This window comes from Bos taurus, chromosome 9, assembly GCF_002263795.3.
Source record: "Bos taurus isolate L1 Dominette 01449 registration number 42190680 breed Hereford chromosome 9, ARS-UCD2.0, whole genome shotgun sequence".
Lineage (NCBI taxonomy): Eukaryota > Metazoa > Chordata > Mammalia > Artiodactyla > Bovidae > Bos > Bos taurus.
In genome coordinates, this window is record NC_037336.1 from 19,581,434 (window position 1) to 19,642,381 (window position 60,948).

A 60,948-nucleotide genomic window follows, 5' to 3' on the forward strand; every position below is an offset into this window, starting at 1 on the left:
CTCTTTGCGACCCCATGAATCGCAGCACACCAGGCCTCCCTGTCCATCACCAACTCCTGGAGTTCACTCAGACTCACGTCCATCGAGTCAGTGATGCCATCCAGCCATCTCATCCTCTGTCCTCCCCTTCTCCTCCTGCCCCCAATCCCTCCCAGCATCAGAGTCTTTTCCAATGAGTCAACTCTTCGCATGAGGTGGCCAAAGTACTGCAGTTTCAGCTTCGACATCATTCCTTCCAAAGAACACCTTGGGCTGATCTCCTTCAGAATGGACTGTGGCAAATAGATGGGGAAACAATGGAAACAGTGAGAGACTTTATTTTGGGGGGGGGCTCCAAAATCACTGCAGATGGTGACCGCAGCCAGGAAATTAAAAGATGCTTACTCCTTGGAAGAAAAGTTATGACCAACCTAGATAGCATATTAAAAAGCAGAGACACTACTTTGCCAACAAGGTCCATCTAGTCAAAGCTATGGTTTTTTCATTAGTCGTGTATGGATGTGAGAGTTGGACTATAAAGAAAGCTGAGTGCGAAAGAATTGATGCTTTTGAACTGTGGTGTTGGAGAAGACTCTTGAGAGTCCCATGGACTACAAGGAGATCCAACCAGTACATCCTAAAGGAAATCAGCCCTGAATATTCATTGGAAGGACTGATGTTGAAGCTGAAACTCCAGTACTTTGGCCACCTGATGCAAAGAGCTGACTCATTTGAAAAGACCCTGATGCTGGGAGGGATTGAAGGCAGGAGGAGAAGGGGACAACAAAGGATGAGATGGCTGGATGGCATCACCGACTCGAAGGACTGAGTTGAGTAAGCTCCAGGAGTTGGTAATGAACAGGGAGGCCTGGTGTGCTGTAGTCCATGGGGTTGAAAGAGTCAGACACAACTGAGTGGCTGAACTGAACTGAACTGAACCATAAAACAAGTCTCAATAAATTCATCTTATAAGAAAATCTTTCAATTAAGTGTGAGATAAGCTGATAGGCTACAGTCCATAGGGTTGCACAGAGTCAGACACGACTGAAGCAACTTAGCATGCATGCATATCCCTAATGAACATGGTTGCAAAATTCTCAACCAAATAATAGCAAACTAGATTAATAATATGTAAAAGGATCATGCATCAGATCAAGTGGGATTTATTCCAGGGTTTGACATTTGCCAATCAATCAATGTGACACACCATATTAACAAAATAAAAGATAAAAATTATCTGATCTCAACAGATGCAGAAAAAGCACTTGACATCCGTTTATGATTGAAAAAAAAAACTTCAACAAAGTAGGTATGGAGGCATTATATCTCAGCAAAACAAAGTTTATGTATGACAGACTCATAGCTTATCTCACACCTGATTGAAAGATTTTCTTGTAAGATCAGGAAGAAGACAAGGATGCCTACACTTGCTACTTTTATTCAAGTTAGTATTGGAAGTCCTATCCACAGCAAGTAGGCAAGAAAGAGAAATGAAAGGAATCCAAAATGAAAAAGAAGAAGTAGAACTCCCATTACTTGCAGACGACATGATACTATACATATAAAATCCTAAAGACACCACCAAAAAAGGTTAGAAATAATAAATTAATTCAGTAAAGTTGTAGGATACAAAATTAATGTATGAAAATCTCTTGCACTTCTATACACTAATAACAAACTATCAGAAAGAGAAATCAAGAAAAAATCCCACTTACAAATACATCAAAAAGAATAAAATACCTAGAAGTAAATTTCACTCAGGAGGTGAAAAACGTTTACCCTAAAAACTATAAGACATTGGTGAAAGAAATTGAAAAGGACACAAATGGAAAAATATTTTACGAAAGTGTAAGTTGTTCAGTCATGTCCAAGTCTTTGGGACCCCATGGAATTTTCCATGGCATGGAATTTTCCAGGCCAACATACTGGAATGGGTAGCCTTTACCCTTCTCCAGGGGATCTTCCCAACCCAGAGATTGAACCCAGGTCTCCTGCATGGCAGATGGATTTCTTACCAGCTGAGCCACAAGGGAAGCCATAATGGACAGAGGATATGAATACATATTTTTCCAAAGACATACTGATGGCCAAGAGGCACGTGAAATGATGCTCATGATCACTAATCACCAGGGAAATGCAAGTCAAAACCACCATATCACCCCACCTGTCCAAATGGCCATTATTAAAAAAAAAACAAAAACAAGTATTGGTGAGGATAGGGAGAGAAGGGGACCCTCATGCACTGTTGATGGGAATGTAAACTGATGCAGCCAGTATGGAAGACAGTATAGAATTTACTCAAAAACAAATTAAAAATAGAGCTATCATAGGATTCAGCAGTTCCACTTCTGGGGTTCTTTCTGAAGGGTATGAAAACAATAATTCAAAAGGGTATATGGACCCCTGTGTTCACTGTAATGATCTGTGTTCAATGATGCATGAACGGATAAAGAAGGTGTCTCTCTCACATGCACACACACACATACACACGAATACTACTCAGCCATAAACAAGAAGTAAATCTTGCCATTTGTGATAACAGGAATAGAACTTGAGGGTGTTTTACTAGGTGAAATTAAGTCAGACACAGAAAGACAAACATTGTATGATTTCACTTACATGTGGAATCTAAAACACAAAAAAACAAACGAAACTCAGATTGTAGATACAGAGAACAAACAGGTGTTTGTCACACTTAGATGTCACACCGAAGATAGCACTGTCCACCATAAACGTTAAACACAAATATATGCGTGTCTAGACACAAAAAAATTATTTGTGTCTAGAAATACACAAAGAAATACACAAATACACAAAGAAACTCTTTAGAAGCAAGCTTTTATGAAGTGGTTCTAACTCTCTCTCCTCTCTGGATCTAGTTTTTAGCACCATTTATAATATTTCATTTTCTTTGCCCATCTTCTCCACAAGTCATTGGCTTCTTCAAAAGTTTAGGATGCATTTTTTAATATTTTATTTTGTTGATTACTTTTGGTTGCGCTGGGACTTCACTGATGCCTGGGCCTTCTCTTGTGGCAAGTGAGGGCTACTTTTCACTACTACACAGACTTCTCATTGCAGTGGCTTCTCCTGTGGCAGAGCACAGGCTCTGTGTGCACGGGCTTCTGTAGTTGCGGCGTACAGATTCTAGAGCACAGGCTCAGTAGTTATAGCCCACAGGCTTAGCTGCACGTGGAATCCTCCCAGACCAGGAATCAAACCTGGGTCCCCTGAACTGGCAGGCGGACTCCAATCCAGCATACCACCAGGGAAGTCCTTGGGATGTATTTTGAAAAAAAAAGAAATACTTGGGACATTTTTTAAAGTTTAGCATGTATATTATTATGTTCCTCAGCTAACACAATAATTGGTACATAGAGAGAAATGACAAGACACTTGTCAAATGAATGTATTCAATATTAACCTGAGAGTATAAAGAACGATTACCTTAAAATGATAAGCAAAGCTTTCTGTATAACATCTAAATTCTGACACAAACATGCTACCTCTTGACAAGGAATTGTTCCCTCAATTATAGTACTGTTTCCCAAATTTTTATGTAAATTATGCCTACAGTTAGGAAACCTCTGACTTAAATTTGAATATGAAAGGGTAAAAGTTGCATAAACTGTTGAAATTTTAACCTTTATCTCAACCTTTACAAACTTTATAAATTGCTGTAATTTTAATCATCAAAAAAGATGTTCAAAATTAAGTCTTTGAAAGACAGTTAATTTCAGTACAATTCCATAGCCAAATGGAGGTATCCTAAGAAGAACTTACACCACAATGATACAATTTAAATATATATGTGTGTCTGTATGTATTTTCATATTAAGATTTATTTATATTTAAATAAAACTTTCAGAGACCAAGATTAAAGCAATGTATTAATTTATGCTAAATATTTAGTAACTCTATAAGAAAAAATCATATAACTTTCATATGTCTTATTTCTTTTTACTTCTTCTTCAAGTCACTTTTGACCCTTTACACTCACCAGAAAATAGTTAATAATATTCTATACCCACATGATAAGAGGTCCCACTAGGTCATGGTAACCCACTTCTTCTCATTCCATGAATAGGAAAGTCTAATTGCATATAATGTTTATTAATTGATGCTACTGCTTGAAATAGGCTCCCAGTCTAGAGTGTTAATCTCTTTCCTAAACTGAGCTGGCCATGTGGCAGCACTGTGAAAACCATGGCAGGTGAGAACCGCTTCCTAAGATTGCTGGTAAGTATAAATCAAAATGAGACAAATTGGATTTCCCTGGTGGTACAGCGGGTAAGGATGTGCCTGCCAATGGAGGGGACATGGGTTCAGTCCCTGCCTCAGGAAGATTCCACATGCTGGGGAGCAACTAAGCCTGTGCACCACAACTTCTGAGCCTGGATGCCGCAACTACTGCAACCCGAGTGTCTAGAGCCTGTGCCCTGCAACCAGGAAAGCCACCGTGAAGAGAAGCCCACGCAGCGCAACTAGAGAGTAACCTCCACTCTCTGCAACTACAGAAAGCTTGCATACAGCAACGAAGACCCAGCACAACCCAAAATAAATAATCTTTTTAAAAATGAGACATTATTAGTCAAATTATTATGTAATATTACAACTATATGACAGTACTGATCTGATCTGATCTGACCTGATGACAGTACTAATAAGATGCTGTAATTACTACAGTGGCAATAAAATTACGGAAACCCTGTGGTAACATTGACTGTTTATTGAACACTTAGTATGTGCCTGGAAACTCCCATGGACGGAGGAGCCTGCTAGGCTGCAGTCTGTGGGGTCTCGAAGAGTCGGACACGACTGAGCGACTTCCCTTTCGCTTTTCACTTTCATGCATTGGAGAAGGAAATGGCAACCCCCTCCAGTGTTTTTGCCTGGAGAATTCCAGGGATGGGGGAGCCTGATGGGCTGCCGTCTATGGGGTCGCACAGAGTCGGACACGACTGAAGCAACTTAGCAGCAGCAGTAGCAGTAGTATGTGCCAGGCCATAGGCTAAATGCTTTTCCAGCAATATTTCATTGAGTTCTCATTAAACCTGACTACCCAATTGTGATATAGAAGTGGGCAAACTAACATGAATTTTAAGTATAAAATTAAAATATGGGATGAACCAAGCCACCTCAAATTTTTACTGGAATAAAGAATCCCTTCTTCCCCTGCTGAGTCTACAGCACAACGATGGCAAAAAGGTGCTGATCCTTTCAGCAATATCTAAATGAAACTAATCGTATTAATGAGAAATGTAAATGATTAAATGTCTGTGACTGATTATTCCAAGAAGTCAGAGCCGTTGCCTTCATAATAGTCTGATCATTATGACTCAATATATTTATAAAATCACAATTTATGTCTAACTAGCAAGAATAAAACAAACCTGGAATATGTTTCCTCTAGTCTGTATGCTCTAAAAAATGAAGCATAAGTTTAAGGTAATTAAAAAATATGATTTATCAAGACAGCAGGAGACAAGCCACAGACTAACAGAAAATATTTGCTGAAGACCTATCTGACAAAGGACCGCTACCTAAAATACACATGGCACTCTTGAAGCTCAACAATAAGAAAATAAACAATCCAAATTTAAAATGGGCAAAAGACCTGAGCAGATATTTCATCCAATAAGACAGACAGGCAGCAAATGAAGATATGAAGAAATCCTCCACATTCTATGTCATTAGAAAATTGCAAATGAAAATAACAATGAGATGACACTACACACCCATTAGAACAGTAGCCTCCAAAACTGACAACATCAAATGCGGACAGGGACGTGGAGCAGCAGGAACTCTCACTCATTGCCGGCAAGAGTGGGAAACGGTACAACCACTTTGGAAGACAGTTCAGTAGTTTCTTACCAAAAAAACCACATACTTCTACCACATGAACCAGCAATTTGCTCCTGGGTAGTCACCCAAAGCAGTTGGAAACATGTCCACACAAAACCTGCACATGGATGTTTATAATAGCTTTATGCACCATTACATTTATGTTCAAACTGCAGGAGATTTATAGATGTATACAGGGATTGGCATGGTATTAGTAATGGTCCTTAATCCAGGAATCCATGGCAGGCCCCTCTGGATTTAAAGTCATTAATTTCTATTATTGTCACAGTGCCCAACCAGGAGCCCTTAATCTGATTATCTCTCCTGCTATTCTAACCAGAGCTATTCCAGTACTGTCTTATAACAAGTGCAAATTAATTCCTAATATAAAATAATAAATGCTAATATAGAAAGTTCTTTGAATTTATTGTTAATAAATAAATTTTGAAGTGCTTCAGTATTTAGTTAAGAAATCACACTCTTTCCTTTCATGATCTTCTTTGCCTGAATTCAAGTTACTTTAGTCCACAATCAAACAATATTAGAATAGGCTTCCCAGGTGATACAGTGGTAAAGAATCTGTCAATGCAGGAGACCCAAAAGACTCAGGTTCAGTCCCTGGGTCGTGAAGATCCCCTGGAGAAAGAAATAGCAACCCACTCCAGTATTCTTGCCTGGAGAATTCCGTGGACAGAGAAACCTGGCAGCCCACAGTCCATGGGGTTGCAAAGAATTGAACATGACTGAGCGGCTAACACATACATACATACATCCTTTCACACATTTTCAGGCCGGCTCACAAGTGAAGCTGTAACACTGCTGCAGTCCATTTCCAGCTTGTGTTTGCATTTTATGTGGAATAGTATTTCAGTTCAGTTCAGTTCAGCCACTCAGTCATGTCCGACTCTTTGCGACCCCATGAATCCCAGCACGCCAGGCCTCCCTGTCCATCACCATCTCCCGGAGTTCACTCAAACTCACATCCATCGAGTCAGTGATGCCATCCAGCCATCTCATCCTCTGTCATCCCCTTCTCCTCCTGCCCCCAATCCCTCCCAGCATCAGACTCTTTTCCAATGAGTCAACTCTTCACATGAGGTGGCCAAAGTACTGGAGTTTCAGCTTTAGCATGATTCCTTCCAAAGAAATCCCAGGGCTGATCTCCTTCAGAATGGACTGGTTGGATCTCCTTGCAGTCCAAGGGACTCTCAAGAGTCTTCTCCAACACCACAGTTCAAAAGCATCAATTCTTTGGCGCTCAGCTTTCTTCACAGTTCAACTCTCACAGCCATTCATGACCACTGGAAAAACCATAGCCTTGACTAGATGGACCTTTGTTGGCAAAGTAATGTCTGTGCTTTTGAATATGCTATCCAGGTTGGTTATAACTTTTCTTCCAAGGAGTAAGCGTCTTTTAATTTCATGGCTGTAGTCCCCATCTGCAGTGATTTTTGAGCCCCCAAAATAAAGTCTGACACTGTTTCCACTGTTTCCCCATCTATTTCCCATGAAGTGATGGGACCAGATGCCATGATCTTCGTTTTCTGAATGTTGAGCTTTAAGCCAACTTTTTCACTCTCTTTCACTTTCATCAAGAGGCTTTTGAGTTCCTCTTCACTTTCTGCCATAAGGGTATTTACCAGGCACAATTATTTTCTTTTTCATTTTCCCAATCAGAGTTTCAGCATAAATGAAAATTTATCATAGATGGTTTAAATGAAAAACCTTTTATAAAGAGATGGCTTACAGAGGTGTAAGCAAGGTTAAAGGAACAAATGACTTTGTGGTGCCCAGACCCTAGCAAGAGGGTGATGCTGTTATCACCCCTAGAAGTGAAGAAGCAAGAGAAGAAAGCAGTGCTCCCAGAGCTTAGTGAGAATTAAAACTGTGGATAGATTTCCCAGCAGGGACTGTGGTTGTGGAGGGAAGTAGCTAGGGTCAGAGATGCATCACCCAAATAGGGAAAGAGCATGGAACAGATGTTCTATGCATTCTATCCATCCACTTTTGACCTCCTATTGATTAGATCCAGCTAATCAGGGAGCCAAAGTGATGCAGTGTCCACATGGGTCAGTGTCCTAGGACACAAAGCAAGGCAGAATGGATCAGACGCATGTAAACACAATCAATCTGTATTTCACAGAAATTTTCAAGAGGTCAAACTCGTGGGCTGAGGGAAAAGCGACAGTGCAGCAGGACTGATGCTGTGGCAGGGTGAGGCACTGCCCTCGCCACTCACCTGGGCCTTCGTGGCTGTCCACTTGATGAAAGGGTACTGCTGTGCATGGCTTAGGTTATGACACAACGAATCGGATAACACCCAGTCCACGATAGGCAGTACAGCTTCCATGGTCATGTGATAGTCTGTGGTCAGCTACACAAATTTCTCCCACGGTCTGGAAGCAGTCCAGGATCTGTTTCTTTAAAATGGCATATTTGGAGACTAGACTATGGCTTTACCCTAAAGCCCTAGAGGACTGCACTGTAATTCTACGTTAAGGCTGGCCAGAGGCCCCTATAGGATTGCTTTCTGTCAGATTCTTCAAGAACCATTTGATCTGTTGGATCTTAAGACTCAAATAGCAGAGTAACTTGCATGGCAGTCCATAGTAGGAACAAAGCCATTTCCTACTCTGGCTCCGTCCAGAACTGTCAGCCTGATGGGTTACTTGATAAGTTAAAGTAGCCCCTTAAATGTATATATGCTGTTTCAAAGGTCCAGTGAAATATAGTAGTCTAAGAAATTCACCTCTTTAATACCGGTGGGTAACAAAGAACAGCAATTGTCTTTCACTGAAGACAAAAAAAATCTCCATCTGCTATAGACCACTGGACTGCCCCAAACTGTTGATGTCATGGCTTTTGAATATACATGCTTTTTCCCGCTCCCACCACCTGTTGGGCACTTAGCAAGGAACCATGGTATTTTCCCACCTCCTGGGCTTCTTTGGTAGCTCAGATGGTAAAGAATCTGCCTTCAATGCAGAGGACCTGGGTTCATCCCCTAGGTTGGAAAGATCCCCTGGAGAAGGGAATGGCAACCCATTCCAGTATTCTTGCCTGGAGAACTCCATGGACAGAGGAGCCTGGAAGGCTACAGTCCAAGGGGTCGCAAAGAGTTGGACATGACTGAGCAACTAACACTTTCACTTTCTACCTCATCCTCATCACTAATCACCACATCCAATAGCAGGATGAACCAAGAAATATCTTATGGTGCAATGAGACAAACAGGATTTATAGATTATTATAGAATACTAGATAATCAACACTATCCTGCAGTAAGACCACAAAAAAATAAAGGTGAAAGAAACTACTTCTGTTTCCTCTTTATTGGAAAGGAGAAGAAAAACATTTGAAGATTGATAGCTAAGTATCAGATGTCAAAATTATATTGATTTGTTGCAGTTAATTGACCATGTCTAGAACAGCCACTTGGAAAAGACAATGGCACCCCACTCCAGTACTCTTGCCTGGAAAATCCCATGGACAGAGGAGCCTGGTGGGCTGCAGTCCATGGGGTCGCTAAGAGTCAGACACGACTGAGCGACTTCACTTTCACTTTTCACTTTCATGCATTGGAGAAGGAAATGGCAACCCACTCCAGTGTTCTTGCCTGGAGAATCCCAGGGACGGGGGAGCCTGGTGGGCTGCTGTCTCTGGGGTCGCACAGAGTGGGACATGACTGAAGCGACTTACCAGCAGCAGCAGTAGAACAGCCACTGAACTTGGAGTTACATGATTAAGTTAACATTTCCCAGATTACTCAGTGGTAAAGAATCTGCCTGCCAATGCAGGGGACATGGGTTTGATCCCTGGTTGGGAAGAGCCCCCGGAGGAGGAAATGGCAACCCACTCCAGGATTCTTGCCTGGAGAATCTCACGGACAGAGGATTCTGGCGGGCTAAAGTCCAGGGGGTTGCAGAGTCAGATAGGACTAAGCATGCACGCATATATGCATAAATAATCCAAGGTCATTCTCCAAGACTCTCCAATATCTGGCTAGGGTCAAATTGGAGAGTTAAATTAGTGTATAATAAAAGTAATCACCCCTGAATCTTCATGCCTTCGTTGCTGGCATGAACCTCTAACATTCATGGAGAAACATGGTATTCCTTTTGGTCCACTGTTTCAAGAAGGTGATTGATATTTAAGGGCTTTGACTCGGGCCTTTAATCTATATTAGCCCTCATTCCACTCAGGGAACCAATGTTGAGATTCAGCCAAAGACTGAGTATGACTAATCCACTGTACATTCAGGAACCAAAGAGTGTAGGTTTGGGGATCCATGGGGCCACTGTGAGATGGACTTAGGCCAAAATTACCTTTATCCCCCAGCCTCTTTAAGCCTCGGTTTTGACTGATGGTCACAGTGGGAATTTGGGTGCCTGACGATCAGCATCGGCTCAGTGATCCAGTAATTCCCCTAAAGTCTGCTTATTTCCCTTCCCTTTGGGTGAAAGCTAGTAGAATTTATACTGCATTCTTGTGACAATGTCACAGGGAATTTTCTCAAGGGAACCCCACATTCCCACATTCCTTTCATTTAGGAAGTCCTGGGTCTATGAAATGACTCAAGTATAGAAACTGGTGTGGAGGCTGTCTCTCTCTGTCGTGGAGACTCAAGCCACACCTGTGCTCACTAAGTTTAGAGTGAGAGATAGAAATCAAGTAGGTTGCCTATCTGTTTCAGTCCTAGGGACATCATAATAAATTAACAGCCACCATTACTACTCGGGCTTCCCAGGTGGCGCAGTTGGTAAAGAAGACTCCTGCCAATGCAGGATATGCAAGAGATGAGGGTTCGATCCCTGAGTCAGGAAGATCCCCTGGAGGAAGAAATGGCAATGTACTCCAGCATTCTTGCCTGGAAAATTCCATGGACAGAGGAGTCTGGTGGGCTACAGTCCATGGGGTCATAAAGAGTCAGACATGACTGAGCATGCACACACACACACATAAATACAGATGAAGCTATTTTAATAACGACTCAGGGGAGTTCCCCGGCAGTCCAGTGGTTAAGACTCCATGCTTCCATTGCAGAGGGCACAGGTTCAATCCCTGGTCAGGGAAATAAGTTCCTGCAAGCCATGTGGCATGGCCTAATAATAATAACTGTCAGACTCAGCTGCCCATTACTATAACCATGTCCATTTTGGCATTTAAGTACTGGCATTTGGCCTCTAGCAATCGGCAATACCATCATTCCTACTGAAGTCAGAGAATATATTTCAGAAACAGCACTTTCCCTCCTTCATCATCCTGAAGGATCGGAGTATGTTACCCCAAAGCACTTCACTTTGACAACAAGGATTTTTTGAGCTGCAGACAACTGAGAAAAAGCAGACACAGAAAGAGCTCTTTGCCCTCCCTCTGACTGCCTAACAGCAGGGAATAAATTTTCCCTGTGAGGCCGTTCCCTCTACTCCTGTATCAGAAAAGGGAGAACAACCCTTATCCCTAAAAACAAAGAAGGAACGGAGATGAGTCTGCATTATGAAAAAAACAAAAAACAACCTTACAAAATAACCCTATCTCCCATGAGTTTCTCCTATATGCTTTCTAGTTACTTTCCTACAGAGTCTGAGCCCTAGAATCTGAGATTCCCTTTCCTTTGTCCAGTCACTTCTCTATAATTTGTTGTCTTTTGTTAAAATGGTATATAATTCCCAAGGCTAACCATTTCTTCAGGTTTTTTATTTTTTCACCTATGCATATAAAATTAAAAATATTAACATCAATGTTATAAAGCTCTTCTCCTGATAATGTCTCTTGTCAGTTTAATTCACAGGTAAAGTTGCCTTAAAACTCAACATTCAGAAAACTAAGATCATGGCATCCGGTCTTCATTTCATGGCAAATAGATGGGGAAACAATGGAAACAGTGACAGACTTTGTTTTGGGGGGCTCCAAAATCACTGCAGATGGTGATTGCAGCCATGAAATTAAAAGACGCTTGCTCCTTGAAAAAGTTATGACCAACCTAGACAGCATATCAAAAAGCAGAGACATTACTTTGCCAACAAAGGTCTGTCTAGTCAAAGCTACGGTTTTTCAAGTAGTCATGTATAGATGTGAGAGTTGGACTATAAAGAAAGCTGAGCCCCGAAGAGTTGATGCTTTTGAACAGTGACACTGGAGAGGACTCTTGAGAGACACTTGGACTGCAAGGAGATCCAACCAGTCCATCCTAAAGGAAATCAGTCCTGAATATTTATTGGAAAGACTGATGCTGAAGCTGAGACTCCAATACTTTGGCCATCTGATGCGAAGAACTGCCTCATTTGAAAAGACCCTGATGATGGGAAAGATTGAAGGTGGGAGGAGAAGGGGACAACAGGGGATAAGACGGTTGGATGGCATCACTGACTCGATGGACATGAGTTTGAGTAAACTTTGGGAGTTGGTGATAGACAGGGAGGCCTGGCGTGCTGCAGTCCATGGGGTCTCAAAGAGTCGGACACGACTGAGCAACTGAACTGAACCAAATGGTCATGAACCTAAGAGGGTAGAAGAAGTTTTCCTCCTTACAGTCCACAGCCTACAGAAAACAGCCACTACAGAAATTTGCAAGGACATATGACCAACATACAGTTAACACTGTATTTCTCAAATATGATGAGACAGCGGTCAAGGAGAGTCACATGCAATAAATAACCTGCAACATTCCTAACACCCTTAGCCTTTGGAGTCTCTCCTCCGTAACACAATGAATTTCTAACATATGTCTCACTCTGATGCAGGCCATTAATGATTCCAGGTTTTCCTGATTTCAGGTTAAACATTTGACAATTATTAAAGCTACTCCTTACTGTTATGTCCTCAAATTATTCTGATAAGTACATATATATTAATAATTTCAATCCCATCAAATTCTTTAAAAATAATTTCAGGGTAACCCTAAGACATGTTTCTTTTTGCTTGCTTAGCATTCATAGAATCAAAGCAGGGAAAAATTAGCCAAGTCCCAAAGCCTTTGACTGTGGATCACAATAAACTGGAAAATTCTGAAAGAGATGGGAATACCAGACCACCTGACCTGCCTCTTGAGAAATCTGTATGCAGGTCAGGAAGCAACAGTTAGAACTGGACATGGAACAACAGACTGGTTCCAAATAGGAAAAGGAGTACGTCAAGGCTGTATATTGTCACCCTGTTTATTTAACTTATATGCAGAGTACATCATGAGAAACGCTGGACTGGAAGAAACACAAGCTGGAATCAAGATTGCTGGGAGAAATCTCAATAACCTCAGATATGCAGATGACACCACCCTTATGGCAGAAAGTGAAGAGGAACTGAAAAGCCTCTTGATGAAGGTGAAAGTGGAGAGTGAAAAAGTTGGCTTAAAGCTCAACATTCAGAAAACGAAGATCATGGCATCTGGTCCCATCACTTCATGGGAAATAGATGGGGAAACAGTGGAAAAAGTGTCAGACTTTATTTTTCTGGGCTCCAAAATCACTGCAGATGGTGACTGCAGCCATGAAATTAAAAGACGCTTACTCCTTGGAAGGAAAGTTATGACCAACCTAGATAGCATATTCAAAACCACAGACATTACTTTGCCAACAAAGGTTCGTCTAGTCAAGGCTATGGTTTTTCCTGTGGTCATGTATGGATGTGAGAGTTGGACTGTGAAGAAGGCTGAGCACCGAAGAATTGATGCTTTTGAACTGTGGTGTTGGAGAAGACTCTTGAGAGTCCCTTGGACTGCAAGGAGATCCAACCAGTCCATTCTGAAGGACATCAGCCCTGGGATTTCTTTGGAAGGAATGATGCTAAAGCTGAAACTCCAGTACTTTGGCCACCTCATGCGAAGAGTTGACTCATTGGAAAAGACTCTGATGCTGGGAGGGATTGGGGGCAGGAGGAGAAGGGGACGACAGAGGATGAGATGGCTGGATGGCATCACTGACTCGATGGACATTGAGTCTCAATGAACTCTGGGAGTTGGTGATGGACAGGGAAGCCTGGCATGCTGCGATTCATGGGGTCGCAAAGAGTCGGACACGACTGAGCGACTGATCTGATCTGATCTGATAATTCTAGGCTATCTCATCGCAGGATAGATTCTGTGTTTTCTCCCTGGAGCATGCTCTAATTCTTCTGACAGATCTGATGACACTAAAAGCGTAGAAAGCAGACACGAGGAAGATCAGCATTGTTTTAGAAGGTTTCCACCTTGGGTGAGACAGTGACTGCAGCCATGAAATTAAAAGACGCTTCTCCTTGAAAGAAAACCTATGACAAACCTAGAGAGTGTATTAAAAAAACAGAGACAACACTTGGCCAACAAACGTCTGTATAGTCTAAAGCTATGGTTTTTCCAGTAGTCATGTATGGATGTGAGAGTTGGACCATAAAGAAGGCTGATTCTTTTGAACTATGGTGTTGGAGAAGACTCTTGAGAGTCCCTTGGACTGCAAGGAGATGAAACCAGTCAGTCCTAAAGGAAATCAACCCTGGATATTCATTGGAAGGACTGCTGCTGAAACTGAGGCTCCAATACTTTGGCCACCTGATGTGAATAGCTGACTCGTTGGAAAAGACCCTGATGCTGGGAAAGATTGAAGGCAAGAGGAGAAAGGGGCAACAGAGATGGCTGGATGACTCAATGGACATGAGTTTGAGCAAGCTCCAGGAGACTGTGAAGGACGAGGAAGCCTGGCAAGCTGCAGTTCATGGGGTTGCAAAGTCGGACAGGACTTAGGGACTGAACAACAACCACCTTGGTTGAAGTCATTACAGGATCTCAAGTAACCAAGGACTAATATCTGACCAGGAAGAAAGTGCTGCTTTTCTTGGCTAGAGATATTCAATGGGATTTAGAGATTCAGGTTCTCGGATTCATCCAAATCCATCCAAATGTCCCCATTCCAATTCTTTGGTTCCCACTCTTTCCCAATTAACACCGCAACTTTCACTTATTGAGGCTGTGAACTTCAGTGGTAATTCTGCCACCACTTTGGACCAAACTTTGGACCTCATTTTAAGGTGAGATCTTCCACTACAAGATGTAAGAGGGCCTCTTAGGGCAGCTAGGAATGAGCCATTTTTCTTTCTGATAGCTCTGCAGGGCAATCAGAAACATCCATCTCACTCAAGTCTTTATATTCCTCATTTCTATCACAATGCTTCAATAATGCCACCACTAGGTCTGCCAAAGACTTTGCTTTCAGTAGTTATTTTGTTCTAGGTGACCATGGTGAAAATGTCAGCTATCTGCTACATGGAAAATAGTATCTCATTTCCCACTGGTCATGAAATTGTCACTGCCCATAAACTCAACGAGGTCAGATAACCAATGCCACATTCTTATCTCAAGCAGCCTGTTTCCTGACTACATTTTGGTACTGAATACTTCATTATGTAAGTAATGCAATACTTACATGAAGTATGTAATACTTCACTGCATGCAATAGATATCACTCAACGTATTTCAGGCAGAAAGGGCTGTAATTCAAAGGATTAGATACTTACACTATTACTGATAACTTGGAGGAATAAAAGTCAGGAGGCCACCCGCTAAGTCTTTGACTTCAAATTCCCATGACCACATCTGCCATGACTGTTATCACCACTTCCACTGCCTGCCTTCACCAACTTGGTGCCAAGATAGTAGAACATGCAGTTCAGCTATTGCCAACATATATGTCAGTAAGAAGTCTATTCATACAATTGCATTACTACAGAAAGATGGCATCCACCTCCCTTCTGCCTTTCAAAAGTTTCATTAAGTGCCTCCCTGAGGCTTCCCTGGCGGCTGAGATGGTAAAGAATCCACCTGCAATGCAGGAGTCCCCAGTTTGATTCCTGAGTTGGGAAGATCTCCTGGAGAAGGGCATGGCAACCCACTCCAGTGTTCTTGCCTGGAGAATCCTAGGGACGGTGGAGCCTGGTGGGCTGCCATCTATGGGGTCACACAGAGTTGGACACGACTGAAGCGACTTAGCAGCAAGCAACTAGTTAACCTGAATTTGTCAGGGAGTCTGAGAAATGTACTCTTTCATCCTCTAGACTGTTAACACAAAGGGAGGAAAGGATGGAAGGAGAGCATTTCAAAGGGTTAGGAATGGATTCATAGAGTTGTTAACATCCAGCACACAAACCTAAAGATGCAGCTGGATTTCCTAAGTAGTTAATATGTGCAGAAGACTCTGGGATGTAAACTCCAAATTTCAACTCTGAGGATAAATTAGAAATTTTTTCCCCAAATCAAGTCCCATACTCCCATATGGTACTAGCTCCCATACTCCTTTTCTTTCTGACAAAAAGACCAGACACCACTTTTACGAGGGCTGGTGATAATAATTCAAGTCTAACGTAAACATGTAAACGTTGTCAAATAAATATATCTTTAATGAGCAACTATTTTTGTGACCAAATAACATCTTGAATTTTCATTATGAGAATTCAACATGGAAAATATCTGAAATTCACATATATGTATAGTTGATAAACCCTAACTATATATAATCTGCTTAGAAAAATGTTAAAGTGTGTTTGGTTCCCAGATTTACTGAGGAAATTAGAACATAAATCATATTCAAAGGTGAGGTGTGAATGTCACTAACATAATACTGTGCAAGACTAATAAGCTACCCACCCTCTCATTACCAAATAGCTTGGTAATCATTCTTCTTGCAAGACTGGTTCTTAGGATAGCTACCTCACAGGGAGGAGAATCTCAGTCTAAGCCTACAGCATCAGAGATGACAAAGAATGAATCTCAACTGCACACTTTCCTTTCTCTTCACGGCAAATGAAAAAAAGGAAGAAAAAAAAAAAATTAAACGGAGGAAAGGAACTACCTGACTGGCTTCTCTAAAATTGAAAGAAAAGGATTCAAGGGTATGTGGAGACTGACAGTGGATACAGAATATGCCTGTGGGCTGACAAATACTCTTTACAACGCAGTCTTGTATTTAAAGTGGGATATCCAGTAACTTCAAGACCTTGTCTTTTTAGAAATGGTTGTATTATTTAAACCTTCCCAGAGTTTTTCATCTTAGAATGGCTTTTAATGTGGACATATTCTTTGTGGAGATGTTCAGTTACAATGTGACTTTCTGATAGCTGCATTAGATTAGGTAGATAGATATCAAATGATGTGTTTCAGCATGCATTTATTCTTAAAGAAGATACTGCTTTAAGGACAGATTCTTTGGGGAAACCTCACCTACGAGGACGCTAGTGGTAAAGAGCCCGCCTGCCAATGCAGCAGATGTAAGAAATGTGGGTTCTATCCCTGGACCGGGGAAGATCCCCTGAAGGAGGGCATGGCAGCCCACTCCAGTATTCTTGATTGGAGAATCGCCACGCACAGAGGAGCCTGGTGGGCTACAGTTTATAGGGTTGCAAAGAGTCAGACACAGGTGAAGCGAGTGACACGCATGCACATACTTATGCGAATAGAAAAAATAAAAAAAATTCTAGTTGAATTTCAATTTAAGATCAGATGGATCTCCAAGGAATAAAAGTATGAAGGAAACTTCGGTCACATGTGGACATGTAAACATGTCTCTATGTTGTAAAATGAAAAAGACAAAAAAGGAGACTTAAGTTCTGGGATTTCTTTTAAACAGATAGAAGAACATTTAATTTCTCAAAAGATACAGCAAAATTTAGACCTGTAAGTGCAAAAGGACACCAAGAGATAATTCAGATCATCCCCCTGCCAGGATGGTAATTAGTCACCATCCAAATGAAGCTATTACCATCTTTTCATATGTCATAGTCCTCATCTGGTATTTGTTCTGTATGTCAATTATAACTTTTAACTTAGACTTCTGAATCTTCAGGAACACAGTTATGTTACAGCCTCCTATTATAAAAACTTAAAAAAAAAACCGCTGTGCCCTTCAACTGACACTTGTGCATTCCCTCTATATTACATCAGGAAAACCGACCTGAAAAACCTTGTGTGATCAGTGTTTTCACACAAGAAATGTTTCTACATTTCTTCCTTTTCACAAAGATCCTTCTGGTTCAGATGTCCTCCGCCTAAAATTGTTGTTGCTGTTAGTCACTAAGTCGTGTCCGACCCTTTCGCTACCCCGTGGACTATATAGCCCACCAGGCTCCTCTGTCCATGGGACTTTTCAGGCAAGAGTCCTGAAATAGGTTGTCATTTCCTCCTCCAGGGTATCTTCCTGATCCAGGGATCGAACTCACATCTCCTGCATTGGCAGGTGGGTTCTTTTAATGCTGAGCCGCCAGGGAAGCCCCTGCCTGAAGTACCTAAGCTTAATTTAAGGATGGATTTTAAAACCCAGTAGTAAGGACTTGCTTTCTGAGGTTACCTGTCAAAACTGCTTACATGCTGAGTGGCAGATGATTGATTTCATCAAGCAGGTTTTGTGTTTCCTGCTCAGATGCTGTGTGCCTGGGCAGGTTGCTCACCCTCTCAGCTCTTTGACCCTATTGATCATCCAGCAAAATCCTAACTCTGAGTCACCCAGGTCTGTAGTGAGGATGCCACTTACAACCCATACATCCAAAGTCATCTTTTTCTCAGTAAGGACAATGTTACAAATACGGCTGGCTGAGGTTAAGGCGATAATAAGGCAAGAGCTGAGAGACTGAACAGTTCAGCATGCTGTCACAGTCTACTGAAGGTGAGATTCAAAAGCTCTGCCCCAACAGTCAATACCCAAGGCTTAAACTACATTATTAACAGATATGACAGCAAAATCACCTCCATCTCTAGGTTCTCTTTCTCATTTATAGGGTATCCCTCTATGAAGCACTTCTCTGATGACTCAGATGTGTCTGCAATGCAGGAGACCCTAGTTCAATCCCTGGGTCAGGAAGAACTGGAGGAGAGAATGGCAACCCACTCCAGCATTCTTACCTGGAGAATCCCATGGACAAGGGGAGCCTGGTGGGCTACAGTCCATGGGGTCGTAAAAATTCGGACATGGCTGAGCAACTAACCTATATGAAGCAAGCTTTCAAATTAAAATATTCCTGATAAATAAAAAAGCACTGCTAGATTTCATGTTCTAAAATGTGAATATAATAATCTATAGGAAAATATTTTTGAATGCCTCAGAGTATGCGTGGAAAGGGTGAAAAAGAGAATAACTAAATTAATAATGCTAAAACTGGAACTAGTCAGCGTCCACCAGCAAAACAGAGCCAGGAGTAACACAGAAAAGAGAAGAAAGAGAGCCATAGTTATCAATTCAATGGGAAAACACACTGCTAACACATCTCAATTATTTCTAGTCAATGCAAATATTTCAGAAATTCCCTATTTTCTGTGTTAGAAAACTTTTCTTAAGTTAATGACAAAGTTTTACCAGAAAGAGGATGCAATCCTCCTCACTGATTTTTACATATGAGGCATGTGTATTTAGTGGGGTGATAGAGAAATTATGAAAGCGATCAGAAAAGGCTGTATTTATTATATCTTAAAATTATCTTTGGGAAAAAAAAAAACTTAAAGTATAGTAAAGAATGGAAGATTTAAATATCAGCACAGGAGAACTTGCTAACTTTATTTTTAGAACAAAAAACAGCACACCATTAAATAGTGTTACCATGTACACACTGCTATATTTAAAATGGATAACCAACAAGGACCTACTACTGCATAGCACAGGGAACTCAGCTCAGTATTATATAACAACCTAAATGGGAAAAGAATTTGGTAAAGAATAGATACACGGATATGCGTAACTGAATCTCTTCACTGTACACCTGAAACCAATACATTATTAGTCAACTACACTCCAATATAAAATTAAAAGTTTCTTTAAAAAAAAAAAAAAAGCTTACATTTGAAATGACAAATGTAAGAATTCACAACAAAATGATATGTCAGGATCCAAAAATTCTTCCAAAGATACATCTAAGTTTTAAAGTAAAAATATGCTACCATGAAAAAATAAGCTTTTTGCCAGAAATTATTGACACCGAAGTTCTAGTTTCATTTCTTGTCTACATTAGAAATTGGCAGCAGGGAATAATTTAGAATATTAACAACTGAATTAAATAAATAAATATCTAGCAGATTTATATTATAACAAACTGAGTAGCCAAAAAAATCATTTTTCCCACAGCAGTAGTATATTTATTGTGCTGAAATCAGGTAGCAGGGAATGAATAGCTCTAGGGAACCAGTACAGAATGTTCACAAGATTTACAAATCTCTAGTCATTACAAACTGAGCGGTAAAAACAAAAGTGTTGAATCCTCCTAGATCAAACTATTACGTGCTGCAAATTTTCTGTAGTTCTCATGTCTGCATGCCTTGAAGGGGGAGGGGGGGAGTGTGTAATTTGAATGCACAATAAATATTTCATAGTTTACAAAGTATTCTGAAATAGTCTGCACAAACAGCATTACATCCTGCACATGCAGTTTTGATATCTTAAAGATACTTAGAAATACTCATGCCTTTTTATTTTTTGGTCACAAGATCTCTGTGCAATACCCACTAGCAATTTAACCTATGTAATAAGACATAGTACATGTTCTTTCCCAGTCAATTTCCAGTTGTGTTTTTACATTACATGAAATACTTCATTGGTAAAGAGCAAATTTAATTTTCTGGTTCTGACTACTCTCACTTTTACTCACTTTATGTCTTAGCAATTAACACCTTGTAATAATCAAGCATTGAATTTAATGATCTTTAGCACCAAGGAGTCAAGAATATCGCACCAAAACGGGTTTACACTTCGTATCTAGTTACAAATAAGATCTTGCAACTCTGACACAGAGAAATATCACTCCAAAATTAAACACATTGAAAGAGAAGGATAATTTCACAAAAAAGCTTGCTGTACGCTATTTGTAAAAAAAAAAACAAAAAGTTAGTGAATTTGAAAGTTAGTATTAAAATTTACATTAGAGGACTCCTTGATTTTTTAATTAAAATTTATTTAATTTTAAATGTTCTTTCCAACAGAAGAGGTAGGTGTATTTCCACATATGAAAAATCGGTAACAGCCACAAATCAAAACAAGGAAAGCCTGATAAAAATCAACATATTCTCTTCTAACAGCACATAAATGTAGAACTATTTTATGATGTTACTAGTAGACACATAAATTGTTTCATGTTCCAATCAGACAGTAATCTTAATTTTCATAATATATATCTAGTAGTAACAGGAGTATTGAAAGGCTGCCTTTTAATCACAAAAATTGTTTCCCACAGTGATTTGTGCTGCAGGTCACAGTGAACTTTGAGCCACTGGACAGGATTTTACTGTAATTCTATTTTCACCAACACCATCATCATAAAGCCTCTAAGAGTCTACAAAGATCATCAGATTTTTAAAATTTAATTCCAACCAAAAGGGTATCTTCAGACTACAGGTGGAGAGACTTGATCATTCCAGTCAGCAAATGAATTCAAATGTGCACGTTTTAAAATATCTGCATTTTCAGTTTGGGACCAGAAAAGATAAGGTAACTGATTTTCATCAGTACTTAAGTTGCAATTTAGCTAAAAAAAAAAAAAAAATGCATAAAGACCATGTTTCTGTGATCATCACACTGAAGGATGAAGAGAAATGAAAAATCTCATGCACTGTTGATGTGAATGCAGGGGGAGGGGCGCGGGGGAAGGGTCTCCAAAGTCACGTGATGATTGCTTTAGTCTGACAACATCAAGGCTGATAAAAAAAAAGTTTAAAATAAAAACTTCATAAATAAAACATCTGGGTGTTGTATTTAACACTTTACTCAATCTAAAGGTTACTAATAATACATAGAGCACATTTGCCTTTTTGCTCCCCACCCTCAAACCCTCATTTGCTTCTGTTTTCCCTGAAATCTTAAATGAAGTGGGAACTTCCTCACTGTCAACCCCAGGTAAGGCCCAGTTCCTTTTACTCTCCTTTTGCTTTTCCATTCTTCTGCTTCTTGCCATTTTCTACCACTAGGTGGTTTTCGGATTTGTTCACACCATTAGCTGAAATACCATTCGTTGCTGTTTTTCCGGGTTTTGCTTTCTTAGGCTCTTTGTACGTCCGCACATAGAAGTTAAGGAAGAGGAATATGAAGCTGACTGCATAGACAATGAGAGCCCAGTGCATCCACTTGGGGAAGGGGCAGTCGGTGTAAAGGGACAGTGCTGTGTGCCCAATGGTCACGTGGAACTGAACCTGAAAAACAGAACAGCACAGGTGCGCTTACCGTGGGGAGCCAACAGCTCGTCACGACCCAGACAGGCCCATGCGTGCCCCCAGCACCCAAGACCTAAGAGCTCTCTGGCTCCTTCTCACGTGGGCCGCATCTCAAAACCATGTCCTCAACGAGGGCTTCCTGCTAGGACCCAAATACCCCCACCCAATGGGGTCCTCCATCCCTTTAACCAAAGGGTTCTGGTTTGTGCTGGTTTTCTGTTTCATAGGAATTATGTCTTTTGCATCTGCTGACTTCTGGACTGTCTGTCTCTTCCCTCGAGTACCACCTGAGGGTAGGGCTCCGCATTGATCCCCACGATTCCTGGGCCCTTGGCCTCTGGACCCTGGGGATTATTTTTTGGATAATGCTGAATAACATTATCTAATGAGAGGGACTATCACTGGCCTAAGAGAGTGAAGGCACTTCCGTTTTTGTTTTCCTCCCAAATATATTGCTTTCTTTCCACAAAGTTGTTAGCAAGCTGGTACATATACTTTTAAAAATACTTTTAAAAATGAGTTTATCAGAATGGTTCATTATCTGTTTTCTTATAGGAAACAGGTAAATATGCATTTTAAAATTAATTAAAAATTAATTTAAAAATTGACAACACAATCCTTTAAAAACTAAGATTCTTGGTAAAACTTAGTAGATATTTGATAGTAAGTATAAAAGGAGAGGATGGTTCTCAGTATAAGAGTTTATGAATTCCATGGGGTTAATTCCATGGGGTTAAACACTTAATTTTTTACAAGGTTAACATACAAGATTCACTGCTGTGAGAACTTCTGCCTTGGAAATACACTACCCTTCACAAAATTAACACCCTATTTAAAATGGGCAATTGCAGCTTCTCTGTTAAGGATAGCATCATCAATATTATTATATTAAATATTATTTTAAAATTTTATCCCATATATAGCTCCAAATTTCTATCAGACTAAAAAACTTTAAAAGTTTCCCAAGGCAAAATCCAGGTTTTAGGGACTTTTGATTTCACAGTGATTCTTAGAACCTGCAACGCTAGAAAAGGGTGTGTCTGGGGGGTGACTGAGTGGGGCATCGCTCAAGGAGAATCAGGTGCCGTCTTCCCACAAAGTAGATTACAACAGTTCACATGATTTCTGTCTTCATCTCATTTTCTTGGGTCCATTTACTAATAACTGAGAGAAACGAATTATACAAACTGTGTAAACAGGTTACACAAAAACTGGAGGAAGCTTCCTGTAGCATTTTACTTACAAATGAATCCTGCACACCCAGCACTCCCCAAAAGCTGTGCTTCCTGTTTGGGTAGCCTGTTGTTTGGCAACTTAAAACAGAGATGAATGATATTTCCAAATGTGATTCCACTGATAAAATTGTGCACATGCTATGATTAAAGCAAATTATAATAAATTCCAAGGCTTGAAGAATAGCTACCAGGCTGGTTTTGGATTTCCTGAAGATTGCACTCAGTCACCCAGATGCTACCAGAAGTCCTACTAGGGGCTAGTGCTGCGAACTGTCTGCTCTGAAGATGAACATTTGAGTATACCAAGCTCTGCTCTCTAAGGATTGTGTGTTAGAGAATTAAGAGTTCTTTGATCCTTCGTCCTTTAACCTATTTATTTTTTGGCCACATAGCGCTGCATATGGGATCTTAGTTCCCTGACCAGGGATCAAACTCACACCCTCTGCAGTAGAAGCATGGAGCCTTAACCACTGGGTGGCCAGGGAAGCTCCCCTTGGTCCCATCCTTTACCCCACCCCTTCCTTGGTTCTGTGACTTCTATACAACTTTCCTATTCTAAATGTATAGGATCTGTTCACAAGGACGGAAAAATGGGAGTAAAAAACAGAAAATTTATTTAAGGGCAGAATGAAGAGAAGTAATAATAACATTTTAAGTGGGAAAAAACTAAGAAAGAAGTTAGTTTTCTAACTGTCAGACGAGTGTATGCTCCTCGGTTCTGTCTCATCCACAACAAAGATTTGGAGTGACGGACATTAAAGTGCTTGGCGTGTCACAGCTCTCGGGTCTTGGACAGACCGTGTTCTAGCTCTCAGGGTTCAAATGGACCGTGTTATAGCTCTTAGACAAATCAGTGTTACAGCTCCTTTTTATTTAGATAATAGCAGGAAGATCCATCCTCGAGGCGTGAGGGCATGTTGACCCAAAGACGCGAAGAGAAGAACGCCCCACTGTGCGGGGTGGAGGGGAGAGAGAGAGAGAGAGAGAGCCCTTTGGCTCCTCTTTTTATATGTTTTTCCCTCCCCCTGGGTCTGCCCTATGCAAACTGGGCTAGCCAAGAATGCTGTTTGTTTTACCTGAGGTCCTCAAACCTTCCTTTGTTCTATTTTTGCGGGCTTTTCCCTTCCTTGTCTTTCAGCCACTGCCATTTTGGACTCCTGTTTCCTATTCTATCAACTTCAACTCCTATCGTTGGAGCACAGAGAAAGCCAGTTTGGTAACATAAAATGGTTGAAAATAACTCAGCACTTCACAATTAATGAGAGTCTAACATTCTCAGTGTTTTAATTGAGAACTTACCAGCTGCAACATGGTCAGGTATCGTTTCCACCAGAGATATTTCTGAATCCACGGGCCGAAGGCAGCTAACCCATAGTATGAATACATAATCACATGGATGAAGGAATTTATCTGGGCTCCAAAAAATGCTTTAGAAAAAGAGGTAGTTACAAGACACAGAAATCTTTATTTAATAGGTGATAAACCATTTGAACGTAAAATAAATCAATCTACATTATTTTCCAACATTTAATTCTGAGTATAGATGAGAAATAAAAGTTGTAAAATAGTTCTAATGGACAAGCCTTCTCTTCAGATAATGCCAAATATTTTTACAGTTTAGACTCCAGCTTTTACCATATAAATAAAAATGGGTGTTCTTCAAAGGCAAAGGACTTCCCAAGTGGCTCAAATAGGCCCTAATATACTTAAGTAGGTCCTAATACTGCCAATATTATTTTTCATTCTGTTGTTCTTGGGGGAATAAAAGCCAGGGTACATATAATGGTTTAAACAGACTTGTAAATCCTTCATTATTGTCTTTACACGTGCCGATACACATAGCTACAACAAAATAGTACTCATTTCTTAGATTTCTAAATAGTTTAAAAGTAAAGTAGCAAGGTGAAGTGTAGTATGACTTGTACCCTGGGTCCCCATCAGAGGAACGGTCTGTTTCCAGCTCAATGATGTGAATTATCTCCAATGTACAGGCATCTGAAAAGCTGGAGGCAGATCTTGGCCAAACTATGAGTTCAGATTCTCTTCAATACTGAGAAGGCTACATACAATTTCCTTTGAGTAAGAAGCAGTAGGTACACTGGGGCCTATTTGAGAACAAGAGCAGGCTCTGGGCTTGGAGAAGAGACGGAACCTTCAGATGGAGAAGTTCTATCTTGGTATCCTCTGGATCAGAACCACTAGAATTGCTCCCTCTCAAAATACTGTTTGCTACACTTGGGATTCATTTATGCTAATCTCTGGGGTAAATCTTTAGGTGTCAAAGTAGTCACAGATAAACAGCTAAAGCTCTACTTTCTTCAAATTTCTTTAAAGTGACATTAACACAGGAATAATTAAGCCTGGAAGTAAGTTATATATTTGTGTGTGTGTGTGTGTGTTAGTTGCTCAGTCATGAGCCTCCTCTTTGGGATCTCATGGACTGTAGCCCGCCAGGCTCTTCTGTCCATGGAATCCTCCAGGCAAGAAAACTGGAGGGGGCTGCTGTTAGACCAAGTCAAATTCTCACCACTCTCCACCCGACACATTTATGTAATTTAGTACCCGGGGACACATTCCTGAAGATGCTCACCCTGTCCTCCTGCAACCCACTTAATTCCAATCCACCACAACGTAAACATGGTACAGTGATGATACACGTGAAGAAAAGAGACTTGGTTGTTTTTCTTCCTCAGGATAAAAAACACCGTGTCCAAATACTCAATTCCTTTAGATATAAAGTACCACCACAGAGCAGCAGCTATCTGCAGAAAGAAAGGGAAAGCATTTTATAAACACCAGGATGATACTATCACATGGTTGTCTACTAAAGTTAAGTCTTAAGCAATTTTTACTGCACAAAATGTATGAGGCATAGAATCATTTTTGTTTAAGTGGGTGTGAAACGTAGGCATTTATTCATGGGGAAAATGATGGGAAATAAAAGAGTCCAAATCTATATCTACACTGTGCCAACAGTTCAGAGGAAATTTTCAGTCTGTTTCATAGCCGATGTCATGGGTACCAACCTGCTGATTGCAGTGCTGTGAACACTTTCAACTGCTATGATTTTCAATGTGGTAGAGAAACTGAGATATTTACTCTATAAAGGTATTTCAGTTGTTCATGCCTAGCCTATATTCCAGCCTCAGATATTCTTGCAAGTATGCTTGAGTAGCAACTGGTCTCTCTTTCTCACTTTAACATGTGCAACAAAATACTTAACCACATTATTTTTTATTAGGCAGTGAAATTTTTTAAATGATAAACTGCAATAAACACACACACGCAACAAATATTTCCTAGGTCATAAATATAATCCTGCTTACATGAGTAAGTCTTTTCTTTTCCTGAGCTCTAATTAAGACACCAGATGGTGCAGAAAGATTACATTACACGCTGAGATTAAGGATCCAAGGATCCAGTGAGAGGTGACCTCTGTATATACATTTTAAAATATTTCACAAGAATCCCACTAAAATAGTAATCTAGATTCATCTTTCTTATGTCAAGTATTTTCTATGACATCTGCCCTATATACCAACAGCAAAGGCAGCGGTACAAAACTGAAATCTGACGGTAAACCTGTGTGTGTCAGCAGTTTGGCAGATGCATTCACAGGAAGGCTTAGGCTCTTCAGAGCTGATGGGGTCTTTCTTCATTTGATAAGAGCACCTGTTGGATGCCATGGGTTTGTGTTTGTTTGGGTTTGGCTGTTCGCTTTTGAAAAACAAAATTACGATTATAAAGTGTAGGCAAGGAAAAAAGAGAACAGCCAAAGAAAAAAATAATGTATCTACAAACTGAGAATTATTTACTGAGTCTGTTTGCATAATAACATTGTTGAAAATGATAAAGTTGTTTGAAAACAAACTTGAAATAGGGAACTACTGACAGCAACATTATATTTAATATTCACTATTATGTTAGTCGGAGAAGGCAATGGCAACCCAGGACAGTACTATTGCCTGGAAAATCCTTTTAAAGTGTAACATTTTGGTGCAGTAAGGGGCTTTGCAGGTGGCTCAGCAGTAAAGAATCCACCTGCCAATGAAGGAGACATAGGTTTGATCCCTGAGTCGGGAAGATCCCCTGGAGCCAAAAATGGCAACCTACTCCAGTATTCTTGCTTAGAGAATTCCATGGACACAGGAGCCTGGTGAGATATAGTCTGCGGACTTGGACTTGACTTAGCAACAGAGTATGCAAACTCTATCTAGAAGGGAAGAGGTCATGTCTTATTTTCCCTCTTATCTGGCACTCTAAATCAGCAATGATTCATAAACAGTAATTAACAATCCTTCTTTCTAGTTTGTGAAAGTGTTAATCGTTCAGTAGTGTCTGACTCTTTGCGACCCCATGGACTGTAGCCCGCCAGGCTCCTCTGTCCATGGAATTCTCCAGGCGAGAATACTAGAACGGGTAGCCACTGCCTTCTCCAGGGGATCTTCTGACCCAGCAATCAAACCCAAGTCTGCTGCACTGCAGGCAGGTTCTTTTGCATCTGAGCCACCAGGGAACTGAAAAGCTACATCAAGTGAGAAGATCCCTCTTAGCTACATAACAACGAATACAAAGATGAGTCTCTGAGTAAAACACTTATTCTGCCACATCTCAGAATAACAGAGAGGGAAGAAATGTTCAAATACAATCTGCTGCCACTCTTGTCCTTTCTCCTCCTAGATATCAGGTCTCACAACAGCTACATTTTTAAAGAACTGATCAATTTACGCATGCCAGAGGGCAGGCACACAATGCCCAGAGTGGTATTTTAAAAACTTTATCCCCCAAACGTTAACATGTTGTTTCACCCAAAGGGTTTATCTAAGCTCACTCCTCAAAGAAAGCAAGTCCGACAAGTTTCCTTTTCTCTCTCCAGATGCAAGCAAGACCAGTGCTCCTCTGCTCCAACCAGGAGAAGGTTCTCTAGCAACAAACCTAAACAAAGGGGCTCCCCTCAGGCAATCTCAGGTCTGAGCTCCCGGTTAACCTTTTGTTTACATGACTGCCTCTCCCCCTTTAGCTAGAAAGCCAGCTCCACAAAGGCTGGATCCCTGTCTGCCTTTCCACTTGGGCTCCCAGTACTATCTGTGTATAGCTGATGTTCGGTACACATTTGTTGAATGATTAAAACCAACGTGACAACCAAAAGGGGTAATTTTTCATCAGCATGTTAAGTCTTCTAATGGGGAAATGAAGACAGAGGCATAAAATCATAAATACATTAAAGCAAGTCTTGGGTCTTGATGAATACTAGTGTTTATATTGTTGAACCCCAATGCTAAAGAGCTATTTTTTTTCAGGGCCAGCTACTACATATTATATTATTACTACATATATTATATCTAATATAAAACACACACATAGATATAACATATGTTATGGACACATGTTTAATATGAACACAGTATACAAGAGGCATTCAATAAATACTTAACAAAGTAAGATAATTTGTTTCTTCACTTGAGTAAAATGGCAATTTTACTGATGTAGGTGACTACAAAGTAAAATATGAAAACACTGTATTACTAGTCTATTTTTCTCAAACATTTTTCTCAGAAACTGGGTTTATACCTATACAAGCTGTGCTATGCCTAATTTACTAAACATTAAATCGTTTATATTTGTCTTCCTCATACTTTCTTAACAAATGAATTCAACTTCAAGAGTTTCTATTCTTGACCCAAAAAAACAAAAATCTAAAATATAATCTTTATACTAAACATGGAACTATTATTATTTTTTTTTTGAGTACTGCATTTCAGTAGTCCAACACATATTCACTCTCAAATCATCAAATGAGAAAAGATAATGGGGAAGGAAAATGGATTTTAAATTATGTAATTTTTAAAAAGTAGTTTTACTGACCCAAAACAATCCCACTATAGTTTTACCACTACATTTAAAGCATATTTTTCACAGACTAGAGACTACAAAATTAAACCAACTTCTACTGATTACCAGTATTTTTAATGTACTTACCCTGACTTCATGAACGTTATCAGAATAATCCACAGTCTGGCAAATATAGCTATATCCTGCATTATATGATCCCATGAGTAACTGGAAAAAGCAAATAACATTTGGAGTAAAGTTTTAGAAGATATAGCATTTAAAAGTACTACATACAATGTGCAAACTTCCAAAATATTTTTAAAAGCAATATTGTCTTAAAAATAAATTTCAAATGCACTAAACATTTAATATGTTGGAATTTCTAAAATTAATCATCCATCAATTTATTCTTAAGTTGAAATCTAAATTTAAAATGACATGTAAAATTTGGACTGAGACATTCTATCTATATTATAATATTAAGAGAAACTGTGATTAATCATGCTGCAAGAGTTGCATGGGTTTCTAGTTTTGAACCAGAGTGGATTGCATCTAACAAATTAGGTAAAGTAGCCAAATAAATTAAAGTTTTTTATGATGTTGAGTTTCTATAGGCTACGCTGTCAGTTAAAGAGATTTTTTAAAAGGAGCATACGGTTCATTTTCTTAGCATCACCAGTTCAGCTTGCTGGGTTCAGGTTGAACACTAATGAGGAGTCTCTTGGAAAACAAACTCCTTTCACTCTTGTAACTTAAAAAGTGGTTGGGTCAGTCTAGCTTTTAGGATTTCCTTTTAAAATGCCATAGAGAATTTGTTGGTGTCCAGAAAAGTATACATTGATTAGCAGCAACAGCTGTATAACAGTTAACTCATTTTAGTTCCAACCTAAAATATTAGTACAATTATATTATGTGGTAGGATTTAAATTTGAAGTCAGTATTTTACATCTGCACATTTTCATCAGTTACCAAACCTGCAACTGCTGAATGAGAAATATAAATAGCCACAACTATTTACTGAGGTCTTAATATGTTGTAAACACTATGCAAAAATTATCTCACTTATCTCTGATACTTTAGAAGATAGGTATTATGCCCATTTTATAGATGGGGGAAATGAGCCTCAAAAAAGTTAAGGAACTTCCAATGTCAGAAAAACTAGTAAGGGTTATTTTAGAATCCAGTTTGTCTGCTCCCAAATTTCACTTTAAACAAGTCTTATCCTTTATGTATGTTTCAGATTTTTGCTATCCATGCTTATGTCAATAACATAAAATTTACTCTTAGAGGAGCTAACAGTTATCTTACGGCACAACATTCCAATCGTAGTTTTACACATTCTTATTTTCTAATTTGCAACAGACCTGAGGAAGTATAAAGTGAACTTTAGTAAACCTACCTCTCTGAAGATAAAAAGGTTAAGCAAAACCATCCCGAAATTATAGAGAATGAGCACTAAACGCATCTGGAAAGGTTCTCGGTCCTTCATCCATTTTGGACCCAGCCACACGAAGAGGAGGTACAGGGTGCTTATGCAAAGTGTAGGCAGTGGAGACTGCATCAGAGGCCAGTTCTCGACGCGTTTATCTACAGAGGGGACACAAAATTCATTACATGATAAACGTTTTATCAGATGAAATTATTAGGAAGTGCCACATTTCAACTTAGCTTTCCTCTGTGACCAAATACAGATCCTTAGAGGCCCAACAAAAACACATGACATAAGTTCTAATGACGTGGACGAACCCAGACCCTACTGTACAAAGCGAAGTAAGTCAGAAAAAGAAAAACAAATATCGTGTATTAACACACATGTATGGAATTTAGAGAGACGGTACTGGTGAACCTATCTGCAGGGCAGCAGTGGAGATGCAGACACAGAGGACAGACTTGTGGACACAGGGGGATGAATTGAGAGTAGAATGGAAACATGTATGCTACCATATGTAAAATAGCCAGTGGGAATTTTCTGTATGATGCAGCGAGCTCAGGCCAGTGCTGTGTGACAACCTAGAGGGGTGAGACAGAGTGGGAGGGAGGTTCAAGAAGGAGGGGACATACGTATACCAGTGGCTGACTTATGTTGATGTGAGGCAGAAACCAACACAATACTGTAAAGCAATTATCCTCCAATTAAAAAGATATACATTTAAAAACTACATGACATTTAAACCAAAGAAACAAGACCAATTCCTGGGAGTAGCTTTTGGAAGTGAAGTTGCATTATATAAGGTACACCTTATACATTTGACAGAGAACCCTGACAACAAAGAGACGAAACAAGGTTCACTGAAAATACAGAATAGGCTTGGGATGAAATGTTAATCAAAGGTTTCACAGACAGAAAATACTTAAAGGAGAAACTTGACCTTATATTAAACGTGAAATAAATCAGCACAGTTTGGAAGCTGCTCCCTCCTATGCTAAAAGCAGGAAAAATTTAGTAAACTGAAAAGGTCTGGAGAATGGAAGCCATCCCCTGGAACATTTCTGGATGCTGAAGACAAGAGTATGGTTATATCTTAATTAAGTTGAGGATTAAGTTAGAGGTCATTACAGTTTGATAATTTATTTAAATGGCAACCACCATATTCAAGACATTTTTCTTTTTTCTTGAGAACATGAATTTATTCTTTTCCGATGAATATAATCAACTTAAGTGCTTTTCTGTAAAGCTATAAATCATTTACCTTATGTATGTGTAAATATATATATATATCTCCAATGTAACACATTATTTCATTTAAATTGAGTCAGCTGTCTTTAAATTCAAATATGTAATCTTGAATCAAATTTATAACAGAGTTTTGCCACAAATATTTCTGAGATGCATAATAATGAAATATGAGGTAGACAAAAATTTACATTATAAAAAGACACTGAAGTCAATTTTTATATTTCTAAAAGCTAAATGGCATTTTGAAGGTTGTGAATCTAATGTCTAATTTATTCTTGGTAATGCATATTATTTCTATGTTGTATTTTGAGGAAAATAATATATTTCTCAATAGTTAAAAAATTTTAGCCAGTTCCTAAAACCTAGCCTAAAGGAATGTAATTTGATTGCTCATTACAATGTCTATTTAAACTGTCAGTTTTATTAAAACTATATATGTGAAACAGCTCTGGATAAGTTAATTATCTTTCAAAATACTTTACATAAAAATAAATTAGTCTGTTTCTATATTACTGTCAACAGAAAATAAGATAGAACATGTGAAACACAAGTACAAAAATATTTAATCACATAGCTTCCAAAGTTGGGAAGTGATTTAATAACTATGGTTTCCATAAAAGAAGAGTTGCTACAAGGGTGGGATGGGGCTTCCCAGGTGACACAGTCAATAAGAATCCCCTCGCAATATAGGAGACGTGGTTTCGACCCCTGGGTCAGGAAGATCCTCTGCAGAAGGAAACAGCAACCCACTCCAGTATTCTCACCTGGAAAATCCCATGGAGAGAGGAGCCTGGTGGGCTACAGTCCATGGGGTTAACAAAGAGTCGAATATGACTTAGTGGCTAAACAACAACAAGGATGGGATACTGACTCAAAAAGAAGGAAAAAAAAAAAAAAAAACCCACAAATATGAGAACAAGAATAGAAAACCCAGAGGAACTGTTTTCACTTTATAGTTTACAGTAGAAGCCTACATCTTATCTATTCATAGAAATTATGGTCTGTCACTTAAATCAAAACATATTCCAGAACTAAAAATAAACTAAAATACTTAAATGACAGGAGGGATAGTAGTCCTCTTATAGGGAGGGTAATTTAAAAGACGGTGGGATGGCTTTTGTTGAAGGCACTGTGCCACTGTGGTCTCATTAGTGGTTGGGCAGTCTTCTTTAATGTCGCTATGCTGTCCTTCTGCACTCATATCTTTCTATGTCAAAAGGCCCCTTAAAACATGGGGTATTTATCTACTTAGATCTCTATTTTTCTATATTATAGAAAAAGACTAATACAAAGCCCCTAAATCCTAAAGCTTGGCTCTACTTCCGGTCACAAGAAAAGAAGTTGCAGGGGTGTCCCACCTCCATCCACAAACTAGAGGGCTTTTCCCATGGGATAGATGCAGAGAGCAAAAGAACTCTGCTATGAGATAATCTATGTAACAAAGAAAATCACAAAGAAAGATCGATTATATTCTTTGCAGCTGAAGACGGGGAAGCTCTGTACAGTCAGCAAAAATAAGACCAGGAGCTGACTGTGGCTCAGATCATGAACTCCTTATTGCCAAATTCAGACTTAAATTGAAGAAACTAGGGAAAACCACTAGACCACTCAGGTATGACCTAAGTCAAAATCCCTTACGATTATACAGTGAAAGTGACAAACAGATTCAATGGATTAGATCTGATGGACAGAGTGCGTGAAGAACTATGGACAGAGGTTCATGACATTGTTCAAGAGGCAGGGATTAAGACTATCTGCAAGAAAAAGATATGCAAAAAGGCAAAATGGTTGTCTGAGGAGGGCTTACAAACAGCTGAGAAAAAAAGAGAAGCAAAAGTCAAAGGAGAAAAGGAAAGATCTGAATGCAGAGTTCCAAAAAATAGCAAGGAGAGATAAGAAAGCCTTCCTCAGTGATCAATGCAAAGAAATAGAGGAAAACAATAGAATGGGAAAGACTAGAGATCTCTTCAAGAAAATTAGAGATAGCAAGGGAACATTTCATGCAAAGATGGGCACAATAAAGGACAGAAATGGTATGGACCTAACAGAAGCAGAAGATATTAAGAAGAGGTGGCAAGAATACACAGAACTGTACAAAAAAGATCTTCACGACCCGGATAATCACGATGGTGTGATCACTCACCTAGAGCCAGGTATCCTGGAGGGCCAAGTCAAGTGGGCCTTAGGAAGCATCACTATGAACAAAGCTAGTGGAGGTGATGGAATTCCAGTTCAGCTATTTCAAATCCTGAAAGATGATGCTGTGAAAGTGCTGCACTCAATATGGCAGCAAATTTGGAAAACTCAGCAGTGGCCATAGGACTGGAAAAGGTCAGTTTTCATTCCAATCCCAAAGAAAGGCAATGCCAAAGAATGTTCAAACTACCACACAATTACCCTCATCTCACATGCTAGTAATGCTAAAAATTCTCCAAGCAAGGCCTCAACAGTACATGAACTGAGAACTTTCAGATGTTCAATTGGGATTTAGAAAAGGCAGAGGAACCAGAGATCACATTGCTAACATCTGCTGGATCATAGAAAAAGCAAGAGAGTTCTAGAAAAACATCTACTTCTGTTTTATTGACTACGCCAAAGCCTTTGACTGTGTGGATCACAATAAACTGTGGAAAATTCTTCAAGAAATGGGAATACCAGACCACCTTACCTGCCTCCTGAGAAATCTGTATGCAGGTCAAGAAGCAAAAGTTAGAACCGGACATGGAACAACAGACTGGTTCCAAATTGGGGAAGGAGTACATCAAAGCTATATATTGTCACCCTGTTTATTTAACTTATATGCAGAGTACGTCATGCGAAATGCTAGGCTGGATGAAGCACAAGTTGGAATCAAGATTGCCAGGAGAAATATCAGTAACTTCAAATATGCAGATAACACCATCCTTAAGGCAGAAAGCAAAGAGGAACTAAGGAGCCTTTTGATGAAGGTGAAAGAAAAGAGTGAAAAAATCTGGCTTAAAACTCAACATTCCAAACACTAAGATCATGGCATCTGGTTGCATCACTTCATGGCAAATAGATGGGGAAACAATGGAAACAGTGAGAGACTATTTTCTTGGGCTCCAAAATCACTGCAGAATGTGACTGCAGCCATGAAATTAAAAGACGCTTGCTCCTTGGAAGAAATGTTATAACCAACCTAGACAGCATATTCAAAAGCAGAGACATTACTTTGCCAACAAAGGTCCATCTAGTCAGAGCTATGGCTTTTCTAGTAGTCATGATAGATGTGAGAGTTGGACTATAAAGGCAGCTGAGTGCCAAAGAATTGATGCTTTTGAACTGTGGTGTTGGAGAAGACTCTTGAGAGTTCCTTGGACTGCAAGGAGATCAAATTAGTCAATCCTAAAGGAAATCAATCCTGAATATTTATTAGAAGGACTAATGCTGAAGCTGAAACTATAATACTCTGGCTACCTGATGGGAAGGATTGACTCACTGGAAAAGACCCTGGTGCTGGGAAAGATTGAAGGCAAGAGGAGAAAGAGATGACAGAAGACAAGACAGTTGGATGGCATCACCGACTTGATGGACATGAGCTTGAGCAGCTGCGGGAGTTGGTGATGGACAGGGAAGCCTGGTGTGCTGCAGTCCACGGGGTCGCAGAGAGTTGGACAGGACTGAGCAACTGAACTGACTATGTAACAAAGAAAGGAAGATAAATTCACCTTAAGGCGATTCTAATTTCTAACATTATACGTTATTTCTTACTCTTATATACACAATTCCTACTGACTTCAAAGGCAGTTCCGAGCATCAAGCAAGGGAAAAATTAGAGAGGTGGGTCCAAAATTTCCCCCAAATCAAGAATAAATAAAAACGTGCATTCTTGGGAGGGAGTTTGGGGGGAAATGGATACATGTATGTATATGTATGGCTGAGTCCCTTTGCTGTCCACCTGAAACTGTTACAAAATTGTTAAGTGGCCATACTCAATACAAAATAAAAAGTTTAATAAAAAATTTAAAAAGAAAAAATGTTAATTGAATCATGGAGTCACAAAGAGTCAGACATGACTGAGCGACTGAACTGAACTGAATCTTCAAGAGCTCATGCTCGTTCTCAATCATGTCTTACTCTTGTGAACCAATGGACTGTAGCCTCCCAGGCTCCTCTGTCCATGGGATTCACCAGGCAAGAATACTGGAATGGGTTCCCACTGCCTACTGCAGGGGATCTTCCTGACCATTAAATACAAACAGTTCTACAAAACACACATTGGTTTTTGCAATCCTTGAACGTAAGCCTCAAACTTTGCTTAAAATATTAATTTGAATATTATTTTCCTTAAACCTGAATAGCAAGTTTACACATGACATAAATGATTGGTTATATCATCATAATTTTGTAAAACCAAGAACAATGAACTCTGAATGGTGGGAGAACTGAGGTTCTCTTTAACAGACTCTCTCAAACCACATAAAAGTTGGCATTTTGTTCAGGACTGTTACTTTTCAAAGAACCGAAATCTTTCAATAAAATAAAATAAAGTTCTTTTGGGAAAAAAAATGCCCATCTCTTAATGCACAGTGTTACTCATGGAACAGAGATATTTAAAGAGACACGAGTAAGAAGCTGAAGGTCTAGACAGGAAGAAATACTGACAGAACCCAACAGGGATAAAAGAGGTGGCAGGGGGCAGACAAGGAGTAACAGGCGCAACAGAGAAGGCATGCGAGACTCCACTAGCAGACAGGCGGGCTGTTTTAAGGCCAGCTCTGTGGCTGTGGGTAAGACCTTAAGGGCACAACTTGTCCTCATTCCCTTCATCTGTAAAGCCTGATGGGGAGCAGGGAAACTGGATTAGCGCTTCTCCGACTTCAACAAGAAAAAGAATCACTTGGGAGCATAGTTACAGTGAAGGTTTTGACTCAGTAGCTTGGGGGTATGGCTCACCTTTAGGAAGATTTACTTTCTAGAAGTAGGATTGTACTTTCTAGAAGCTCCAAGTGAAGCTATGCCAATGTTCCATGGACCATCCTTGAGTAGCAGAACACTAGGTGACCCCTTGGGAGTTTTTCTTCTAACTTCTAAAAATGGCTACTTTTTACAACAACAGCAAGGAGAAGAAGGGTTCCCTGGTAGCTCAGATGGTAAAGAATCCCCCTACAATGCAGGAGACCCCAGTCTGATCCCTGGGTTGGGAAGATCCCCTGGAGGAGGAAAAGGCAACCCACTCCAGTATTCTTGCCAGGACAATCCCATGGACAGAGGAACCTGGTGGGCTACCGTCCATGGGTTTGCAGAGCTGGGACACGACTGAGCAGCTTTCACTGTTTCACAGAGAGAAAGAATGGGATTGAAGATAAGGAATACTGGGTTAAGAAAACAAGCAGTTTTTGCTGGCCAGGGACCCACTTCTCACAGCCAGAGCCCTGCACGTATTCTCCTTATATCACACTGTTCTGTGGCCATCCTCCAATGCCCTATCCCCACATCCTATGCCTCTGGTCTGACCTCTTCTTCTGAGTTTGGTGTTTATTTTTTTTAAATAATCACTTTTTATCTCTTTATTTATTGTTGGCTGTGCTGGCTCGTTGTGGCTGTACGGGCTTTTTTCCTCAAGTTGCGGCTAGTAGGGGCTACTCCGTAATTGTGGTACCAGGGCTTCTCATTGCGGTGGCTTCTCTTACTGCTGAGCGTGGGCTCTAGGGCATGTGGGCTTCGGTAGTTGCAACCCGTGGGCTCAGAAGTCGCGGCTTCCGGGCTCCAGAGCACAGGCTCAGTAGCTGTGGTGCACAGGCTTAGTTACTCCACAGCAGGTGGGATATTCCTGGACCGGAGATCAAACCCATGTCTCCTGCATTGGCAGGCGGACTCTTTACCACTGACCCACCAGGGAAGCCCTTAAATAATCTTTTGAAGGAATTAAATCCTCTAGTTACTTGAGTTACACGGAATCCAAATATATATCATGCGTATTAGAGTAAAAGAAGACATGTTTTTGGTTTGCTGTCAGTACACAGTGATGGGTGGGGTTCCACACCATGAATTTATTAGGGGTGGGAAAAAAAGAAAAATTCTATTGAAACACTATCCCTCTTGCCAACACTGAAGTCAGATTCTGTCATCAAGGAATATCAAGATTCAAATGGGTTTTATGTAACATTCTTGGGAATGCTCTCTATGCAAAGCTCTTACAGGGGAGGGAGAGGGTCAGTATGGCACAAATAGCATATAAACTGAACTCTAGTTGATTCGTCATATTGTCTTCTTTCTATATTTTATTTTATTAATATGTTTACTAACATGTCTATGCCATCCTATTTTGATGATTTTGCTCTTATTTTTGAGTCTATTTATTAACAATTTTGGGCCTTCCTCATGGCTCAGATGGTAAAGACTCTGCCTGCAATGCAGGAGACCTGGGTTCAAGACCTGAGTTCAATCCCTGGGTCAGGAAGATCCCCTGGAGAAAGGAATGGCTACCCACTCTAGCCTTCTTGTCTGCAGAATTCCACGGACAGAAGAGCCTGGTGGGCTACAGTCCATGGGGTCACAAAGAGTCAGACATGACTTAGCAACTTTCACTTTCACTAACAATTTTAAGCCTTTCATGTTGCACATCCCTGAATATTCATTAGAAAGACTGATGCTGAAGCTCCAATACTTTGGCTACCTGATGTGCAGAGCTGACTCATTGGTAAAGACCCTGATGCTGGGAAAGATTGAAGGCAGGAGAAGAAGGGGACCACAGAGGATGAGATGGTTGGATGGCATCACCGACTCAATGAACATGAGTTTGAGCAAACTCTGGGAGATGGTGAAGGACAGGGAAGCCTGGCACGCTGCAGTTCATGGGGTTGCAAAGTGTCGGACATGACTTAGCGACTAAAAAACAACAATAAATTAGATGTGTAGAATTTCAGATTTAGAAATGATCCCTTTATTTTAAAAATGAGATGCATAGAGACCAAGAGACTTGCAGGAGACGGTGGAGCCCACCTTCTCAGTCACCATGCCCACTGATTTCAGGCCTAAATTATAGGCCTGAAGAATTTTTCAAATAGAACTCTGACTATCCATCATGGTCCTTAAAGGGAAAGAAAACAAGAGAGACTTACAGAAGCTCCCTGAGCAGAAAGAAGGACAAGAGATAAACACACTGAGGCTCGCACCTTCTCAGGTGCCGCATCCAGCAGACCTGGGCTAGGGTCACGATGCTCTGGAAGACACGACACCAAATACCGAGGAAAGACCAAGGATGTGTAGCTTTTGAAAGAGGAGGCCTCATCAAATACTGAGAGACCTAAAGAGGCACCAGATTTCTTCTCTATTTCCAGAGAACCCATGAGAAGGGCTTTGGCAAAATAAATTATGCCTATAAATTCAGAAATTTCTAACCATGAGGTCTCTCTTTCTATAAGTAGAAAAGCTGTCTCCTTTGGAAATGAGTTTCCTTTATTTAAGTTGTGAATAATTAAATTAATTTTAAATGAAAGTTAAGCACATCTAAAATTAAATGTTACTGCAAATCAAGTTTTGGAGCAAGGAACTTTATTTCAAAAATAAAAATTACCAAGACATATTTTAACCTTCCAGACCCTTAAGGGTTAACTTCTTTCTCAAGAAACTGTTTTCATCTAAAACACTCTGACTGTTTCACAAAGCTCATGCCAAGTGAGACTGGTTGACAAACACTAGTTTGGTCAATAATCATACAATTTTATCTATATTAAAAGGCCATGTAATGGTTAACAACTATGTGTTCAAGAGAACTCACAAGCTGTTCACTAGAAAAGAGTTCACTTTATTATGTGTAAATTACACCTTTATTTTTTTAATGGTACCAAAAATATGGTCCATCTGAAGCGGGGCTTCCCTTGAATACCTTCCCCACCAACAGTTTTGCTTATTCTTAACCTGACTTACATCTTAAAAATCACCCAGCATAGTAAATAGAACAGCCCTTCATCCCTTCTGAGCTCACTGATTGGGGACAGGTCATTTTGTCCTTTACCTCTCAAAACTCATCATCTATTAGAGGAGACAGACATGACAAATCAATTGCTTTGCAGGATTCTGAGAGCAACATCAGAGGCCAGTCTGGGGACAGGAGAGAGGTGACAAGGGCAGCTTCCGGAGCTGACGCCCAAACCACTCCTTGAAGAAAAGAGGAGAAACTTGGCAAGGAGATAGGAAGGGCGGAAGGCTTTCCTGCAGAGAGAACCATATGTATAAGGAGCCACAAATCAAGAAATAAAACACGTACTCTGGAATCTAAGCAGGCCTGAGGTAGAGGATGTGAAGTGAAAGTGAAAGTCGCTCAGTCGTGTCCGACTCTTTGCGGCCCCATGGACTATACAAGTAGTCCATGGAATTCTCTGGGCCAGAATACTGGAGTGGATAGCCTTTCCCTTCTCCAGGGGATCTTCCCAACTCAGGGATCGAACCCAGGTCTCCCACATTGCAGGCGGATTCTTTACCAGCTGAGACACACAAGGGAAGCCCGAGGTAGAGGATATACACAAGGAAAGATGACAGGAAATGACTAGAGATTTACAGGTCAGATCAGACCTGGGAGAGTCTCACAAACTCTGCTGAAGAGGCTGGAACTTATCCTGTAGATAACAGAGAGATGCTTCCTTGGTTAGAAACTGGAGACCACATGTGGCTTTCAGCAGATGCTGATGGAGGCAGCAGGGGATGGACTGAAAGGGAAAGGCAGGAAAACCAGCTGGGTCAGTGGTTTTCAAGTATTTGTCTGTTGCCCACAGAAGAACCATCTGCTCATTAAAAATGTAGATTCCTAGTTTCCACCCCAGATCTACTGAATCAACATCTCTGTGGGTAGGGCTCAGTACTACAACCTTCAAATTCCCCTGCTGATGCTGATGGGCGGGGCAGCCAGCCTTGGAGACCACTACACTGTGCAAGAAATGAGTGTAACCTGGATTCAAGGGCTGCACTGCCAATGGAAAAGATAGGCAGATGTGAAAGTCACAAGAGCAAAATCTACAGGCTTGGTGGCTGATATGGATGTGAGAAGTGAGAGTGAAAGAAAAGCTTGGGGTTACTCCCAGATTTCTGGCCCGGTTGGTGGCACATATGGTGAAGTTGTGGATCTGGGACAGAGAATAAAGGAAGAGAAGCAGGAGGTAATCAGGTGCTTTCTAAACCTCTTCTGTCTGAAGCACTCGTGGGACACCCAGCAGGAGGTATCCAGCAGGGTCTGGAGCTGCAGATGACTGCCAGGGCAGCAGAAACACAGAGGAGTCACTGGCAGTGAGAACCCCTCCAGGATTTCAGGTCACAAGGGAAAGAACACACAGAATGAAAGACTAAAACGAACGAAGGCTGAACCCTGGGGAACACCTAAGGGAAGAGTGGGATCAATGGCTGCGAAGCAACCAGAGAGGAAGGAAGAGAAAATAGAAAAAGACGTGAGGACCAAGAGAGGGGATGGGCAACAGACTCTATGGATGCAGGATCAACTGTTCTTTCCAACTCTTTTTAATGAGAAAAAATAACTGTCTCACAAGGTTGATGGGTGATAGTTAAATGGGTACGTTCTCAGCACACGTGGACGCCACAGGCCCTTCCTTCTGTTGCACCGTTCCCTCTGCATCTCCACACAGGTGGGTCATGTGTTAGGGATCACCTGGCAGGTGGGTCCTATGTCAGGGATCATCTGAGCCCCTCTGGCTAAGAGCCAAGCCCTCTATGTCTTCTAGGCCTTTTCTTCCCAACCTAGAGGCGTTCTCTAGGCTCTGAATATGAACTCTCAAGTCAGACTAGCAGCCTTATGACACCAGCATTCTCATTCACCAGCTGAATAAGCCCCAGCAAGCTACCCAGTCTCTCTGACTTTATGGGTGATGTTAGGGTTGCTGGGAGGAATAAGACACGACGTACACTGTCTGACAGAGAATAAGAGCTCAGTACATGTCAGCACTGTCTTTACTATTGACAATAATCAAACCACTAAATCCTCCTCTCTCCCAAGAGTTAAACCAGATTAAAGAAAAATCACCATCAGCAACTAATCTTAGCAGAAGACTATAAAGTGAGAAGACAGAATATTTTATAACATATGCTCAGCATATATATTTTATAACATATTCTCAGCATATATAACAAATTATAAAATGTGCTATATTCTCAGCATATATAATATGTTATATATGCTGAGAATATAGCACATTTTATAATTTATTCAGGAAAGCAAATGCATAACAAGTCTAACTCTAAATTTTTAATTATTTGAAAAAAGTTTTTTTAAAAAAACAAAAGCATCCTTTTAAGAAAATGTAAGCCAGATTTTAATAAATAATAAAATATTTTTAGTCCAATAGTTTTGAAGTAACCCAAGTCCTTGGAAACTTCTACTTGTATACAAACAACTGTAATTAATTCTAACAACAAACTATGTATAGTAAAACAATTTTCTTAAAAAGCTCTATAGGCCTCTTCTTTCTTTGAAGGCTTATTTCTTCTAAAGCTTTTAAGAACTTGGGATTTCTACCAGTTAGAAGGAACTTTCTTCTGCAAGTAGTCTAAGCTGACAGTTGATTTACAGGGCTTCCCAGGTGGTTCAGTGGCCATCAAAAGAAAAATTAGTAAAAATTTAAAATTTTAGAAGATCCAAATTCCCAGAATTGACAAGGAAGGGCACATGGTTACAGGAGGGAATAATCTTAGTTGGGTGATGACTTGGAGAGTCACACAAAGCAGAGGGAATATGGCACCCAGGGACAGAGGGCAGGACCTGAACTGACAACAGCTGGATTCCAGCTCTATCGGTCATTTTCCAGCCCCATGACTTTGAACTTGAAACTCTTGGGCCGCAGTTTTCTCCTATGTAAAATGCGGGTGATAATGTGTGTGTGCTCAGTTACTCAGTCTCGTCTGATTCTTTGCCAGGCCATGGACTGTAGCCCGCCAGGCTCCTCTGCCCATGGAACTCTCCAGGCAAGAATATTGGAGTGGGTTGCCACTTCCTACTCCAGGGGATCTTCCTGACCCAGGGATCGAACCCACACCTCGTGCATTGGCAGGTGGATTCTTTACCACTAGCGCCACTAGATTACCCAAATCACAGAGTTGCTTTGAGGTTCAAACTGAAAACCCTCTGTAGGAAGCCACTCCAACACGAACCCTTTTTGCACTCAAAATTCACTAAACATGAATTTCTTCTCAAACTTTTAGAGCACGCTGTGACTGCCTCTAGCATGCCATGACCCTGTCCTGGCACTGTCTGCTTAACTGTGTCCCATGCCAAACAGGGCAGGGACGTGATCTCTAAAACCACAGAGGTTCCCACGGTGGCTGCACCCACAAATGGTTGAGCCCAAGCACACTGAAGGCCACAAAGTATCTAGAAAACAGCTACTATTATTACGGCTACTGTGAGAATCGACAGTCAAGACATTTTATTTTTATTGAAGTGTAGTTGATTCACAGGGCTCCCCAGGTGGCTCAGTGGTAAAGAACCGCCTGCCAGTGCAGAAGACCCAGGAGACGCATGTTCAATCCCTGGGTCGGGAAGATCCTCTGGAGAAGGACATGGGGACCCGCGCCAGTATTCTTGCCTGGAGAATCCCACGGACAGAGGAGTCTGGTGGGCTACAGTCCATGAGGTCACAAAGAATCTGCCACGGCTGAGTGACTGAGCACACACGCAGCTGATGTGCACTGTTGTGCCAATCTCTGCTGTACAGCAAAGTGACTCAATTTTATAACTATACAGATTCCTAACATTCAAGATATTTCTAAACTGCCCTTTTGATTCCTACAAAATGAGCAAGAGTCCTTGATCAATATCATTCTAAAAAAAATACAAAGTCTCTGTTGGAGTGGGAAAAAAAACAAGTATTCTATATAAATCCATGCCATTGCTGTGGTTCTCTTAAATAAATTTTAATAACATTATTTTAAAATTCTTTAAAAAAATTTAAAATTTTAAAATATTTTTAAATTCTTGTTTTTCTATCATAGTACATAGTGATTGTGGTGTCAGTCTCTCAGTCGTGTCTGACTCTCTGCAACCCCATGGACTGTACTCCACCAAGCTCCTCGGGGATTCTCCAGACAAGAATACTGGAGTGGGTAGCCATTCCCTTCTCCAAGGGGAATCTTCCCAACCCAGGGAGCGAACCGTTGCACTGCAGGCAGATTCTTTCGTCCAAGCTACCAGGGAAGCTCTAGTAGGTAGTACATAGTAGATTATCAAAAACATTAAAACTCCATCCTTGTGCTATTTGAAGTGCGGTCCCAGGCTTTCCTGGTGGTCCGGTGGTTAAGAATCCACCTGGTGCAGGGGACACGGGTTCATTCCTGGTCTGGGAAGATCGCACATGCCGAGGGACCACTAGGTCCAAGCATCCCATCTACTGAGCCCGAGCTCTAGGGTCCTCAAACTGCAACTACCGAGCCCACGAGCCCTAGAGCCCAAGCTCCACAACAAGAGAAGCCACGGAAACAAGAAGCCCACACGCTGGAACTAGCGAGGAGCCCCTGCTCGCAGCAGTGGAGACCCAGCGCAGCCAAAAATACATACATAATTTAAAAAGAAAAGAAAGTGTGGTCTCTGCACTAGCAGAAAAGCACATCTTGGGGACTTACTTGAAATGCAGATTCTTCAGGCCTCACTCAAGACTTACTAAGCCAGAGCTGTGCTTTAATTAGTTTTCTAGGTGATTAACACATTAAAGTCTAAGAACTGCTTTAGTCTATTCAGAAGTGTAGGCCTACTTTATATAATACATAATCAAGTCATGTAATTTTGATTTGTTTGTTCCTAGAGCCTCCCTGAATAAATCAGCTAGTTTTGTTTTCTAATGACGTCTACCTCTATTTAACCTCCCATAGTGCTTAGTCGCTTAGCTGTGTCCGACTCTTTGTGACCCCATGGACAGTAGCCCGCCAGGCTGCTCTGTCCATGGAATTCTCCAGGCAAGAATCCTGGAGTGGATGGTCATTCCCTTCTCCTGGGGATCTTCCCGACTCAGGTATCGAACTGGGTCTCCTGCATTTTAAGTGTATTCTTTACCATCTGAGCCACCAGGGAAGCCCTTAACCTCCCACAGACAAAAGAAAAACTCAAGTCCAGCAACCAACTAGAGACACTGAGTAGCTTCTGGAGTATAGTCAAGACATCAAGACATCAAGAAGTATGTACTACACATTGTTCTCTGTAACTATTCACTCCTCCTTAATAAATTAGAACCAACAACTGCAAATCAACTCCATGTTTTTAACACCTGGAAGCTAATCACTAATCTTCAGGTGATATTGTTATAAATCCATTCGCCTCTAAAGACTATACAAAATAACAGTGACTTCATGGTATGCTGTACACTGAAGCATCCCAAAGAGAAACTGCTATTTTTCTGAAGAATGTAGTCAATGTCTTCCTCCAATCATTATAAGTATCATGAGGGCCAGGGCTACAGCCCTTGTTCCTTGATGTATCTCTACAACAACACTTGCAAAAACTTGCTAAAAGAAATTTTTTAATGAGCAAATGTAGATAACTGTTGTCAAGAAGAGTTTGAGAAAGATCTTATCTCTGTGACAAGGATAAACTAAATACCACCTCTTCTGGGTACCAGTCTAAAATCTGATGCTTAATATATTCTTCAAGCCAAGGAAGATTTGGGGTATCAGAGAGATGAAATAGGCAGAAGCAGAGAAGAAAGGTCTGGATACAAGTGGACAGGTCACCAGCTGAGATTTACTCTAGAAATCAAACATTCTGAAGATAGTGGAGGACCAGGGGGTGAGTCAGGGTGATGACCAGGGGGAATGTCTGTCTGCTTTAACCCACTCTGGGCTCAGGGCAGAGGATGCTGCTTTTAGTTTGGAAGACTGCCTGGATGAACTGAAGGAAAGGGCAGCTCCTGAAGAATTCGGAGGCTGAGCTAGAAAAGACTAAGAGGTTAGAGTGTGATGGGCAGACTGGAGGGAGTGGACGTCATCACCAGCAAGGCTTTGAGGGGTTCAATGGCCAGCGTAGAGTTTTATGAACTCAGCTGTATACTAGTCACCCAAGAGCCTGCAAGAATGAAGAGAGGAGTTAACACAGAGAAAAAAAGAATTCTGGTTCCAAGTATATCTGTACAGAGAACACAAAAAAGGTGAAAAGCGAGAGAAATTATAAAATTTCTCATAAAGAGCAGCTAAAATAGGGACGGACTCAGAAGCTTCAAGGAGAAAAGGCAGTAATGCAGACAAGGTGAGTGAGTCAATGTGTGATACGAGGTGCAGATCATTTACACGAAGGCTTAATTTGGGAGGGTTGGTCCTAAATGGATATTATCTGGAAGGTTGGTCTATCTGCTTAGAAAATGGGGATAGTAGAAACAAGATTGTAAAGCAGCTATACTCCAATAAACATTGCTGTTGCTGTTGCTTGGGCTTCCCAGGTGGCTTAGTGGTAAATAATCTACCTGCCAATACAGGAGATGCAAGAGACATGGGTTCGATCCCTGGGTCAGGAAGATCCCCTGGAAGAAAAAAATGGCAACCCCCTCCAGTATTCTTGGCCTGGAGAGTCCCATGGACAGAGGAGTCTGGTGGATTACAGTCCATGGGCCACAAGGAGTCAGACACGACTGAGCAATTCTTGGCCTGGAGAGTCCCATGGACAGAGGAGTCTGGTGGATTACAGTCCATGGGCCACAAGGAGTCGGACACAACTGAGCAATTGAGCACCCACACATGCTGTTGTTTAATCGTGAAGTCATGTCCAACTTTTTGCGACCCCATGGACTATAGCCTGCCAGGCTTCTCTGTCCATAGGACTTCTCAGGCAAGAATTCTGAAGTGGGTAGTCATTTCAGGATCGAACCTGCCTGGGAAGCTCCAATAAAAAAATAATTAAAAAAAAAATTTAACTGAAAAAAAATAAATAAATAAAATGGGGATAGTTACATACTAAACCCAAAGGAGTATAAGGATTAAATGTGACACATACAAAGCACTGGTCAGAGAGCTTTGCCCATAATAAATATTCAATAAATGTTCACCATGATGACTGGACAATAAAACAGTATTTGTAGGACGAGTAAGGAGGCTGTGTTGCTTTATGCAAAGGTCACCAATGAAAGACAGAGGTAAAAGATCTCAATTCCATCCCAGCTCTGTTACTTTCTAGTTGTACAGTTTTAAGTCTATCTCTTCATCATGGTGGTGGTTAAGTCACTAAATTGTATCCGACTCTTGCAATCCCACGGACAGCAGCCCACCAGGCTCCTCTGTCCATGGGATTTCTCAGGCAAGAATACTGGAGTGGGTTGCCCCTTCCCTCTCCAGGGTATCTTCCTAACCCAGGGATCAAACCCAAGTCTCCTGCATTGCAGGCAGATTCTTTACCACTGAGCCACCAGGGAAGTCCTCTTCTAAGGACACGAAGAAACATTAAATAATACAAAGTATATAAAATTCATATCATAGCCTTCTATAATTCATAAGTCCTATAATAGAAGTTCAATAAACAGTAGTGAGTTCTACCATGTGCAGACTATATCTATATTCATGGTTTAAAAAATTACATATTCATAAAAGCCAGTGGGGGAGATTTAGGGCAGTCATAGGTCACAAGGAGAGGCAGATGTATATGCGTATGTATAATATATACTTTTTAACCATGAATTTAGATACCATCTTCATATGTTGAAACTCACTGCTATTTACTGAGCTTCTAGTATAGGATCATTATGGACTATAAAATGCTGTAATTTCCATTTTATACACCTATGTTAATGTTCACAGTAGGCATTATTTAACAACTCTATGAGAAATATCAATAACCTCAGATATGCAGATGACACCACCCTTATGGCACAAAGTGAAGAGGAACTAAAAAGCCTCTTGATGAAAGTGAAGGTGGAGAGTGAAAAAGTTGGCTTAAAGCTCAACATTCAGAAAACGAAGATCATGGCATCCGGTCCCATCACTTCATGGGAAATAGATGGGGAAACAGTGGAAACAGTGTCAGACTTTATTTTTCTGGGCTCCAAAATCACTACAGATGGTGACTGCAGCCATGAAATTAAAAGACACTTACTCCTTGGAAGGAAAGTTATGACCAACCTAGATAGCCTATTGAAAAGCAGAGACATTACTTTGCCAACAAAGGTCCGTCTAGTCAAGGGTATGGTTTTTCCTGTGGTCATGTATGGATGTGAGAGTTGGACTGTGAAGAAAGCTGAGCGCCAAAGAATTGATGCTTTTGAACTGTGGTGTTGGAGAAGACTCTTGAGAGTCCTTTGGACTGCAAGGAGATTCAACCAGTCCATTCTGAAGGAGATCAGCCCTGGGATTTCTTTGGAAGGAATGATGCTAAAGCTGAAACTCCATTACTTTGGCCACCTCATGTGAAGAGTTGACTCATTGGAAAAGACTCTGATGCTGGGAGGGATTGGGGGCAGGAGGAGAAGGGGACGACAGAGGATGAGATGGCTGGATGGCATCACTGACTCGATGGACGTGAGTCTGAGTGAACTCCGGGAGTTGGTGTTGGACAGGGAGGCCTGGTGTGCTGCGATTCATGGGGTTGCAAAGAGTCGGACACGACTGAGCGACTGATCTGATCTGATCTGATGATGAAGAAATGGACTTAAACATAATGTACATTTGATATAGAAGAATAATGTTATGTATACAGGAAGCCAAGACAGAATGCAGGCAAGTAATCTTCTCACCCCATTTTCACACTTTGCTGGGCTTCTCAGAAAAAGCAGTTGTAAAACATGTGCTAATCTGAGAGTTCAAAGCCCAAATACCACCCTTAGTGCTATCAGTGTGGCTTTAAAAAAACTAAAAGTAAAAAAACACTGAGATACTACCGGAGTATGAGGTGTGTTTTAATGGAAACTTTGGTTAAGATCTTCTCTTGCTAACTGTTCTATTTGCTGAATATCCATAATGGATCCTGAATTCCTCTTCACTAATTAACTAATTAAGAAGTTTTTAGTTCTTGTATTATGAAGTTTGGCAAACACTTTCATAATTCACTTTGAATATACTTTTTTTAAGGTCCTAGGCGAGTCCATAATATGGAGTCACCTTTACCTTCTCAGGCTAAATACCACTACCACTTTTTTATATATTTTATATATATATATATTCATATATATGGTATATGGACTTCCCAGGTGGCACAGTAGTAAAGAATCCACCTGTAATGCAGGAGACACGGGTTCAATTTCTGGGTCAGGAAGGTCCCCTGGAGAAGGAAATGAATGGCAACCCACTCCAGTATTCTTGCCCGGGAAATCCCATAGACAGAAGAGCCTGGCGGGCTACAGTCTCAGTTCAGTTCAGTCGCTCAGTCATGTCTGACTCTTTGCGACTCCATGAACTGCAGCACGCCAGGCCTTCCTGTCCATCACCAACTCCTGGAGTCCACCCAAACCCATGTCCATTGAGTCCGTGATGCCATACAACCATCTCATCCTCTGTCATCCCCTTCTCCTCCTGCCCTCAATCTTTCCCAGCATCAGGGTCTTTTCAAATGAGTCGGCTCTTTGCATCAGGTGGCCAAAGTAGTGGAGTTTCAGCTTCAACATCAGTCCTTCCAGTGAACAACTGATCTCCTTTAGGATAGACTGGCTGGATCTCCTTGCAGTCCAAAGGACTCTCAAGAGTCTTCTCCAACACCACAGTTCAAAAGCATCAATTCTTCAGTGCTCAGCTTTCTTTATAGTCCAACTCTCACATCCATACACGACTACTGGAAAAACCATAGCCTTGACTAGATGGACCTTTGTTGGCAAAGTAATGTCTCTGCTTTTTAATATGTTGTCTAGGTTGGTCACAACTTTCCTTCCAAGGAGTAAGTGTCTTTTAATTTCATGGCTGGAGCCCAGAAAAATAAAGTCAGTCACTGTTTCCACTGTTTCCCCATTCTATGCAGTCACAAAAGAGTCGGACACAATTTAGCAACTAAACAACAAATATATATACATATATATGTGTGTGTGTGTGTGTGTATATATATAATACTTTAGTTTAATTTCATACAACAGCCCTTACAGCACCATTAAGCATTTCAGATGCTTTTCTTTAGATTACCTCTAGTGGTATTATGACTCTGTTCAGATTTAGTATTCTATATAGTGATACTATGTCCACGAGAAAGCAGTGTAAGGTAAGGTAAAATAAGAGAAGGTACACGTCTGAGGACTTTGCCTTCTTGCTGGGCGAGCACAATGGGAAACAAGGGCACCGGGCTAAGAGATGAAACAACCTCTTTCGATTCGTTTCCACTACACTGTCACGTGCAAGTTGTTTAACTTCTAAACATGGAAAATATCACTGCCGGCCAGGCCTAAACCCCAGAGTTGTGAAGTTCTCGGTAATCCTGTAAAGCAAAATACAAAGCCAAGGCTGTAGTCCCTGTCATTTGCTACTTTCTAGCCATTTGCATGCATGTGTGCTAAGTCGCTTCAGTTATGTTTGACTCTTTGCGACCCCATGGACTGTAGCCCACCAGGCTCTTCTGCCCATGGGATTCTCCAGGCAAGAATACCATAGTGGGTTGCCATTCCCTTCTCCAGGGTACCTTCCCGACCCAGGGGTCAAACTCACATCTCTTACATCTTCTGCATTGGCAGGTGGGTTCTTTACCACTACTGCCACCTGGGAAGCCTTCTAGTACCATTTGGGTACTTTTTAAAAAAAGCAACAGTACGGAGAAGGCAATGGCACCCCACTCCAGGACTCTTGCCTGGAAAATCCCATGGACGGAGGAGCCTGGTGGGCTGCAGTCCATGGGGTCGCTAGGAGTCAGACATGACTCAGCGACTTCACTTGCACTTTTCACTTTCATGCATTGGAGAAGGAAATGGCAACCCACTCCAGTGTTCTTGCCTGGAGAATCCCAGGGACGGGGGAGCCTGGTGGGCTGCCGTCTGTGGGGTCACACAGGGTCGGACACGACTGAAGCAACTTAGCAGCAGCAGCAGCATGAATACTCTACAAAGAGAGACATTTTATGATAAACAAACAAAAAATAAAAACAGTTTTAGTGTTTTGGCAATGAACACCAAAGAAAGATCATTTCTAGAGATGCTATATTAATTTTACAACACATGAAAATCTTTTTAAAATTGTAGTAAAAATACATAAACTTTACTATCTCAACCGTTTCTAAAGTATACATTTCATTAGTGTACACGTCATTAGTGTTACATGTATTCACAATGTTGTGCAACCAGCCTCCAGAACTTTCTCATCTTGTGAAACTGAAACTCTATATCCATTAAACAAGTCCCTGTCTCCCCAGCACCTTCCCAACCCCTGGCAACCACCACTCTACTTTCTTTTTCTATGAATATAACTATTTTAGGGACTTCATAATCACCAGTATTTGGTTCTTCCTGACTAGCTTCTGTTACTTAGTATAACGCCCAAACGGTTCAGCCATGCTGTGTCTTGTGTCAGAATTTCCTTTCTTTTTAAGGCTGAATAATATTCCACTGTATGCATGTATCACAGTTGATCTACTCACCCATCAGTGGATATTTGGGTTGCTCCCACTCTCGGCCATTATTAACAGAGCTGCTCTGAATATGGGTAAACAAATATACATGAAATTCTTTAACAATACATGTCTGTGCCTAAGTTTTCATCTGATAAACAAACAAAATGAAAAAAGAGAAGCTTACTCCTTCAAATAATCAGTTCAAAAATCACAAATGCCTTGATGTGATCACACCTAACAACAAGAAACTGATTCCTCAGTGGATTAATGCATTTGACTTTCAAATTCTAATTAAATACAAATAAAGTATTATACTGAGTTTTTTTTAAAGAATTACAATATTCCATGGAGAAGAATAAATGACAAAAGTAAGATGCTTTAATACCAAAGTGCCTAACCAAAGTTAAGGAACACACAGCAAAACCATTTAATTTCTTTTGTTTTCCCTGTATGCTAAAACCTACATATTAGTAGCAATTTTACAAAAAATTTAAGCCATACTTCCAAATTTGCTAGAAATGCTCAAAGAGTACTTAAAACTGAAAATCTTTTCTAATAAGGTATGATAAAATTTGCATGTTCTATAGAAAAAAAAGTATGAAGTAAAATTAAGTTTAGACTATCTAAGCCATTGCTTTAGGAGCTATTCTGAGAATTCAATAAAAAGGCCTGAAGGGGACATGTAGTTTCAAATCTTCTCATTGTACAAGCAGAAATATGAGCCCCCTCAAATCATGAGTAACTTCTCCAAAACCATGTAAAAAGCCATCCTCAGAATAATAAAATTACTCTTTAATGTTACTGCTATTATTTTTGACAAAATAGTTAACTCTGGGTTGTTTGAGAAATACCTAGATCATCAGAGTATTACAGCAACAAACACAGTACTACATCAAAAAAACAGGGGCTTAAATATCTGTATCTCTGCGTTTTTTATTCCTTCACCTATCCCTTATGGCGCAAATAAGAGAAAGTGAAAAGGACTAAACATGAACCTGTTATTTTTAATATTTACACAGCACTGCTGCTAAGTCGATTCAGTCGTGTCCGACTCTGTGTGACCCCATAGACGGCAGCCCACCAGGCTCCCCCATCCCTGGGATTCTCTAGGAAAGAACACTGGAGTGGGTTGCCATTTCCTTCTCCAATGCATGGAAGTGAAAAGTGCAAGTGAAGTCGCTCAGTTGTGTCCCGACTCTTAGCGACCCTATGGACTGCAGCCCACCAGGCTCCTTCATCCATGGGATTTTCCAGGCAAGAGTACTGGAGTGGGGTGCCACTGCCTTCTCCTTACACAGCACTAATAACAGTTTTACTGGTGAAGACTGGAATTGTTGCCTGGAGTCAGGTTTTCAATTACTTATCAGTATATGTTTATTTGAAATTGCTTTATCTATGTAAAGAATGTTTAAAAGCTGCACCTATATTTAGAATTTAAGAGCCAGGAGAGACCTCAGAGATTACCTGCTGCTGCTGCTGCTAAGTCGCTTCAGTCGTGTCCGACTCTGTGTGACCCCATAGACGGCAGCCCACCAGGCTCCGCCGTCCCTGGGATTCTCCAGGCAAGAACACTGGAGTGGGTTGCCAGTTCTTTCTCCAATGCACGAAAGTGAAAAGTGAAAGTGAAGTCACTCAGTCATGTCCGACTCTTAGCGACCCATGGACTGCAGCCTACCAGGTTCCTCAGTCCATGGGATTTTCCAGGCAAGAGTACTGGAGTAGGGTGCCATTGCCTTCTCCGCAGAGATTACCTAATTCAACTCAATTTGCAGATGAAAAAAGTTGACTTGGAAAAGCAAAGTGCCCACTATACACACTCACTGGTAATTAGTGGCACGTCCAGGACTAAAGCCTAAAGTCTAAACCCCAGTCCAGGGTCCTCTCCATCTCCTACACCACATGGACACCTCACTTGCACACACACCACAGTGCTTACGTGCAGATGATGAAGAGAGAGGAAGAACGGCATCTGGTTCTACATCTCTTGACAATATTCTGTGCTACTAAGTGATTTTATGGTTTGATTCCTTCATTAAATCAAGTCAACACTGATTGATTTAAGACTAACTTATGATAAAGATCATTCTTAAACTCTCCATAATTTACTGTAACCCCTTAAACTCTCCATAATTTAGTGTAATCCCAAGCCTTATTAATATTTATCAATCAGAATGTATCTGAAATTTCACTATCTGAAATCAAGCTAGATTAAGGGAGTCATGTCAAGTCAACAGATGTACGGGCACTCCCCAGTGTTGGGGAGAAAAGTACAAAGAAGGGAAAAGATAAGTAATAATGAAGGTTAAAACAGTGCAAGAAAACAGAGTCTCAGAAGAAACTGCACAAGGAGGTACATGAGCGATTGCTCAGGGTAATGGGGTCAGATGGGGCGACGAGCTGCGCTGGGTACCAGGGCTGACAAAGGCTCCACGTGGGAGGGAGCCTGAGCCGGGGCCTGGTGAAGGGCATGTGGGAAGGGAACCAGGGAAAAGGGCAGGAAAGGCAAGGGCAGTGTGACAGCCAACATCAAGTGCACCTGTTTTACTCAAGCGTGAGTCTTCCAGGTTGGCTAGAGCTGCGGGCCTGTGGACAGGGACCAGCGTAGACAGGAGAGCCAGAAACTGGGTTTTGAGAGGCTAAGTATTTCTTCCTCCCCTCTCTTCTCTAAAAGTCAAGATCCATATGATTTTGTAACATATATATTGTAATACATTCTCATCCTAAGGGAAAATGAAACAATGGCACCTTAATTGAACAGGAAAAAATGTCCTAATAAGGAAAAAGAAATAAGAGCCATCTCAACGTGAGAAAAGACAGATTCTGCTACCCGACTCTTCTCTATGTGACCACAGACGTCTAATTCGAAATAATAAGTGACTCAATAATTCAAAGATAATACTTTGGTTAACATTAAATCATTCACTAATGACATTATCACAGGACTTAGGAAAAAAACAAAACACTGAATTTTAAAAGGATGACCAACTTCTTGTGGCTCTTAAGATCACAAAAGCACTCACTGATATAATTATCTATGTAATTCTTAAAACCTTGTTTCCCAAAGCCAAAGAATCTAACTGTGTAAAACTGTGTCCCGATTCCAGTTTTAGAGCCTGCATTGTTCTCCCCTCCTGGCATTCCATCTGTGATTGGATACTTTGGCGGAATGGACGAGAGTATCAGACATTAGAGTCCAGGACCAAACAAACAAACAGACAAAACCCTACAGCAGCATGGACTTCCTGGAGGCTGCAGGGAGGCTGTGAAAAAAGGTAAGAGGAGGACTTCGTTGAAAACATGGCCTAAGGGAGACACCATGTTAGAAGATGAACATGTATTTGTCTTTCACTGTCCAGAACTTAGAATGTCTTTTCTCAAAGAAACACTGAAAATGATGAGTTCCCACACTAGTCCAAACAGAAAACCTATTTTAGATAATGACGTGAATTAAAAAAAAAACAACTATACATTAGCTGTGACAAATAACAAGATCAATGCAATAATGCTGTGCTATGCTCAATAGTGCCCAACTCTTTGTGGTCCCACGGACTGTAGCCCACCAGGCTCCTCTGCCCATGGAATTTTCCAGGCAAGAATACTGGAGTGGGGCACCATTTCCTACTCCAGGGGATCTTCTTGACCCAGAGATTGAACCCTTGTTGTCTCTTGCTTCTCCTGCATTGGCAGGTGGATACTTTACCAGTAATGCCACCTGGGAAGCCCCAGTGTAACTGAATAACCTGTTTTAAGACCCATGCGCCTCTGGGGCCCAGGAAACTGTGGAACAGACCCCTGCCTATCTGAGCTGAGTTAAACACCCCCTTCCGTGAGCCCTCAAGTTTCAGCACACCTGTCTGACTCACTGGCCCTTAAACTCATTCCTAGTTTCCATGGACTTTTAGTTTTGACATCCATTTTTAGTCAACCTAATAAACACTCTCCAACAGCATCCACATCAATTTCACATGGTGAAACAGCTTAAATACTCTAAAGACAGAGCCATACACTCCTCTCACAACTCAAGACTGCCAGGCAAGTGGAAGTGGAGACACGGAGAGTAGAGGAGTTTCCTGACCTTCCCCAGGCTCCAGCGAGGCCTGACCCTGACTCTGACCACACTGCTTTGAGACCATGACAGCAAGGAAGTTGGAATGGGTGTCATCTCCAGACTTCTCAAGCTGCCTGGGATGGTGACCACTTGTCCTCATTCTATCCCAGAGCCCAGAACAGTGCCAGCACATGGCAAGTGATGAGACAAGAAGGAAAGTTTATACAAGCCTCGCTTCCAGATTTTATCATCACCCCACAAGAGGCCTCCACCCTTTTGGACCACACTTCTCCCATCTGACCCTCCAAAGTGAGGGGAAGGTCAGATAGACTGGCCTTTCACATGCTGATCTCAAGTCCTACTCATCTACCTACTTTGATCACAACTCCCAAGTAGACAACTCATTTTTCACCCAACTATAGTCTGCTATATTAGTGAACATAGAGCAGTGCCCTGCCCATCACACATGCAATGTGCAAACATATTCCATGAACAATGGCTGTTTACAAACACATGGTCAAAAAGAAACATGGTATCTCCAGAGGCAACTGGCCTTAGAGTGGACATGCTGGTTATTAACTTTCTAAGATGTTTCTTTGTTAATGCTACTAATAAGTAGCATTAACACAAATGCTACTAACACAAAATACTACTAATAAATAATTACTAAAATAATAAATGCAATGGAAAATATAGACAATTAGGGTATTTGTAAGTCGGGGATATTGACTCATCAGTTTTGAAATCGTACCTACAATTTTTCTTGAGTAGATATACACTTTGAGCCTAGGATCCCAGTCCAATGATTTTAATGTACTCATAAAATGAAAGAACAAAAGGAAAACACCACAATGACATCAGAGTACCTACTCTCATGCCACCAACTGGTATTAAAAAAGTCCTGTATCAGTCTATACTTTCCTTTATATTATAAACTAAGACTCACTTACTTGTTCAAAATATCTAAAAATAGAGAAAAATTATTTTTGCAGGTTTTCTAAGAGTACAGCTCTTTCACAGTTTCAATTCCAAGGTAAACACTATTAATTACATGGTAAAAATAACATTTTGAATGTTCATACACTGCGGGACATATTCTGCATTTGCTAGATGTGTCTTTGAAAAGCCCAGTTTTTATGCATTGCTTTGGACATGTGTTATTAAATACCGTCATTTAATATAATAGCAAAAAATTTTAATTTTTCCAGACATTGCCCTAGGGCAAAAATCTTTGGAATCATCAAACGTACTCCCCAAGTGTGTAACTATTCCTATTAGACTGCCCAAAGTAAATAGAGTTAGGCAGAAACCTTGACACTAACTTTACACTTAGGCAGACACCTCAGGGGAGAGAAATATTTAATGAACTGACAGAACAGAAAGCAAGAAGCCCACAGCTACCACGTGGGGATGAAAGCGCTCCAGGGCAGGCAGCCTTGTTCATCTCTTGCTCTCCCTGGAGGATCTGAATTCTTTCACCATACTCACCACTATTTCTCAAGACCATCTTTCTCTCTGCCCACTTTTATCTTACCCTCCTTCCAAATTCATCAACTTTTTCTTCAGCCTCATCTCCTAAGCTACTTTTCTACTTTGAAACTCCTTCACCCAGATATTCATGAAATTATAGGAAGGAGGGCCTCTTGGAATCAGTCGTATGAATCAGTCGAAGACAGGAAAGTGTAGAAGCGGGGGTGTGGCGACAGGGTGAGAAGAAATGGGGCAGCTCGGGGTTCAGACCAGCTCTTGTGCCTGAGTCTGAAATAGTCCTCCTTACACAGCAGTAAGGCAGAGCAGACTATATCCCACTAAGCCTCTAAGTTGGTTAAGAAATACCATCTACCTACACTAGGTAGCTCAAAGCAAGGAAGCAGTCTCAGGTTTCGTAAGTGGATAGCCAGAGCATGGGCAAATACCTTCCCTCTGACCTGCTAGTGAGAGGTCACTTCTTTCTGGTAGCTACTCTCATTTCTCAGGCTGGGTCCACGATACTATATTATTTTATTTGCCCTTCACAGGCCAGAGGAAAGCTTTCACATGAGGCAACTGCACGAAATTTCCCACTTCATTTGTGACTTTTTTTTTTTTTTTTTAATACTAGCATCATTAAGGAAGTAAGTAAGTAAAGTCGCTCAGTCGTGTCCGACTCTTTTCGACCCCATGGACTGTAGCCCGCCAGGCTCCTCCGTCCATGGGATTCTCCAGGCAAGAATACTGGAGTGGGTTGCCATTTCCTTCTGCAACCAGCATCATTAGGAAGGAACTAACCATCACAGAAAGGTACATTCTACCTTTGCTCTCAATGGTTCTGAAATTGAGCCTTCCCAAAGGTGGGAAAGCTCTGAGGTAGGGCAGACAGACAGGCATGAGAAGTCCTGGGTGTGGCTGGCTATATGGAGATTGGAGGACCTTGACAATGTCTGGAGTCTGAAATATGCAAAGTGCAATTATCTGCCAACCAATTAGCGTGATGTTCAGCTCTGCACAATTGTGTAATGGGAAACCCTGATGCAATGTTTAAATAACCAAAATCACAGAGATGAAGGAAATGATAACATCTCTCCCAGTTTTTGTAGGTACCGCAAAACCTCAATGGACACTATATAGAAGGGAGACTTTAAAAATCAATGACTCCATTAAAAACTGCTTTTTAACCATTTTCAAGTGCAACAGCTAATTAAATCGCTTATTTCTCACTGTCAAACTTAACATCTTCTGAAAAAGAACTTTGCTGAAGTTAAAACCGAGGCAATGCCAAGGAATCATTTTGTCTCCCACAGAAATAATTTCAGAATACGTTTTTTCCCACAACATATATCCATGAATTCATGCTGCAACCACTGCTTCTAACAACAAACACCAAACTATACAACAGACACCAAACTATAGGAATATATTTCCATTTCTAGGGAAGGGAGGCTCGATGGTAACATGTCACGTAAACCTCTTCCACTGTTGGCATGAAGGGCAGTACTGCAAAAGGACTGGCAAATGAGAAAACATAAGATCCCTCCTAAAATCCTGTTGGCCTCGTTTATTATTTCAAAATTTTGTAAACGCTTTAAACCCAAAAGTAACTGAAGCAAATAAAGAAAAAAAATGGTAAAGTATAACAACTGCCTCCCCTTAGGCAGGAAAGCCGCCTAGCTCAGTTAACTAAGGATCCCTGTCAAACTGCGACGGCGAAAGAGAAAAGTTGGTCAATTTAAGAAAATGATCCCCATGCAGGCTTCTGGGACCACCTCTAGGTGCTGCTGTAGAGACCCCCCATCCTACAGATTCCCCATTTCTCTCCCGGTTGTTTTAGCTTCCCCCCCTCCCCCTGACCGCACTGCACTGCGCAAAGCCTTCGCAGACTATCACTTGGATCCTCCGGGCGGATGAAAAAGCCTCCGAAACTAACCCCCTCCCAGGTTCAAGGAGCCGAACAATGGCTTCCGACTTTTCCTTCCAAACGATGTTGCGGACGGACAAGCCAGACAAGAAAATTACGGGCAGGTGTGTCAAGGCAACCAGGAGCCCAAAAGGACAGCGACCCCCCACCCCGACCCCGGGCCCTGCTCCCCTCCCCCGAGCCCCATCACGGAATGTTCCTAAAGGTTACAGCAGACCCCGGAGCCGGAGAGAACGGTCAGAGCCCGGCAGGTGCGCGGCCACAGGGTGGGGCGGGCCTGCGCCAGGCTCCAGCTGCGATCGAAGCGCCTGCATCCGAGAAACCTGGCGAGACCCGCTGGAAGGAGCTCAAGAGGGAAACCGTGCGGGCGCCGGGGGAGGGGAGCGCCTTAACGTTCGGATCCGATTTAACCAGTGCCCGCCCGCCCGCCGGTCCTCGGACCCGCAACACCCCAACAGCCGCCGGGCGGGCGGCGGAGGGCAGTCGGGGCCGAGGCCGAGGTCCCCCCCGGGGGAGGATGGCGAGGATGGAGAGGACGGCGAGGATGGAGAGGACGGCGAGGACGGCGAGGACGGCGAGGATGGAGAGGACGGCGAGGATGGCGAGGACGGCGAGGATGGCGAGGATGGCGAGGCGGCGGCTTTACCTGTGATGGACAAGGTCCAGCGGTAGAACTCCACGGTGTCGTTCAGCGCCGTGGACACCGCGTTCAGGACGCTGCCCGGCTCCGAGTCCAGGAGCCCCATCCCGGCCGAGAGCGGGCGCCGGCGGCGACGCGAGGAGGAAGCAGACACCCCGCGGGAGGGCTGGCCTCGGCGGCGGCGGCCGGGGGACCCCCTTCCCCCGCGAGTCCCCCCGTCTAACGGCGGCGGCGGCGCCGCAGCTGCGTCCTCGCCTCCTCCTCGGGGCCCCGCGGCGGCGGGGACGCGGCGGCGAGGAGCCGGGCGGAGGGCAAGGGACCGTCGAGGCTCCGGGGAGGAGGAGGAGGGAAGGAGAAGCAGGCGGAGGAGATGCCGCCGCGCGCGCCGGGCGCTGCACCAGTCTGCCGCCGCGCGCCGCCGCCGCCGCTCCAGTCTCCTCGGCCGGCGTCACGTGGCCGCGCGGGGCGGAGGGGCCGGCGCGCCCCTCCTCCCGCCCGCGCGCGCGCGCGCGCGCCCGGGGACGGCGCAGGGATGCTGCGGCGGGGGCGGCGGCCGCGCAGGCGCCCCGGATCCCTGCTCTGGCCGCCGTGTTCGGGGAGACCCGCACGGCGGCTTCCCCGCGCCCTCTTCGCCCAGGTCACCCGCCCCACCGCATCCCCAGCTCCTTTCCCGCCTCCCTCTCCCTCTAGGCCGCTGCGGAGAAGTCTTCCGCCTGCCCACAGGTGACCTCGCATCCGCCCGGGATGCATCTTAGAAAACAGGACAGGTGAAGGATGGGAGTCTTGTGGGCAAGGCTGATGGACGACGTGCTTTGGTCCCTACTTGTCAATCATTTCGGTGTCCCTTGGGTTTTTGTTTTTGATTTTTGGTTGGTTGGTTTGTTTCACCTCCGCCTGCACTGATGTCACCACTATAAGGGAGATGCTGAAGTTATCCTTCTAAATAAGTAAAAGGATATTTGTCTTCTGAGCTACGGTGATGGAGAATGGACTTTGGGGAGCTAATCATTAACAAGTTAAATAATTTGAATAAATGCTCACGTTTATTGTTCGGTAGAGTCTTTTAATATTCAGGGAGTAATCAAAGCAGTGTAATTGTTAAATGAGGTTATAATAAGTAAACGAGGTCATTAGGAAAAGAAAGAGGGCCTAGAGAGGCCTTACAGTTAGAGAAGTCTGCTCAGACCTGAAGGAGTTGTGGTGAATCTGAAAGGATGATTACTCAGGAGACAAAAGACAATCTAGGCAAAAGAGGGATGAGTTGTTTATTTATTTATTGTTTAGATGAGAAGAAGATAGGAGGCCACAAGATAATCTTACCCCTGAAAAGTGAACCTCTAAAAAGTACCAAAACTACACTACACTCAGTTCATAATTAGCTTCTGACATCAAATAAGACCTTTGAGAATAGTCCAATGACCTTTTCACCTACTTGATATTTAAGCATGTCACCTACTTTTTGTGTAACCTTTTCACCAATTGTTGATTTAGGAAGCTCCAGTTAAAGGCCACTGATGGATCAATAAATACAGGCCTTTGAGTGCAGTGTTAATTTCTTGTGCTCTTTGACAGTATTAAAATAATCTGAATACTATCTTTGTCATAGTTATTTGTTTGCCAATTGACCTGTTATATGATCTTTGATTTTATTTTATATTGGAAGCATCCTGGAGGATAAGAATTATTTTGGGTTCCTTTTCAAAGA

The 60,948-nt window shown here is 41.5% G+C and overlaps 1 protein-coding gene across 1 annotated transcript; it reads right to left on the reverse strand.

Annotated features, from left to right (window-relative positions):
* Window positions 1-20,698: 20,698 nt before the first annotated feature.
* On the reverse strand, window positions 20,699-59,506 carry ELOVL4 (ELOVL fatty acid elongase 4). The gene is given in 6 exon segments (NM_001099050.1): window positions 20,699-21,946; window positions 24,502-24,629; window positions 25,793-25,964; window positions 29,182-29,262; window positions 30,434-30,621; window positions 59,250-59,506. Coding segments are annotated over 6 exon segments (945 nt in total). The 5' UTR covers window positions 59,350-59,506; the 3' UTR covers window positions 20,699-21,670.
* Window positions 59,507-60,948: the final 1,442 nt, after the last annotated feature.